The sequence below is a fragment of the Octopus sinensis genome, linkage group LG27 (assembly GCF_006345805.1).
Source record: "Octopus sinensis linkage group LG27, ASM634580v1, whole genome shotgun sequence".
Lineage (NCBI taxonomy): Eukaryota > Metazoa > Mollusca > Cephalopoda > Octopoda > Octopodidae > Octopus > Octopus sinensis.
The window spans coordinates 9,880,195-9,951,254 of NC_043023.1; the positions used below are offsets into that span (position 1 = coordinate 9,880,195).

At 38.3% G+C, this 71,060-nt stretch overlaps 2 protein-coding genes, 1 long non-coding RNA gene and 1 other non-coding gene across 5 annotated transcripts in view; 1 reads left to right on the forward strand and 3 right to left on the reverse strand.

The window, feature by feature from the left end:
- Window positions 1–9,264: 9,264 nt before the first annotated feature.
- Window positions 9,265–43,449, reverse strand: LOC115224960 (zinc finger protein 91-like). The gene is made up of 5 exons (XM_036513866.1): window positions 42,956–43,449; window positions 42,046–42,283; window positions 36,618–37,148; window positions 9,493–11,108; window positions 9,265–9,272 (listed from the first exon to the last, which is right to left on the reverse strand). The coding sequence occupies exons 1-5, from the start codon at window positions 43,278–43,280 to the stop codon at window positions 9,265–9,267; spliced, it is 2,718 nt and encodes a 905-aa protein (XP_036369759.1). The 5' UTR covers window positions 43,281–43,449.
- LOC115225331 lies at window positions 25,484–29,548 on the reverse strand. Its single transcript, XR_003882928.2, has 3 exons — window positions 29,411–29,548; window positions 28,128–28,222; window positions 25,484–26,142 (listed from the first exon to the last, which is right to left on the reverse strand). It is a non-coding gene; the product is annotated as an uncharacterized LOC115225331 (long non-coding RNA).
- Window positions 43,450–58,050: 14,601 nt separating the features above from the next.
- Trnaw-cca lies at window positions 58,051–58,122 on the forward strand. The gene has a single exon. It is a non-coding gene; the product is annotated as a tRNA-Trp (tRNA).
- Window positions 58,123–61,457: 3,335 nt separating this feature from the next.
- LOC118768200 (zinc finger protein 737-like) overlaps window positions 61,458–71,060 on the reverse strand; it is a 26,665-nt gene continuing 17,062 nt past the window's right edge. The window contains exons 1-2 of one of the 2 annotated variants that reach the window (XM_036514260.1): window positions 61,932–63,371; window positions 61,458–61,847 (exon numbers count right to left, since the gene is read on the reverse strand). In XM_036514260.1, the coding sequence (XP_036370153.1) occupies window positions 61,954–63,006 (1,053 nt within the window). In that variant the 5' untranslated portion in view covers window positions 63,007–63,371 and the 3' untranslated portion in view covers window positions 61,458–61,847; window positions 61,932–61,953. Of the gene's footprint in view, window positions 63,372–71,060 lie in introns of those variants that run through there. The other variant, XM_036514259.1, reaches the window with a different exon arrangement.

The following is a 71,060-nucleotide window of genomic DNA, read 5'->3' on the forward strand; positions in this document are numbered from 1 at the left end:
ATGGGTGGTTGGAAGGTTTGATGGATGGATGGATGGGTGGATGGAATGATGGATGGGTGGAGAGATGGGTGCTTGATGGATGGATGGATGGATGGATGGATGGATGGGTGGATGGATGGATGGATGGGTGGAGAGATGGATGCTTGATGGATGGATGAATGGATGGATGAATGGATGGATGGGTGGATGGATGGGTGGATGGACTGATGGATAGATTGATGGATGGATGGGTGGATGGACGGATGGATAGATTGATTGATGTGTGGATGGATGGATGGATGGTTGGATGGATGGATGGATGGATGGATGGATGGTCGGATGGATGTATGGGTGGATGGATGGATGGATAGATAGATAGATGGATGGATGGATAGATAGATGGATAGATAGATAAGATAGATAAGATATGTTTCTTTATTAGTCACACAGGGCTGCACACAGATAGAACAAATTATAAGGTAGAGCTTTTCTTTTGAAGGTTTAAAAAAAAAAAAAAGGTAGGGGGGAGTTTCGATCAAAAGGGATCGTAAAAGGAGAGATTGAGGACAAAAAAAGGGGGGGGGTTAAAAAAAAGGGGAGAGGAAGAAAAAAAAATTGATCAATAGTGATCGTTATCACAGAAATGTCAATATGAAGTGTAAAGGGGAGGACAGGTGAGGTTTACCCGTGGAAAGAAAAGCCTACGGAAAAGACCACGGTAACCTCGGTCAATGGAGTCACATGTTGTATTTCTTTATTTTTTTTTTTGCGAATAAGCAACTCTCTGTTTTCAATTTCTGGGTTCATAGGATTATGCTCAAGGTGGCTTCGTCATTCATACGTGCCATTCTTGCTACATTCACCTATCTTTTTTTAAAACATTCGCTGGACAAAACTTGCCTCTCTACTCTCACTTTCCTTTTCAAGTGGTACTTGAAGAAGTTGATGAGAGATTGACCAGAGAGGAAAGTGTTTGTCTCCAATCATTTCAGACGCGTCCACCAGATACATTCTTTCGCCATAGCCACGAGGATGATGAAAATAGCTCTTCCTTCCCGTTTGAAGGAAGGAGGCGTGACAATATTGACGATAGACTCAGCTGATAAACCGACTCGCCACATGTGACAGCAGTGTTCGACATAAGCCCACAGGTCGGAAATTGTTGGACACTGCACGAGTGCGTGCAGAACGTTTTCATCGCTCTGACCGCATCTCGGGCAGGTCGGCCCCGTGTTTCTCGAGCCGTGTCTGTAGAGCTTATCCCGAACGGGTAGCGCTTCTCGGTAGCACTGCCAGGCCAGGGATCTCTGGAAGTTGTCCATGGACCCTGGCCCGAAAGTCGTCCTGAACAGGCGGGTCAGGTACTCCACGTCGACGTCCAGGTTCGCCCCGAGCTCGTCGTCGTACCTCCCCTCCACTAAACCCCTATAGAATGCTTTGGTTGTGTTGAAGTCACTCAAGGTCAACCCAGGACGGCAGAGTTGCTTGAGAGCAACGCGACACTCGCGGTGACATAAGATAGATAAGATAGATAGATAGATAGATAGATAGATAGATAGATAGATAGATAGATAGATCCATAGATAGAAAAAATAGATGGATAGACAGATAGATAGATAGATAGATAGATAGATAGATAGATAGATAGATAGATAGATAGATAGGTAGATAAATAGATAGATAGACAGAGATATAGATATATATGTGTGTGTGTGTGTGTTTGTATCTGTGCTGGTCACCCTCCACCATCTCTTGACAACCGATGTTGGTGTGTTTACATCGCTCTAACTTAGCAGTTCGGCAAAAGCGACCAATAGCATAAGTACTAGACTTACAAAAAGTAAGTCCTTGTGTCGATTTGTTCAACTAAATGCGGTGCTCCAGCATGGCTGTAGTTATGTATTTGTCTTTTGTTTTCCTGTAAATTTGAATTATATATATATACTCTTTACTCTCTCTTTTACTCTTTTACTTGTTTCACTCATTTGACTCTGGCCATGCTGGTGCACCGCCTTTAGTCGAGCAAATCGACCCCAGGGCTTATTCTTTGTAAGCCTAGTACTTATTCTATCAGTCTCTTTTGCCGAACCGCTAATTTACAGGGACATGAACACACCAGCATCGGTTGTCAAGCGATGTTGGGGGGACAAACACACACAAATAAACATATACACACACACACACATATATATATATATATATATATATATAGGCGAGGAAAAATTTTAAAAAGGCAGAATGCTAAATTGAGGGTAAATTTTAATAAAAATGGGTGTATTGAAAATTAAAGAAATAATTTTTAAAATATTAACTCTAACCGGTTTTCATCGCGAAGCAAATTTTCAAGAATTGAAAGGTGAAAACAAATTTTTTTTTAATTGAGGAAGGGGGAAAAAAAGAAATTTACAGTGTTTTTTCAAAAAAAAATAATAAACATAAATATATATATATATATATATATGTATATATGACAGGCTTCTTTCAGTTTCCGTCAAGGCTTTGGTCGGCCTAAAACTATAGTAGAAGACACTTGCTCAAGGTGCCACGCAGTGGGATTGAACCCGGAAGCATGTGGTTCGTAAGCAAGCTACATACCACACAGTACTCCTATGCCTATATATATATATTCTTTTATTCTTTTACTTATTTAGTCATTTGACTGCGCTCATGTATCTAATGAACTCTACGTCCACGATGTCTATAACAACATGTTATTTAGCAAACCGGAATGCTTCATCAAGCAGTGAACTTGATATAGAAGAATAAAAATCTGTAATATCGACCTGAATAAATCTAGTCTTGTGCTTATTCTCAATGTGCTTAAACCAGTTTATTACAGAAATACAATTATCCCATTGTTGTAGCCTAGCGGTCTCTCTAATCTTGACTGTCATATTCTTAAGTTGTTTTTTTTGTTGTTTTTTTGTTGGTTTTTTTTTTTTTTTTGGTGGGGCTACCAACCTAATTTCAGTGTTCACTGCGTTTGACAATCTACAAATATTTTATTACGAAAATTGGGTTTATGGTCCCTTATAGTAATAAAAGGTATAATCTACAAATGTTTTATTATGAAAATTGGAATTATTTTCATAAAAATATTATCATTATTATTATTATTATTATTATTATCATTATGAAAAATATTCCAAAATATAATCTACAAATGTTTTATTATGAAAATTGGTTTTTTTTGTCCCTTATAGTAATAAAAGGTTCCCTGTTTTACTAAACATTCCAAAATATAATCTACAAATATTTTATTACGAAAATTGGGTTTTTTTGGTCCCTTATAGTAATAAAAGGTTCCCTGTTTTACTAAACATTCCAAAATATAATCTACAAATGTTTTATTATGAAAATTGGGTTTTTTTGTCCCTTATAGTAATAAAAGGTTCCCTGTTTTACTAAACATTCCAAAATATAATCTACAAATGTTTTATTATGAAAATTGGGTTTTTTTGTCCCTTAAAGTAATAAAAGGTTCCCTGTTTTACTAAACATTCCAAAATATAATCTACAAATGTTTTATTATGAAAATTGGAATTATTTTCATAAAGATATTATTATTATTATTATTATTATTATTATTATGAAAAAACATTCCAAAATATAATCTACAAATATTTTATTACGAAAATTGGGTTTTTTTGGTCCCTTATAGTAATAAAAGTTTCCGTTTTACTAAACATTCCAAAATATAATCTACAAACGTTTTATTATGAAAATTGGGTTCATTTTCATAATAATTATTTTCATAACGATATTATTATTATTACTATTATTATTATTATTATTATCATTATGAAAAATATTCCAAAATATAATCTACAAATGTTTTATTATGAAAATTGGGGTTTTTTGTCCCTTAAAGTAATAAAAGGTTCCCTGTTTTACTAAACATTCCAAAATATAATCTACAAATGTTTTATTATGAAAATTGGAATTATTTTCATAAAGATATTATTATTATTATTATTATTATTATGAAAAAACATTCCAAAATATAATCTACAAATATTTTATTACGAAAATTGGGTTTTTTTGGTCCCTTATAGTAATAAAAGTTTCTGTTTTACTAAACATTCCAAAATATAATCTAGAAACATTTTATTATGAAAATTGGGTTCATTTTCATAATAATTATTTTCATAACGATATTATTATTATTACTATTATTATTACAATTATTATTATTATTATTATTATTATTATTATTATCATTATGAAAAATATTCCAAAATATAATCTACAAATGTTTTATTACGAAAATTGGGTTTTTTTGGTCCCTTAAAGTAATAAAAGGTTCCCTGTTTTACTAAACATTCCAATCTATCGTCGATTTTACAACTTTTAGTGAGGAATGTAGCTTCGTTGTTAATATCTTTGTATCTCAGTAAAATTACCATATTTCTGGGGCCCCAATATAAAGAGCATAATTACAAGCAAACACGACCAAGGGTCTACTCCCAGGTGTAACTGTCGAAACCCAGGAACTTATCCACTCGACCAAGGATGCATGATTAAATGTGTCAAATATGAAGCAGAAGTTACAGTAATACTATAGGGTGTCCACGAAGTCTGGGTACATGGAGTAAGTAAAATCATAACAAAAAATTAATTACAGAGATGTACTTGCATAGCAAGTGACCTGATCTGAGACCCTGTGCTGGAACAAAACAATTGCAAGCGTGGAAGGTGTTTATAAGCCATTTAAGAAACACACAATAGCCGTTCGATATATATATATATATATATATATATATATATATATATATATATATATATATATATATATATATATATATAATATATATATATATAGAGGCGCAATGGCCCGGTGGTCAGGGCAGCGGACCCGCGGTAGTAGGATCGTGGTTTCGATTCCCGGACTGGGCGTTGTGAGTGTTTATTGAGCGAAAACACCTACAAAAGCTCCACGAGGCTCCGGCAGGGGATGGTGGTGATCCCTGCTGTACTCTTTCAGCACTCTTTCTCTCACACTTTCTTCTGTTCGCCTGCTCGCTTAGTCAGCGGGGTGGCGTCATTTGAAGGCTAAAACAATGCAAAGCGCATTGTGACCAGCGATGTGTAGCAACATCTAATGGTCTGGTCGGTCGCGTGTTATATATATATATATGTATACACACATATATTTGCAGAGATGTACTTGCATAGCAAGAGACCTGATCTGAGATCATGTGCTGGAACGAAAACAATTGCAGCGTGGAAGGTGTTTGTAAACCATTTAAGAAACACACAAAAACCGTTCGATTCACTTCAACATTTAAGTTTAATTTGTCAAAATATTTTCATCACCTTGAGCCACGTATGAGGTTTAAAGTCAAGTGGATGTGTGGTAAGTAGCTTGCTTACGAACCACATGGTTCCAGGTTCAGTCCCACTGCATGACACCTTGGGCAAGTGCCTTCTACTATAGCCTCAGGCCGACCAAAGCCTTGTGAGTGGATTTGGTAGACGGAAACCCGTCGTATATATTTATATAGATATATATATGTGTGTGTGTGTGTGTGTGTGTGTATGTGTAAATATATATATATATATATATAGGTGAAGGAGTGGCTGTGTGGTAAGTAGCTTGCTTATGGCACCTTGGGCAAGTGTCTCCTACTATAGCCTCGGGCCGACCAAAGCCTTGTGAGTGGATTTGGTAGACGGAAACTGAAAGAAGCCCATCGTATGTATTATAGGTTTAGGAGTGGTTGTGTGGTAAGTAGCTTGCTTATGAACCACATGGTTCCGGGTTCAGTCCCACTGCATGGCACCTTGGGCAAGTGTCTTCTACTATAGCCTCGGGCCGACCAAAGCCTTGTGAGTGGATTTGGTAGACGGAAACTGAAAGAAGCCCATCGTATGTATTATAGGTTTAGGAGTGGCTGTGTGGTAAGTAGCTTGCTAACCAACCACATGGTTCCGGGTTCAGTCCCACTGCATGGCACCTTGGGCAAGTGTCTTCTACTATAGCCTCAGGCCGACCAAAGCTGTGAGTAGATTTGGTAGAAGGAAACTGAAGGAAGCCCATCGTATATATATGTATAAAGGTGCAGGAGTGGCTGTGTGGTAAGTAGCTTGCTTACCAACCACATGGCTCCAGGTTCAGTCCCACTGCGTTAATCAGCCGAAATTGCGAGGATGATCCGTTCTTGACTGAATTAGAGGCTCCGAATGACCTGTCCGTTTTTTATGTTGTCTCTTTGAGTGTTTTGTGCGTCCTTGTCCCCTTTTGTATTTTTATATATATATTTTATATATATAATATATATATATATATATATATTATATGATGTATGTAGTGGGTGGTATATTTGTGTGTCTCTGTTTGTACTCACAACATCGCTTGACAAACAGATATGTGTGTCTATGTAAATAAAGCACACGGTACACATTGCAAACTGGTTAGAATTAGGAGGGAATCCATCCAAAGAATCTCAGCCAAATTAGACTAGAACCTGGTGCAACACTAAAGTTTGCCAGCTCATGTCACACTGTGCCACACGTGCCAGCATATAAAATTGGATCTTTTCCTTTTGAAGGCCAGATTTCAACACAATTTCTAGTCAACTAAACACTTTAAAACTTCGTATACTGGTAGAATGTGTCAAAATAAAACATATTTTTTCTCTTGGCTTTCTTGAGAAAATTGTAATTTGTTTGTTTAACGTAGTTTAATTTTTCGAATTTTAACCAATCCTATGCTCTCTTTTGAGCTAAAATCATTTGCTGCGTCTAAAACTGAGACAACATCCTGTCACTAACCCGAAACCTCCCCCTAACCCTAACCCTGAATTTTTTTTTTTCTTAATTGTTAAATTAATTTAATTGTTACGCATGTAAAAAAAACTAAAACAATGGAATTAAATTAATTTAACAATTAAGGAAAAAAAAATTTATGGTTAGGGTTAGGGGGAGGTTTAGGGTTAGTTACAGGATGTTGTGTCAGTTTTAGACGCAGCAAATGATTTTAGTTGAATGGAGGTAATCGATTGGTTAAAATTGCCGAAATGCTCGGATTTTTAGACGAAATATCTTACAAACTATAGAATTTTCTCAATAAAACCAAGAGAAAATGATGTTTTATTTTGACACATTCTCCCAGTATATGAAGTTTAAAAGTGTTTAGTTACCTAGAAATTATGTTGAAATCTGGCCTTCAAAAGGAAAAGATCCAAAATATTGTTAAAGGATGATGATTATGATGATGATGATGAAAACACAGACAAAATCAACAATTTAATCTTTTATTCATAATTCTTATTTCTTTATTCTTTCATAACAAACTTCTCAAGAATCCAACAACACCATCTTCAGCAATCAAAGTCATCACTGAGCTTATATATTTACCTTTTTTAAATACTTTTTAGGCGCCCTTTTAAAGCCTAGCCAGTCTCATGGGCCCGGTTTCCCGGTTTCTGTGGCATATGCGTTACCCCCTGCTAGACGGGGCGCCAGTCCATCGCAGCGTTACTCAAGAAACAGGAAGAAAGAGTGAGAGAAAGTTAGGGCAAAAGAGTACAATAGGGGTCGCCACCATCCCCTGCTGGAGCCTTGTGGTGCTTTAGGTGTTTTCACTCAATAAACACACACAACGCCCGGTCTGGGAATTGAAACCGCGATCCTATGACTGCGAGTCCACTGCCCTAACCACTGGGCCATTGCACCTCCACAAACAAATGTGCCCTTTTAAAGCCTAGTCAGTCTCATGGGCCCGGTTTCTGTGGCGTATGTGTTCCCCCCAGCTGGACGGGGCACCAGTCCATCGCAGCATTACTCAAGAAACAGGAAGAAAGAATGAGAAAAAGTTGGGGTGAAAGAGTACAATAGGGGTCGCCACCACCTCGTGGTGCTTTAGGTGTTCATGAAATTAACGTGCAAGTGGCTGAGTACTCCACAGACATGTGTACCCTTAACGTAGTTCTCAGGGAGATTCAGCATGACACTGAGTGTGACAAAGCTGGCCCCTTTGAAATTACAGGTACAACAGAAACAAGAAGAAAGGGTAAGAGAAAGTTGTGGTGAAAGAGTACAGCAGGTGTCGTTACCACCCCCTGCCAGAGCCTCGTGGAGCTTTAGATGTTTTCGCTCAATAAACACTCACAATGCCCGGTCTGGGAATCGAAACCGCGATCTTCCGACTGCGAGTCTGCTGCTCTAACCACTGGGCCATTTTGCCCTCCACTATATATTTACATATACATACGATATTGAAGTTGATGAATTTGATGTTGACATTGATGAAATTGAAGTTGATAATGTCAAATTTGAAGAGGAAAAAAACGTCTTTTATTAGACAAAATAGTCATAACTTTTGTCGTAATCTCTATATATAAAGCTGAAGTTGTCTGTGTATGGCAGGTTTGGTAGCCTTCAACTAACACTATCACCTCCGAGACCCTGCGGTGCAAGTTGACCAAAATTGAGAGTATGATAGAAAAAGGCTTGTTCTTCCTTCCGTAGAAGACAAAATTTGAATCAGACCATGTTAACACCAAAAATTATTTACATGAAAATGGTGCTTTTTTTCTATGAAAATCCCTGTTTTTTTACAACTTTTTGACTGCTGTGTCGTCATTTTTCGGTGTATTTCAACCAGAAATATAAGGCTGAAGTTGTCTGTGTATGGCAGAGTTGGTAGCCTTCAACTAACACTATCTCCTCCGAGATCCTGCAGCACAAGTTGACCAAAATTGAGAGTATGATAGAAAAAGGCTTGCTCTCCTTTCCGTAGAAGAAAACATTCAAATCGGACCATGTTAACACCAAAAAGGTGCTATAGTTTTCTATGAAAATCCCTGTTTTTTTACAATTTTTTTACTGCTGTGTCGCCATTTTTCAGTGTATTTCAACCAGAAAAATGTTCACTTAAAGAGAATAACAAGCTACATAATGCAAAATTTTTACTTTTCAAAGATTCCAATTCTAAAGGGTCGAAACAAACCCGAGCAACTTCGGGCGATACAGCTAGTAAATTTTAAAACTGATACAGTTATACTTGTGTGTGAATACTCAGATGTGTATTTAAGTGACTTTTTTGAGAGAATGATTTACCACAGGTATCACAATGATATGGTTTCTCACCTGTGTGAATACGCTTGTGTTTAGTTAATTCACCACTTTCAGAGAATGTTTTGCCACAGATATCACATTCGTAAGGTCTTTCCCCTGTATGAATGCGCCTGTGTTTTGTAAAATTACTATTTTCAGAAAATGATTTGCCACAGATATCACAATGATATGGCTTCTCACCTGTATGAATTCGTTTATGCCTTTTCAGGTAACTGGAATTGGAAAATGATTTACCACAGGTATCACAATCAAATAGTTTTCCCCTAGTATGAATGCATTTGTGTTTAGTAAAATCACCATTTTTAGTGAATGATTTACCGCAGACATTACAAAGATATGGCTTCTCACCTGTATGAATAAGTTTGTGCCTTTTCAAGTTACCTGCATCAGAAAATGACCGACCACAGATATCACAATGATATGGTTTCTCACCTGTATGAATACGCTTGTGTTTATTTAACTCACCTCTTTCAGAAAATGATTTTCCGCAGATATCACAGTGATATGGTCTCTCCCCACTATGAATGCGTTTGTGTTTAGAAAAATTACTATTTTCAGAGAATGATTTATCACAGATATCACAATGATATGGCTTCTCACCTGTATGAATTCGTATATGCCTTTTCAAGTAACTGGCATTGGAAAATGATTTACCACAGGTATCACAGTTGTATAGTTTTTCCCCAGAATGAATGCATTTGTGTTTAGTAAAATCATCATTTTCAGAGTAAGATCTGCCGCATATTCCACAGCTATAAGGATTCTTGTCTGTATGATTACATTTGTGACCAGTTAAATCACCATCTTCAGTGAATGATTCACCACAGATATTGCAACGATATGCCTTCTCTCCTGTATGAATATCTCCATGATAACTGCTATTTCCAGAGAATGATTTACCACATATAACACAGTGATATGGTTTTTCCGCATTATGAATGCATTTATGATTCTGGCTATCACGATATGGCCTCTCACCTGTATGAATATATTTGTGCCTTTTCAGGTTACCAACTTCAGAAAATGATCTGCCGCAGGTATCACAATGATATGGCTTCTCACCTGTATGAACACGCTTGTGTTTGGTCAACCGACTGTTTGCAGTGAATGATTTATCACAGATATCACAACGATATTGTTTTTCCCCAGTATGAACGCATTTGTGTTTAGCCAAATTACTATTTTCAGAGAATGTTTTACCACAGGTATCACAACAATATGGCTTCTCACCTGTATGTGTAGGTTTATGATTATTCAAGGGATTAATCATATCATACTGATATGGGTTTACTCCAGTATGAAAACATTTGTGACTAGTCAGGTGACTATTAGAAGAGAATGATTTACCACAGAAATCACAATGGTATGGCTTCTCACCTGTATGAACACGTTTGTGATTGGTTAAGGTGCAATTTTCAGAAAATGATTTACCACAGGTTTCACAGCGAAATGGTTTTTCTCCTGTATGAATGCGTTTGTGACTGGTCAAATGACTATTTATAGCGAATAATTTACCACAGATTTCACAATGAAATGGTTTCTCACCTGTATGAATACGGAGGTGTTTAATTAAGTTACTGCTCACAGAGAATGATTTACCACAGATCTCACAGTGATATGGTTTCTCACCTGTATGAATACGCATGTGCCTAGTCAGGTGACTGCTTTCAGAAAATGATTCACCACAGACATCACAATGATAAGGTTTCTCCCCTCTATGAATGCGCTTGTGCTTAGTCAAATGACTATTACGAGAGAATGATTTATCACAAATATCACACTGATATGGCCTCTCTCCTGTATGAACACGTTTGTGTTTAGTCAAGCAACCATTTTCAGTGAACGTTTTACCGCAGATATCGCAATGATACGGCCTCTCACCTGTATGCGTACGTTTGTGTTTAGTTAAGGCGGTCCTGTGTGAGAACGGCTTACCGCAGATATCACAACGATATGGCTTTTCTCCTGTATGCGTACGTATATGACAAGTCAAGTAACTCCTCCGGGAGAACGAATTACCACAGACATCACAGGAATATGGTTTCTGGCTTGGGTCAGGATTTTTTGGTGCAGTTAAATCATTCATTATGAGAGAATATTTATACAAAAAAGTTGATCTATCGATGAACGCTACTTGTAAATGTATCGTTTTCCTTTCGTTGATAAAAGTATCAAAGGCACATTTGAATGAAGGGATCCCTTTTCTGTCAACTCGGTGTGATATTCTGAAAATAAGAAAAAAGAAGCGGTAAGATAAAGACAATAGTTAAACGACATAGTAATAGAAAATTATGCTATCAAAATAAATCATCTTTTTACAGATCTGCGTAGGAGTGGCTGTGTGGTAAGTAGCTTGCTTACCAACCACATGGATTTGGTAGACGGAAACTGAAAGAAGCTCATCGTATATGTGTATATATATATGATTGTGTATGTATGTGTTTGTGTGTCAGTCTTTGTCCCCCCCAACCCCAATATCGCTTGATAACCAATGCTGGTGTGTTTACGTCCCCGTAACTTAGCGGTTCGGTAAAAGAGACCGATAGAAAAAGTACTAGGCTTACAAAAGAATAAGTCCTGGGGTCGATTTGCTCGACTAAAGGTGGTGCTCCAGCATGGCCGCAGTCAAATGACTGAAACAAGTAAAAGAGTAAACTTAGCGGTTCGGCAAAAGAGACCGATAGAATAAGTACTGGGCTTACAAAGAATAAGTCCCGGGGTCGATTTGCTCGACTAAAGGCGGTGCTCCAGCATGGCCGCAGTCAAATGACTGAAACAAGTAAAAGAGTAAAATCCCAAAGGTGGGGGGGAACCCTCTTTACATCCGCCACATGAATGTGTTGTTTATGATGGAAAATATTGAAAACCATCAATACATAGGCGTAGGAGTAGCTGTGTCGTAAGTAGCTTGCTTACCAACCACATGGTTCCAGGTTCAGTCCCACTGCGTGGCACCTTGGGCAAGTGTCTTCTACTATAGCCTCGGGCCGACCAAAGCCCTGTGAGTGGATTTGGCAGACGGAAACTGAAAGAAGCCCTTCGTATATATATATATATATAGGTGCAGGAGTGGCTGTGTGGTAAGTAGCTTGCTAACCAACCACATGGTTCCAGGTTCAGTCCCACTGCGTGGCACCTTGGGCAAGTGTCTTCTGCTATAGCCTCGGGCCGACCAGAGCCTTGTGAGTGGATTTGGTAGATGGAAACTGAAAGAAGCCCGTCGTATATATGTATATATATATACAATATATATGTATATATATATATATATATGTATATATATATATATATAAATTTTATATAGAGGGCATTATACATACATGCCACACGCTAAGAGGGACAATAGTCATTTCTACCAAAATATTACTAATCCCACCGAATGCAATTTTCAAGTAAGACATTTAAAAAATATAGACCTGTATCACAGTGATTTCATACTTACGTATCATCAGCAGGCCTGGATGTATCATAAATAAACGACCTGCCCGCTTAAGCCGATCAGCTAATGATCAACATCAACGAAGCACATGGGTGAGTTTACATATATTACATCCTGTAAATGGCATACTTTTACGAATTGCATTTCGGGAAAGGAAAAGTTTTTTCGGAATAAAAATTTAGCAATTAAGGACAACTACTTAATAAGGAAAACTTAACAAGAAATTGTCAGGTAGATAGCATGAAAACCTCATAAGAGAATAAATTTCGAAAATAATTATTTCTTATTGAACATATTAATTTATATATAGTAATATTTTTGGTAGAAATGACTAATTGTCCCTCTTAGCGTGTGGCATGTATGTATAATGCCCTCTGGCATGTATGTATAATGCCCTCTATATATAAATTAATATGTTCAATAAGAAATAATTATTTTCGAAATTTATTCTCTTATGAGGTTTTCACGCTATCTACCTGACAATTACTTGTTAAGTTTTCCTTATTAAGTAGTTGTCCTTAATTGCTAAATTATATAATATATATATATATATTATGTATAATATATATATATATATATAAATAAAAACTTACTTGGAGAAGAGAAACGACGCGTGCGTTCGGTCATATAATAACAATATAATAAATAAATAAAATATATGCATATATACATACATATATGTACGTACTTACATCTACATGTATATATACAAGCATATATATATATATATATATGAGTACAGGACACCACAAATAAACGTAGAACACGAGAAACGAAAACACACACACATATATACACACACACATATACATACATATATATACACACACACATATACATACATATATATATATACACACACATATACATACATATATATATATACACACACATATACATACATATATATATATACACACACATATACATACATATATACACACACACACATATACATACATATATACGTATATATATATATATATATATATATACACGTACATATATATATATATATATACACACACACATATACATACATATTTTTATTTTCATAAGAGCTAAAAACCACTATGTGGACAGCCATATGCTACAAATAGATCACCTACGATCAAACTACAGTAGGTGATCTATTTCTAGCACATGGCTGTCCACATAGCGCTTTTTAGCTCTTAAAATACACACAGGTATTACAATTTTCTCTGATTTTTCAGATTCTTGTATGCTAGGCTACTGGTTTTAAATTGATATTAATTAAATTAATATTCAATTTATCTCCCTCATTACTTAAATGTTGAGTGGCTGTGTGGTAAGTAGCTTGCTAACCAACCACATGGTTCCGGGTTCAGTCCCACTGCGTGGTACCTTGGGCAAGTGTCTTCTACTATAGCCTCGGGCCGACCAATGCCTTGTGAGTGGATTTGGTAGACGGAAACTGAAAGAAGCCTGTCGTATATATGTATATATATATATATATATGTGTGTGTTGTGTGTGTGTGTGTGTGTGTGTAGATATGGTTTTGTGTCTGTGTTTGTCCCCCTAGCATTGCTTGCGAAACCGATGCTGGTGTGTTTACGTCCCCGTCACTTAGCGGTTCGGCAAAAGAGCCCGATAGAATAAGTACTGGGCTTACAAAAGAATAAGTCCCGGGGTCGAGTTGCTCGACTAAAGGCGGTGCTCCAGCATGGCCGCAGTCAAATGACTGAAACAAGTAAAAGAGTAAAGAGTAAAGAGTATATGTATGTATGTATGCGTGTGTGTATGTTTGAAGAAAAAACAACAAATATCTTACAAACTGTAGAATTTTTTCAATAAAGCCAAGAGAAAAAGATGTTTTATAAACACATTCTACCAGTATACGAAGTTTAAAAGTGTTTAGTTACGTGGAAATTATTTTAAAAAACTGCCGGTCAAACCGAAAAGATCCGAAAATTGACCTTTAGTTCAACAGAATATCTGAAAAAAAGACGAAAAAAAATTTTCACTGAAGGCCAAAGGGGTCTAGTTGGGCCCCGAGGACCCTATTTCATGCTATAATATCTATGACTGGAAATTTTTAACTCGAAATTTCTAGGTATATATATAAACCTTTGACAATAAAAGCCATCATTTAAATAAAAAATACAAAACATTGCATAATTTTAAAAATTTTCTGGGGTCCCAAGGGTCACCGCCAGCCCAACTCACCGTATTCGGACTTAAATTGCAAGTCAGTGCCCGGCAATTAACGACCTTAATTAATAATTTAATTCGGTGCTTGGTTTAAGTGTTGTAGAAGTTATTGCCCTTTATATGATTGTATTTCTTTAATTCGCCAATAGATGGCTCTTACTGACTGGCTTGGTTTCGTTTCGGTGGTTTTTAGATGTTTCCTTCTGTCGACAATTTTATTTTCAAATTTTTGGAAAAAAAATATTCCCCAGATTATTTTAAGAAGGTTTATTCGGCAATCTTTCGTCTCTAGTAGACCTTTCCGTCGATTTCCGTAAAAAAAATTTTTTTTTTTTTTACAGGCGCAGGAGTGGCTGTGTGGTAAGTAGCTTGCTAACCAACCACATGGTTCCGGGTTCAGTCCCACTGCGTGGCACCTTGGGCGAATGTCTTCTGCTATAGCCCCGGGCCGACCAATGCCTTGTGAGTGGAATTGGTAGACGGAAACTGAAAGAAGCCCGTCGTATATATGTATATATATGTATATATATATGTGTGTGTGTGCGTGTATGTTTGTGTGTCTGTGTTTGTCCGCCTAGCATTGCTTGACAACCGATGCTGGTGTGTTTATGTCCTTGTCACTTAGCGGTTCGGCAAAAGCGACCGATAGAATCAGTACTGGGCTTACAAAGAATAAGTCCCGGGGTCGACTTGCTCGACTAAAGGCGGTGCTCCAGCATGGCCGCAGTCAAATGATTGAAACAAGTAAAAGAGTAAAAGAGTATATGGGTTTGCGGGAACTTTTGAAGTAATGAGAGCGAAAGAGACTAAGAGAAAGCGATTGTATGACGAGGGAAGTTCTTTTGAAGTTACCGTGCATGGGAAGCATTGATGTAGATGTGTGTGTGTGTTTGATGGGTGTGTGGGAGACAGTATGTTGTGTAAGTGAAGTGCTTCTGTTAGTGTGTGTGAAGAGACAGAGTAATGTGTGAAAGAAAGAGATAACTGAAAGTTTTTACTCGGTGTATGTGTATATGTATGTATATTACTTCAAAAGTTCCCGCAAGCCCATATGTAAAAAAAAAAAAAATTTTTTTACGGAAATCGACGGAAAGGTCTACTAGAGACGAAAGATCGCCGGTTTATTCATATATTCCACTCTATCATTGTTTCGAGCAGACAAGTTGACGGTACTATTTAAGAAGAGTGGTTACGGTGTGCGCACTCGCAAAACACGCGCATCCGCACTAGCTAGTCGTGACTAGTCGATCCTTACGTTGTTTTTTTTTTGTGTTTTATTTACTTTACTCTTTTACTTGTTTCAGTCATTTGACTGCGGCCATGCTGGAGCACCGCCTTTAGTCGAGCAAATCGACCCCAGGACTTATTCTTTGTAAGCCTAGTACTTATTCTATCGGATCTCTTTTGCCGAACCGCTAAGTGACGGGGACGTAAACACACCAGCATCGGTTGTCAAGAAATGCTAGGGGGACAAACACAGACACACAAACATACACATATGTATATACATATATACGACAGGCTTCTTTCAGTTTCCGTCTACCAAATCCGCTCACAAGGCATTGGTCGGCCTGGGGCTATAGCAGAAGACACTTGCCCAAGGTGCCACGCAGTGGGACTGAACCCGGAACCATGTGGTTGGTAGGCAAGCTAATTTACCACACAACCACTCCTGCGCCTACTTTGTTTAAATAAATTATTTACTTGGTGAAAAATAAATTATTTATTTTGTATTTTATTTACTTTGCTAGGTGGTCGTTGTAGGATCGACTAGTCACGACTAGCTAGCAAGGATGCACGAGTGCACGCACCGGGACCACTCTTCTTTAATAGTACCCAAGTTGGATCTTTTCCGTTTGAACGGCAGTTTTTTCTAGCGGTGTCATATGAAATTGTCACCCATAATTATGACCCTAGTATCGATCTATTGCATTTCAATCTGTTTTAGGGTTAGGGTTAGAGGTGGGGGGAAGGGTATCTTTTTTTTTCTTCAGAAATGTAAATAAACCCAATCTGTTTCTTAAACGAGGGACATATTCATACGGCACAGAATATTTTTTACCTCAATAGACGTCATTGATTGGTTGAAATTGCAGAAACTGAAGAAAAAAAACAACAAATATCTTACAAACTATAGAATTTTCTCAATAAAGCCAAGAGAAAAAGATGTTTTATAAACACATTCTACCAGTATACGAAGTTTAAAAGTGTTTAGTTACGTGGAAATTATTTTAAAAAACTGCCGTTCAAACCGAAAAGATCCCTTTTTTCTTCAGCAATGTAAATAAACCCAATCTGTTTCTTAAACGAGGGACATATTTATACAGCACAGAATGTTTTTACCTCAATGGACGTCAGTGATTGGTTGAAATTGCAGAAATTGAAGAAAAAAAAACAACAAATATCTTACAAACCATAGAATTTCCTCAATAAAGCCAAGAGAAAAAGATGTTTTATAAATACATTCTACCAGTATACGAAGTTTAAAAGTGTTTAGTTACGTGGAAATTATTTTAAAAAACTGCCGTTCAAACGGAAAAGATCCCAAATATCTTACAAACCATAGAATTTTCTCAATAAAGCCAAGAGAAAAAGATGTTTTATAAACACATTCTACCAGTATACGAAGTTTAAAAGTGTTTAGTTACGTGGAAATTATTTTAAAAACTGCCGTTCAAACGGAAAAGATCCCAAATATCTTACAAACCATAGAATTTTCTCAATAAAGCCAAGAGAAACAGATGTTTTATAAACACATTCTACCAGTATACGAAGTTTAAAAGTGTTTAGTTACGTGGAACTTATTTTAAAAAACTGCCGTTCAAACGGAAAAGATCCCAAATATCTTACAAACCATAGAATTTTCTCAATAAAGCCAAGAGAAACAGATGTTTTATAAACACATTCTACCAGTATACGAAGTTTAAAAGTGTTTAGTTACCTAGAAATTATTTTAAAAAACTACCGTTCAAACGGAAAAGATCCCAAATATCTTACAAACCATAGAATTTTCTCAATAAAGCCAAGAGAAAAAGATGTTTTATAAACACATTCTACCAGTATACGAAGTTTAAAAGTGTTTAGTTACGTGGAAATTATTTTAAAAAACTACCGTTCAAACGGAAAAGATCTCAAATATCTTACAAACCGTGGAATTTTCTCAATAAAGCCAAGAGAAAAAGATGTTTTATAAACACATTCTACCAGTGTACGAAGTTTAAAAGTGTTTAGTTACCTAGAAATTATTTTGAAAAACTACCGTTCAAACGGAAAAGATCCCAAATATCTTACAAACCATAGAATTTTCTCAATAAAGCCAAGAGAAAAAGATGTTTTATAAACACATTCTACCAGTATACGAAGTTTAAAAGTGTTTAGTTACGTGGAAATTATTTTAAAAAACTGCCGGTCAAACTGAAAAGACCCAAATATCTTACAAACATAGAATTTTCTCAATAAGCCAGAGAAACAGATGTTTTATAAACACATTCTACCAGTATACGAAGTTTAAAAGTGTTAGTTACCTAGAAATTATTTTAAAAAACTACCGTTCAAACGGAAATGATCCCAAATATCTTACAAACCATAGAATTTTCTCAATAAAGCCAAGAGAAAAAGATGTTTGATAAACACATTCTACCAGTATACGAAGTTTAAAAGTGGTTTAGTTACGTGGAAATTATTTTAAAAAACTACCGTTCAACGGAAAAAGATCCCAAATATCTTACAAACCATAGAATTTTCTCAATAAAGCCAAGAGAAAAAGAAAAAGATGTTTTATAAACACATTCTACAGTATACGAAGTTTAAAAGTGTTTAGTTACCTAGAAATTATTTTAAAAAACTACCGTTCAAACGGAAAAGATCCCAAATATCTTACAAACCATAGAATTTTCTCAATAAAGCCAAGAGAAAAAGATGTTTTATAAACACATTCTACCAGTATACGAAGTTTAAAAGTGTTTAGTTATGTGGAAATTATTTTAAAAAACTGCCGGTCAAACTGAAAAGACCCAAATATCTTACAAACAATGGAATTTTCTCAATAAAGCCAAGAGAAAAAGATGTTTTATAAACACATTCTACCAGTATACGAAGTTTAAAAGTGTTTAGTTACGTGGAAATTATTTTAAAAAACTACCGTTCAAATGGAAATGATCCCAAATATCTTACAAACCATAGAATTTTCTCAATAAAGCCAAGAGAAAAAGATGTTTTATAAACACATTCTACCAGTATACGAAGTTTAAAAGTGTTTAGTTACCCAGAAATTATTTTAAAAAACTACCGTTCAAACGGAAAAGATCCCAAATATCTTACAAACCATAGAATTTTCTCAATAAAGCCAAGAGAAAAAGATATTTTATAAACACATTCTACCAGTATACGAAGTTTAAAAGTGTTTAGTTACGTGGAAATTATTTTAAAAAACTACCGTTCAAATGGAAAAGATCCCAAATATCTTACAAACCATAGAATTTTCTCAATAAAGCCAAGAGAAAAAGATGTTTTATAAACACATTCTACCAGTATACGAAGTTTAAAAGTGTTTAGTTACGTGGAAATTATTTTAAAAAACTACCGTTCAAACGGAAAAGATCCCAAATATCTTACAAACCATAGAATTTTCTCAATAAAGCCAAGAGAAAAAGATGTTTTATAAACACATTCTACCAGTATACGAAGTTTAAAAGTGTTTAGTTACCTAGAAATTATTTTAAAAAACTACCTTTCAAACGGTAAAGATCCCAAATATCTTACAAACCATAGAATTTTCTCAATAAAGCCAAGAGAAAAAGATGTTTTATAAACACATTCTACCAGTATACGAAGTTTAAAAGTGTTTAGTTACGTGGAAATTATTTTTAAAAACTGCCGGTCAAACCGAAAAGACCCAAATATCTTACAAACTATAGAATTTTCTCAATAAAGCCAAGAGAAAAAGATGTTTTATAAACACATTCTACCAGTATACGAAGTTTAAAAGTGTTTAGTTACGTGGAAATTATTTTAAAAAACTACCGTTCAAACGGAAAAGATCCCAAATATCTTACAAACCATAGAATTTTCTCAATAAAGCCAAGAGAAAAAGATGTGTTATAAACACATCTACCAGTATACGAAGTTTAAAAGTGTTTAGTTACCTAGAAATTATTTTAAAAAACTACGTTCAAACGGAAAAGATCCCAAATATCTTACAAACCATAGAATTTTCTCAATAAAGCCAAGAGAAAAAGATGTTTTTTATAAACACATTCTACCAGTATACGAAGTTTAAAAGTGTTTAGTTACGTGGAAATTATTTTAAAAACTGCCGGTCAAACCGAAAAGACCCAAATATCTTACAAACTATAGAATTTTCTCAATAAAGCCAAGAGAAAAAGATGTTTTATAAACACATTCTCACAGTATACGAAGTTAAAAGTGTTTAGTTACGTGGAAATTATTTTAAAAAACTACCGTTCCAAACGAAAAGATCCAAATATCTTACAAACCATAGAATTTTCTCAATAAGCCAAGAGAAAAAGATGTGTTATAAACACATTTCTACAGTATACGAAGTTTAAAAGTGTTTGTTTAGTTACCTAGAAATTATTTTAAAAAAGCCGGTAAAACGAAAAGACCCAAATATCCACACAACTATAGAATTTTCTCAATAAACAAGAGAAAAAGATGTTTTATGAACACATTCTACCAGTATACGAAGTTTAAAAGTGTTTAGTTATGTGGAAATTATGTTAAAAACTGCCGTTCAAACTGAAAAGATCCCTTTTTTCTTCAGCAATGTAAATAAACCCAATCTGTTTCTTAAACGAGGGGCATATTCATACGGCACAGAATGTTTTTTTTTACCTCAATAGACGTCAGTGATTGGTTGAAATTGCAGAAATTGAAGAAAAAAAACAACAAATATCTTACAAACTGTAGAATTTTCTCAATAAAGCCAAGAGAAAAAGATGTCTTATAAACACATTCTACCAGTATACGAAGTTTAAAAGTGTTTAGTTACGTGGAAATTATGTTAAAAAACTGCCGTTCAAACCGAAAAGATCCTTCAAAATTTGTTATTCTTCTTGACAAACTCTTAGAAGAAAAGGAATTTCAAGAATGCCTTTTATCACAAATCTTCTCAAAATTTCAAAGTAAACTAAGGGAGACCAGTCATGTCTTATTTATAATTCTGTTTAAACGATTGAATTTGGATTTAATCTCTCTATATATAAAGCTGAAGTTGTCTGTGTGTGGCAGGTTTGGTAGCCTTCAACTAACCCCATCTCCTCCGAGACCCTGCGGCGCAAGTTGACCAAAATTGAGAGTATGATAGAAGAAGGCTTGCTCTTCCTTCCGTAGAAGAAAAAATTCAAATCAGACAATGTTAATACCAAAAATTATTTACATCAAAAAGGTGCTTTTTTTTCTATGAAAATCCTGTTTTATTTACAATTTTTTGACTGCTGTGTCACCATTTTTCGGTGTATTTCAACCAGAAAAATGTTCACTTAAAGAGAATAACAAGCTACATAATGCAAAAGTTTTGCTTTTCAAAAATTCCAATTCTAAAGGGTCGAAGCAAACCCGAGCAATGCCAGGCGATACTGCTAGTCTATATATATAAAGCTGAAGTTATCTGTGTATGGCAGGTTTGGTAGCCTTCAACTAATACCATCTCCTCCGAGACCCTACTGCGCAAGTTGGCCAAAATTGAGAGTTTGATAGAAGAAGGCTTGCTGTTCCTTCCATAGAAGAAAAAATTCAAATTGGACCATGTTAACACCAAAAATTATTTACATCAAAAAGGTGCTTTTTTTTCTATGAAAATCCTGTTTTTTTTACAATTTTTTGACTGCTGTGTCGCCATTTTTCCGTGTATTTCAACCAGAAAAATGTTCACTTAAAGAGAATAACAAGCTACATAATGCAAAATTTTTACTTTTCAAAAATTCCAATTCTAAAGGGTCGAAACAAACCTGAGCGACGCCGGGCGATACTGCTAGTGGTAGATAAGGGCATACTTTCGATTTGACTTGATTTTTCCCAACAAAAAACTCGGTGATTTCTGTGAACATGTGCTGTCCTGTCAACTTCTAAGTTGACGAAATGGAATGAGAAAGCTAATGGGCTGTATGTGCGTATGTGCTTGTTTGTTCTTTGTGTGCGTGTGTGGAGGTGCGTGGCTTAGTGGTTAGGGTGTCAGCATCATGATTGTAAGATTGTGGTTTCAATTCCTGGACTGGGCGACGCGTTGTGTTCTTGAGCAAAACACTTCATTTCACGTTGCTCAAGTCCACTCAGCTGGCAAAAATGACTAATGCTGTGATGGACTGGCGTCCCTGTGGAGGCACGTGGCTTAGTGGTTAGGGTGTCAGCATCATGATTGTAAGATTGTGGTTTCAATTCCTGGACCGGGCGACGCGTTGTGTTCTTGAGCAAAACACTTCATTTCACATTGCTCCAGTCCACTCAGCTGGCAAAAATGAGTAACGCTGCGATGGACTGGCGTCCCTGTGGAGGCACGTGGCTTAGTGGTTAGGGTGTCAGCATCATGATTGTAAGATTGTGGTTTCAATTCCTGGACTGGGCGACGCGTTGTGTTCTTGAGCAAAACACTTCATTTCACATTGCTCCAGTCCACTCAGCTGGCAAAAATGAGTAACGCTGCGATGGACTGGCGTCCCTGTGGAGGCACGTGGCTTAGTGGTTAGGGTGTCAGCATCATGATTGTAAGATTGTGGTTTCAATTCCTGGACTGGGCGACGCGTTGTGTTCTTGAGCAAAACACTTCATTTCACGTTGCTCCAGTCCACTCAGCTGGCAAAAATGACTAATGCTGCGATGGACTGGCGTCCCTGTGGAGGCACGTGGCTTAGTGTTAGGGTGTCAGCATCATGATTGTAAGATTGTGGTTTCAATTCCTGGACTGGGCGACGCGTTGTGTTCTTGAGCAAAACACTTCATTTCACATTGCTCCAGTCCACTCAGCTGGCAAAAATGACTAATGCTGCGATGGACTGGCGTCCCTGTGGAGGCACGTGGCTTAGTGGTTAGGGTGTCAGCATCATGATTGTAAGATTGTGGTTTCAATTCCTGGACTGGGCGACGCGTTGTGTTCTTGAGCAAAACACTTCATTTCACGTTGCTCCAGTCCACTCAGCTGGCAAAAATGACTAATGCTGCGATGGACTGGCGTCCCTGTGGAGGCACGTGGCTTAGTGGTTAGGGTGTCAGCATCATGATTGTAAGATTGTGGTTTCAATTCCTGGACTGGGCGACGCGTTGTGTTCTTGAGCAAAACACTTCATTTCACGTTGCTCCAGTCCACTCAGCTGGCAAAAATGACTAATGCTGCGATGGACTGGCGTCCTGTGGAGGCACGTGGCTTAGTGGTTAGGGTGTCAGCATCATGATTGTAAGATTGTGGTTTCAATTCCTGGACTGGGCGACGCGTTGTGTTCTTGAGCAAAACACTTCATTTCACGTTGCTCCAGTCCACTCAGCTGGCAAAAATGACTAATGCTGCGATGGACTGGCGTCCCTGTGGAGGCACGTGGCTTAGTGGTTAGGGTGTCAGCATCATGATTGTAAGATTGTGGTTTCAATTCCTGGACTGGGCGACGCGTTGTGTTCTTGAGCAAAACACTTCATTTCACATTGCTCCAGTCCACTCAGCTGGCAAAAATGAGTAACGCTGCGATGGACTGGCGTCCCTGTGGAGGCACGTGGCTTAGTGGTTAGGGTGTCAGCATCATGATTGTAAGATTGTGGTTTCAATTCCTGGACTGGGCGACGCGTTGTGTTCTTGAGCAAAACACTTCATTTCACGTTGCTCCAGTCCACTCAGCTGGCAAAAATGACTAATGCTGCGATGGACTGGCGTCCCTGTGGAGGCACGTGGCTTAGTGGTTAGGGTGTCAGCATCATGATTGTAAGATTGTGGTTTCAATTCCTGGACTGGGCGACGCGTTGTGTTCTTGAGCAAAACACTTCATTCACATTGCTCCAGTCCACTCAGCTGGCAAAAATGAGTAACGCTGCGATGGACTGGCGTCCCTGTGGAGGCACGTGGCTTAGTGGTTAGGGTGTTCAGCATCATGATTGTAAGATTGTGGTTTCAATTCCTGGACTGGGCGACGCGTTGTGTTCTTGAGCAAAACACTTCATTTCACATTGCTCCAGTCCACTCAGCTGGCAAAAATGAGTAACGCTGCGATGTGTGTGCGTGCTTGTTCTTTGTGTGTGTGTGTGTGTGTGTATGTGTGTGTGTGCTTGTTCTTGTGTGTGTGCGTGCGCAAGCTTGTTCCCGTGTGTGTACAGCTGGTATTGCTGAATATATAAACTTTAGAATCAGGTGTAATTAAACCAATAAAAATTTTAGTAATCTTTATGGTAATAGTTTATTGCTAAAAAATTGGTATTACAAACTATTCATGATTAATGATATGTGCAGGAGTGGCTGTGTGGTAAGTAGCTTGCTAACCAACCACATGGTTCCGGGTTCAATCCCACTGCGTGGCACCTTGTGCAAGTGTCTTCTGCTATAGCCCCAGGCCGACCAATGCCTTGTGAGTGGATTTGGTAGACGGAAACTGAAAGAAGCCCATCGTATATATGTATATATATATATATGTATCTGTGTGTTTGTGTGTCTGTGTTTGTCTCCCTAGCATTGCTTGACAACCGATGCTTGTGTGTTTACGTCTCCGTCACTTAGCGGTTCGGCAAAAGAGATTGATAGAATACGTACTGGGCTTACAAAGAATAAGTCCTGGGGTCGATTTGCTCGACTAAAGGCGGTGCTCCATCATGGCCACAGTCAAATGACTGAAACAAGTAAAAGAGTAAACTTAGCAGTTCAGCAAAAGAGACCGATAGAATAAGTACTGGGCTTACAAAGAATAAGTCCTGGGGTCGATTTGCTCGACTAAAGGCGGTGCTCCATCATGGCCACAGTCAAATGACTGAAACAAGTAAAAGAGTAAACTTAGCAGTTCAGCAAAAGAGACCGATAGAATAAGTACTGGGCTTACAAAGAATAAGTCCTGGGGTCGATTTGCTCGACTAAAGGCGGTGCTCCATCATGGCCACAGTCAAATGACTGAAACAAGTAAAAGAGTAAACTTAGCAGTTCAGCAAAAGAGACCGATAGAATAAGTACTAGGCTTACAAAGAATAAGTCCCGGGGTCGATTTGCCCGACTAAAGGCGGTGCACCAGCATGGCCACAGTCAAATGACTGAAACAAGTAAAAGAGTAAACTTAACGGTTCGGCAAAAGAGACTGATAGAATAAGTACTAGGTTTACAAAGAATAAGTCCTGGGGTCGATTTGCTCGACTAAAGGCGGTGCTCCAGCATGGCCGCAGTCAAATGACTGAAACAAGTAAAAGAGTAAAAGAGTTGGTGAATAAAGTACATCCCCATTTTATTTTAACAATCAAATATGTATCTGAGTAAAATGAGTTGACTGGTAATACCGGGAAAGCAGGGGCTATTCCCAGTTCCTGTTTACCATTACACCGTTCCATGGGATCTTTTCGGTTTGAATGGCAGTTTTTTCTAGCGGTGTCATATGAAATTGTCACCCATAATTATGACCCTAGTATCGATCTATTGCATTTCAATCTGTTTTAGGGTTAGGGCTAGGGGTGGGGGAAAGGGTATCTTTTTTCTTCACAAATGTAAATAAACCCAATCTGTTTCTTAAACGAGGGACATATTCATACGGCACAAATTGTTTTCACCTCAATAGACGTCATTGATTGGTTGAAATTGCAGACATTGAAGAAAAAGAACAACAAATATCTTACAAACTATAGAATTTTCTCAATAAAGCCAAGAGAAAAAGATGTTTTATAAACACATTCTAACAGTATACGAAGTTTAAAAGTGTTTAGTTACGTGGAAATTATTTAAAAAACTGCCGGTCAAACCGAAAAGATTCCGTTCCATGTCCTATCCCGCTTCCTGTTCAGTTCCCATCTTTGAGCACAGAGTCAATTCACTTGTAGCCGCAATGCTCACCAGGCAGCTGATCCAGGAGTCTGATGTTCAAATCATCCTGTCTCATTCTTTGGCACAAAGTTATCACCTGTTCTGAGGGCAGCCTTGAGCCTGACAACGTTCCTGTGTGCATTAGCTGCTGCAGCTTGGGCTGTCTCGTCAAATCTCTGTCTTAGCCTTCTTGCAGACACATCTTGAGATTCTCTTGTTCGTTGGTGTGACCCTCTGATTTATTAAGACAAGCTTCTCTTTCACTTTGCCCATCTTTGCCTGTCTTGCTCTTTGATGGGCAGCTCTATCTGCACTTAGGCGTGCTTCTCTCTCTGCAGCCGTCTCCGCTTGTCTTGCTCTTTTACGTGCTGCCCTATCTGCGCTTAGGCGTGCCTCTCTCTCTACGGCTGTCTCCGCTTGCCTCGCTTTTTTACGTGCTGCCCTGTCTGCACTTAGGCGAGCTTCTCTCTCTGCAGCCGTCTCCTGATGAAATAAAAAAAAAATGAAAATTAATTTTACTTGTATAGATTTCGTTACTGTATAGATTTTGAGATGCTCTGTGTTCCTTTCAATTACTTTAAATATAACAAAGAATTTAGTAAAATAACTTAGTTATCATTAAGCTAGTGTTAGCAACATAAATTGTGACTCAGGTGGAAAATTTAATTCAGAACTTTTGAAAACAAGACATTTGCCCTATGGAGTCCAGAGGCGGTTTCAGTTGGGTTGGTATCAAAAGGGTTAAGAATTGTTTCTCTATTATATATTTTAACCCTTTCGTTACCATACTTCTGTTGAGATGTTCTGTGTTTCTGTCAATTAATTTTAAATATAACAAAGAATTTAGTAAAATAACTTAGTTATCATTCAGCTAGTGTTGGGAACATAAATTGTGACTAAGGTTTGGTGGAAGATTTTAATTCAGCACTTATGAAAACAAGACATTTGTACTACGGAACCCAGAGGCAGTTTCAGGCAGGTTGGTAATGAAAGGGTGAAACATATGATTTCAAAAATTGGTTGATTTTAGTGAAACAAAACTTGTGGGGGTATACAGTAGGATAATAAAAACCCGGATTACTGAAATTCTTTACCCTTTAAACATTTGCTCCCTTTGATCATACTTATGTGGGTAACACAGGATGGAAACCTGGGAGCTGTGTGGCATGAGATGGTTCAGTTATCGCTTCCTTCTCGAGCCATATCTGGCTCATAAGGGCCGGTTTCCCGGTTTCTTGGCGTATAGGTTCCCCACATGGAAGGGACGCCAGTCTGTTGCAGGTGAGCTGCAAGATGCAGGAGGAAAGAGTGAAAGAAAGTTGTGGCGAAAGAGTCAGCAGAAGTTCACCATTACCTTCTGCCGGAGTCACATGGAGCTTAGGTGTTTCGCTCATAAACACACACATCGCCCGGTCTGAGATTCGAACCCGCGATCCCTCGACTGCGAGTCCGCTGCTCTAACCACTAGGCCATGTGCCTCCACAACATGGGATGGTTGACATGGAGCAGGTGACTCGGGGAAGGTGACATAGGATGTATAACATGGTATTGGTACTGAAGTACTTTGAAAAGCAGTGTTTTTAACATCAAAAATCGATGGAAACTGCAGTTGCAATCCCTGTGCTGGTGGCACGTAAAAAGCACCAATCCGATTGTGACCGTTGCCAGCCTTGCCTGGCACCTGTGCAGGTGGCACGTAAAAAGCACCCACTACACTCACGAGGTGGTTGGCGTTAGGAAGGGCATCCAGCTGTAGAAACACTGCCAGATCAGACTGGAGCCTGGTGCAGCCTCCTGGCTTCCCAGAGCCCAGTCAAATCGTCCAACCCATGCCAGCATGGAAAGCGGACGTTAAGCAATGATGATGATGATGATGATCAGTGCTTCTTTCTGAATTTATAAATGAGAGTGATAATTGTACACAAAATATGAAACAAAACTTGTACAGGTGCAGGAGTGGCTCCATGGTAGTAGCTTGTTTGCCAACCACATGGTTCCGGGTTCAGTCCCACTGCATGGCACCTTGGGCAAGTGTCTTCTACTATAGCCTCGGGCCAACCAATGCCTTGTGAGTGGATTTGGTAGACGGAAACTGAAAGAAGCCCGTTGTATATATATATATATATATATATATATATATATATATATACGTGTGTGTGTGTTTGTCCCCCTAGCATTGCTTGACAACCGATGCTGGTGTGTTTACGTCCCCGTAACTTAGCAGTTCGGCAAAAAGTGACCAATAGAATAAGTACTGGGCTTACAAAGAATAAGTGCCGGGGTCGAGTTGCTCGATTAAAGGCGGTGCTCCAGCATGGCCGCAGTCAAATGACTGAAACAAGTAAAAGAGTAAAAGAGCTATACTTTTAGATAATCAAAATCTAGATTACTCAAATCCTTTACCTGCTCTAATTAATTAAACTTAGTAAAAAAAAAAAAAAATCAATCTTAACATGAGTAAGGCATACCTGTGAACGCTTTTTCCGCATTTGCTGTTTGCGTGAAGTTTTAGAGCTGAACTTTGATCGCTTTCGTATTGGCATCGTGTTCTTCTACTTCAAAGCTATTAGGGTAGGAGAAGGTGCACCATTAGACATACATATAGCTTTCGTTTTGTAGTTTAAAGATTGCATTTTTTCCGATGGTCGGATAACTGAAGAGATGGCGGCTATAGAATTTTCTCAATAAAGCCAAGAGAAAAAGATGTTTTATAAACACATTCTACCAGTATACGAAGTTTAAAAGTGTTCAGTTACAATATCTTACAAACTATAGACTTTTCTCAATAAAGCGAAGAGAAAAAGATGTTTTATAAACACATTCTACCAGTATACGAAGTTTAAAAGTGTTTAGTTACGTGGAAATTATTTTTAAAAACTGCCGGTCAAACCGAAAAGACCCAAATATCTTACAAACTATAGAATTTTCTCAATAAAGCCAAGAGAAAAAGATGTTTTATCAACACATTCTACCAGTATACGAAGTTTAAAAGTGTTCAATTACGTGGAAAATATTTTTTAAAACTGCCAGTCAAACCGAAAAGATCCCTGTTTCTTAAACGAGGGACATATTCATACGGCACAGAATGTTTTTTTTTACCTTAATAGACGTCATTGATTGGTTGAAATTGCAGAAATTGAGGCGAAAAAAAAACAACAAATATCATACAAACTATAGAATTTTCTCAATAAAGCCAAGAGAAAAAGATGTTTTATAAACACATTCTACCAGTATACGAAGTTTAAAAGTGTTTAGTTACGTGGAAATTATTTTTAAAAACTGCCGGTCAAACCGAAAAGATCCATATCTTCTCTAATCAATTACACCGTTTTGCTCTCATTTTACAAATAAATTTCCTCTATATCACATCTAACATCCGATAATAGGTTTTCACAAACAACAAACCAACATTTCAGTTTGGAAGTTATTAATTAAGACGAGGTACGTTCTGAGTTCAAATTCCGTCGAGGCTGACTTTAACCTTTTATTCCTTCTGGGTCGATAAATTAAGTACCAGTTAAATATTGGTGCCGACGTGATCGACTATCGACCTCCCTCAAATTTCAGGTCTTGTATCTAAAGAAGAAAATATTATTTAAGACGAATTAATATATTTTCCTTATATTTTCATGTTTTCGCTTCGAAATAATTACTGTAACATCGAAAGATTCACAGAATTCTATGATTTACAATATTATTATTAGTATTATTATCATCATTAAAGCCTTAAAGTAAATCTTTGTCAACTTACCCTGTTCAGATAGAAACTGCGAGTCAGCGATCGCTAATTGAGCACCTTAATTAATAATTGGAGCTTGGTCGATGTAGTGTAGAAGTTATTTCCCTTTATATGATTGTATTTCTTGAATTCTCCACTAGATGTCTCTACTGAATGGTTGGGTTCGTTCCAGCACTTTAGTTTCATTTTCTCAACTATCTCACTTTCAGTTTCTTTTTTAATTTTCTTTACACCTAATTATTTTAAGAAAGCTTACTCATATATTCTGCTACGGTCTTTACCTTTTGACCTACAGATTTAAAAAATAATTTCTAGTTAACTAAACACTTTTAAACTTCGTATACTGGTAGAATATGTTTATAAAACATCTTTTTCTCTTGGCTTTATTGAGAAAATTCTATAGTTTGTAAGATATTTGTTGTTTTTTTTCTTCAATTTCTGCAATTTCAACCAATCAATGACGTCTATTGAGGTAACAAACATTCTGTGCCGTATGAACATGTCTCTCGTTTAAGAAACAGGGATCTTTTCGGTTTGACCGGCAGTTTTTTAAAATAACTTCCACGTAACTAAACACTTTTAAACTTTGTATACTGGTAGAATGTGTTTATAAAATATCTTTTTCTCTTGGCTTTATTGAGAAAATTCTATGGTTTGTAAGATATTTGTTGTTTTTTGTTCTTCAATTTCTGCAATTTCAACCAATCAATGACGTCCATTGAGATAAAAAAAACATTCTGTGCCGTGTGAATATGTCCCTCGTTTAAGAAACAGATTGGGTTTATTTACATTTGTGAAGAAAAAAGATACCCTTCCTCTCACCCCTAACCCTAAAACAGATTGAAATGCAATAGATCGATACTAGGGTCATAATTATGGGTGACAATTTCATATGACACCGCTAGAAAAAAACTGCCATTCAAACCGAAAAGATCCTAAGAAAGTCTACTGATATATTCGGATCTTTTACCTTTTGACCAACAGATTTAAAAAATAATTTCTAGTTAACTAAACACTTTCAAACTTCGTATACTGGTAGAATGTGTTTATAAAACATCTTTTACTCTTAGCATTTTTGAGGAAAAATTATTTACAAAGTTATTTCACCTTAAAGTTCTCGTATTTCGGTTATTTCAACCAATGAATGACGTATATTTAACTGAATAAAATTACTGTTTGTGCCAACCCTAACACTAACCCTAAAACCCTAACCCTAACAGGGACAAAAGTCCCTGCTATATTTTTTGGTTATCTTTTGCTTCCGTTGTCTGTTTTGGCTTCTTTACCACAGCAGGGTGCATTTCCTAATGTCAACCCTTTTACAGAGAGCACTGGGTGCTTTGTTTTTATGGGACACCATCACCAGTGCTGCTGAGTTGGCACTAGTACCTGTGCTTATAATATGAGCCCCTTATCCGTGCATTTTACGTGTCACCATCAAATGTGCTTCTAATGTGACACCACCATCAATACTTCTTTTTATGTCGTCCCATCAGGCGGCGAGCTGGCAGAAACGTTAGCACGCCGGGCGAAATGCGTAGCTGTATTTCGTCTGCCGTTACGTTCTGAGTTCAAGTTCCGCCGAGGTCGATTTTGCCTTTCATCCTTTCGGGGTCGATTAAATAAGTACCAGTTACGCACTGGGGTCGATATAATCGACTTAATCCGTTTGTCTGTCCTCGTTTGTCCTTTCTGTGTTTAGCCCCTTGTGGGCAGTAAAGAAATAAATATGAGCCCCTTATCTGTGCATTTTACGTGTCACCAACACCAGTGCTTCTAATGCGACACCATCATCAGTGCCTCTGTTTCTGTGGTACCACCACCAGCACTTTACAAGTTGCACCATCATCAGTGATTTTTAGGTGACGCCAGCCTTGTTTGGCCCGTGCCGGTGGCACGTAAAAAGCACCATCCAATCGTGGCCGTTTGCCAGCCTCGTCTGGCCCCCGTGCTGGTGGCACGTAAAATGCACCATCCGCTCGTGGCCGTTTGCCAGCCTCGTCTGGCCCCCGTGCTGGTGGCACGTAAAAAGCACCATCCAATCGTGGCCGTTTGCCAGCCTCGTCTGGCCCCCGTGCTGGTGGCACGTAAAAAGCACCATCCAATCGTGGCCGTTTGCCAGCCTCGTCTGGCCCCCGTGCTGGTGGCACGTAAAAAGCACCATCCAATCGTGGCCGTTTGCCAGCCTCGTCTGGCCCCCGTGCTGGTGGCACGTAAAGAGCACCATCCGATCATGGCCGTTCGCCAGCCTCGTCTGGCACGTAAAAAAGCATCATCCGATCGTGGCCGCTGCCAGACTCCCCTGGCACCTGTGCCGGTGGTACGTAAAAAGCACCAACTACACTCACGGAGTGGTTGGCATTAGGAAGGGCATCCAGCTGTAGAAACACTGCCAGATCAGACTGGGCCTGGCTTCCCAGATCCCCGGTCGAACCGTCCAACCCATGCCAGCATGGAAAACGGACGTTAAACGATGATGATGATGACTTCTAGTATAGCTTTTCTCTTGGTACCATCAGCAGTGCTTATTACCTTGGACCATAACCTGTGCCATTTACACAGCATTCTGACCGGTGCTTGTGATATGGGTCCAGCACCAGGGCCTTTGATATAGCCGAAGCATCACCCTCTTCCTCACCAGCACAACTGCTTTTCTCCTGGCACCATCACCAGTGACCCTTTTTCTGTGGTACCATCACCAATGATTTACAAGTTGCACCATCATCCGTGCTTTTTGGGTGACCCCTCTAGTATAGCTTTTCATGTGGAACCATCACCAGTGGTTTTTTCCTGGGACCAGCATCTGTGCTATTTATTTACCACTGTGACCAGTGCTTCTAATATGGGTCCAGCACCAGGGCCTTTGATATGGTGGAAGCACCATCCTCTTTCCATGGCACCAGCACAACTGCTTTTCTCTTGGCAGCATCACCAGTGATTTTTACGTGACAACAAAACTGAAAGGGTCACTAAGGACCCTGTAAGACAAAATAGCCCACAACTGGGAGGGAGGAAAGTAGTATTAAAGGAATGTCACTTTGTGCCAGTTGAGAGGTTTAACCCTTTTGTTACCCTATTTCTGTTGAGATGCTCTGTGTTTCTTTCAATTAATTTTAAATATAACAAAGAATTTAGTAAAATAACTTAGTTATCATTAAGCTAGTGTTAGGAACATAAATTGTGACTAAGGTTTGGTGGAAGATTTTAATTCAAAATTTTTAGAAACAAGACATTTGTACTACAGAGCCAGAGGCGGTTTCAGCCAGGTTGGTATCAAAAGGGTTAAGAATTGTTTCTCTATTATATATTTAAACCCTTTTGTTAGCATATTTCTGTTGAGATGCTCTGTGTTTCTTTCAATTAATTTTAAATATAACAAAGAATTTAGTAAAGTAACTTGGTTATGATTAAGCTAGTGTTAGGAACATAAATTGTGACTAAGGTTTGGTGGAAGATTTTATTCAGAACTTATGAAAACAAGACATTTGTACTACAGAGCCGGAGGTGGTTTCAGCCAGGTTGGTATCAAAAGGGTTAAAAATTGTTTCTCTATATATTTTAACCCTTTTGTTACCATATTTCTGTTGAGATGCTCTGTGTTTCTTTCAATTACTTTAAATATAACAAAGAATTTAGTAAAATACTTAGTTATCATTAAGCTAGTTAGGAAACATAAATTGTGACTAAGGTTTGGTGGAAGATTTTAATTCAGAAACTTATGAAAACAAGGCATTTGTACTACAGAGCCAGAGGTGGTTTCAGCCGGGTTGGTATTAAAAGGGTTAAGAATTGATTCTCTATTATATATTTAAACCCTTTTGTTACCATATTTCTGTTGAGATGCTCTGTGTTTCTTTCAATTAATTTTAAATATAACAAAGAATTTAGTAAAATAACTTAGTTATCATTAAGCTAGTGTTAGGAACATAAATTGTGACTAAGGTTTGGTGGAAGATTTTAATTCAGAACTTATGAAAACAAGGCATTTGTACTACAGAGCCAGAGGTGGTTTCAGCCGGGTTGGTATCAAAAGGGTTAAGAATTGTTTCTCTATTATATATTTAAACCCTTTTGTTACCATATTTCTGTTGAGATGCTCTGTGTTTCTTTCAATTAATTTTAAATATAACAAAGAATTTAGTAAAATAACTTAGTTATCATTAAGCTAGTGTTAGGAACATAAATTGTGACTAAGGTTTGGTGGAAGATTTTAATTCAGAACTTATGAAAACAAGGCATTTGTACTACAGAGCCAGAGGTGGTTTCAGCCGGGTTGGTATCAAAAGGGTTAAGAATTGTTTCTCTATTATATATTTAAACCCTTTTGTTAGCATATTTCTGTTGAGATGCTCTGTGTTTCTTTCAATTAATTTTAAATATAACAAAGAATTTAGTAAAGTGACTTGGTTATCATTAAGCTAGTGTTAGGAACATAAATTGTGACTAAGGTTTGGTGGAAGATTTTATTCAGAACTTATGAAAACAAGACATTTGTACTACAGAGTCAGAGGTGGTTTCAGCCAGCTTGGTATCAAAAGGGTTAAGAATTGTTTCTCTATTATATATTTAAACCCTTTTGTTACCATATTTCTGTTAAGATGCTCTGTTTCTTTCAATTAATTTTAAATATAACAAAGAATTTAGTAAAACAACTCAGTTATCATTAAGCTGGTGTGAGGAACATAAATTGTGACTAAGGTTTGGTGGAAGATTCTAATTCAAAACTTATGAAAACAAGACATTTGTACTAGAGCCGGATGTGGTTTCAGCCAGGTTGGTATCAAAAGGGTTAAGAATTGTTTCTCTATTATATATTTTAACCCTTTTGTTACCATATTTCTGTTGAGATGCTCTGTGTTTCTTTCAATTAATTTTAAATATAACAAAGAATTTAGTAAAGTGACTTGGTTATCATTAAGCTAGTGTTAGGAATATAAATTGTGACTAAGGTTTGGTGGAAGATTTTATTTCAGAACTTTTCAAAATAAGACATTTGTACTACAGAGCCAGAGGTGGTTTCAGCCAGGTTGGTATAAAAAGGGTTAAGAATTGTTTCTCTATTATATATTTTAACCCTTTTCTTACCATATTTCTGTTGAGATGTTCTGTGTTTCTTTCAATTACTTTAAATATAACAAAGAATTTAGTAAAATAACTTAGTTACCATTAAGCTAGTGTTGGGAATACAAATTCTGACTAAGGTTTGTTGAGAGATTTTAATTCAGAACTTTTAAAAACAAGGTATTTGTACTACAGAGCCAGAGGTAGAAAGGGGACAGTGTTTAGATATAGAATAACAACACAAACACAAAATGGTAACAGTCTAACTTTTTATTCAATGTTTTTTTAACAGATTCCTCAAAGTCCAAATGCAGGCATTTTCATTAATCAAGGTATCTCAGAGTCAATATTTTTACAGGTGACCGCAAATTTGAGGTTGACATTGATGGAATTGAAGTTGATGAAAGGAAAAAACCCTGTGTTTTAGCAAATAAAATAGTCTTAATTGTTGTTATGTTGACATTGATACAGCGCAGGAGTGGCTGTGTGGTAAGTAGCTTGCTAACCAACCATGTGGTTCTGGGTTCAGTCCCACTGCGTGGCATCTTGGGCAAGCGTCTTCTTCTATAGCCCCTAGCCGACCAAAGACTTGTGAGTGGATTTGGTAGACGGAAACTGAAAGAAGCCTGTCGTATATATGCGTATATATGTATATGTATGTGTGCGTGTGTGTCTGTGTTTGTCCCCCTAGCATTGCTTGACAACCGATGCTGGTGTGTTTACGTCCCCGTCACTTAGCGGTTCGGCAAAAGAGACCGATAGAATAAGTACTGGGCTTACAAAAGAATAAGTCCCGGGGTCGATTTGGTCGGCTAAAAGGCGGTGCTCCAGCATGGCCGCAGTCAAATGACTGAAACAAGAGAAAGAGAAAGAGAAAGAGATACAGTTACACCCACATATGTATGCATGTGGCTTTCTCGAGAGAATGATTTGCCACATGTTACACTGATATGGTTTCTCCCCTGTAGGAATTTGCTTCATCATCATCATCATCATCATCGTTTGACGTCCGTTCTCCATGCTAGCATGGGTTGGACAGTTCGACCGGGGATCTGGGAAGCCAGAAGGCTGCCCCAGGCTCCGGTCTTATCTGGCAATGTTTCTACGGCTGGATGCCCTTCCTAATGCCAACCACTCCGTGAGTGTAGTGGGTGCTTTTTACGTGCCACCTGCACAGGTGCCAGGCGAGGCTGGCATCGGCCATATATGTATATATGTATGTATATATGTATATATATATTATATATATATATATATATATATATTATATATATATCATCATCATCATCGTTTATCGTCCGTTTTCCATGCTAGCATGGGTTGGACGGTTCGACCGGGGATCTGGGAAGCCAGAAGGCTGCCCCAGGCTCCGGTCTTATCTGGCAATGTTTCTACGGCTGGATGCCCTTCCTAATGCCAACCACTCCGTGAGTGTAGTGGGTGCTTTTTACGTGCCACCTGCACAGGTGCCAGGCGAGGCTGGCATCGGCCATATATGTATATATGTATGTATATATGTATATATATATATATATATATATATATATATTATATATATATATATATATATATATATCATCATCATCATCGTTTATCGTCCGTTTTCCATGCTAGCATGGGTTGGACGGTTCGACCGGGGATCTGGGAAGCCAGAAGGCTGCCCCAGGCTCCGGTCTTATCTGGCAATGTTTCTACGGCTGGATGCCCTTCCTAATGCCAACCACTCCGTGAGTGTAGTGGGTGCTTTTTACGTGCCACCTGCACTGGAGCCAGGCGAGGCTGGCATCGGCCACGGTCGGATTGGTGCATTTTACGTGCCACCTGCATGGAAGCCAGTTAAGGCGGCACTGGCTTCGGCCACGATTCGGATGGTGCATTTTACGTGCCACCTGCATGGAAGCCAGTCGAGGCGGCACTGGCTTCGGCCACGATTCTTGTGCACAGTTAAAGTGGGTCTATGAGAGAATGATTTACCACGGATACCAGAGAGATATAACTTTTCACCTGTATGAATTCGTTTGTGAATTGATAACAAACTGCTTTCACAGAATGATTTTCCACAGATATCACAACGAAATGTCTTCTCACCTGTATGAATGCACTTGTGACTAGTTAATGAGTTATTTCCAGAAAATGATTTACCACAGATATCACAGACATACGGTTTTCCGCAGTATGAATACATTTGTGTCTGGTCAACGGGCTATTAGAAGAGAATGATTTACCACAGACATCACAATGATATGGTTTCTCACCTGTATGAACACGTCTGTGTGATTTCATTTGATCAGATTCAGAAAATGATTTACCACAGGTATCACAACAATACGGCTTTTCCCCAGTATGAATACGTGTGTGCCTAGTCAAATGACTGTTTTCAGAAAATGACTTACCACAGGTATCACAATGATATAACTTCTCACCTGTATGAATTCGTTTGTGTTTATTCAAGTCACTACAACAAAAGAAAGATTTTCCACAGGTATCACAGTCATATGGCTTTTCACCTGTATGAATACGTTTGTGCCTAGTCAAATGACTGTTTTCAGAAAATGATTTACCACAGGTATCACAGTGATATGGCTTCTCACCTGTATGAATATGTTTGTGTATTTTTAAGTGACTGGCTTCGGAGAATAATCTACCACAGGTATTGCAATGATGTGGTTTCTCACCTGTATGTGTACGTCTGTGTCTTGTTAACTTACTATTACAAGGGAACGATTTACCACAGGTAATACAAAGAAATGGCTTCTCACCTTTATTGGGGATTTTTTTAGTTGAATTATCCATTATGAGAGTATAATTAATCATACATATCACAATGATAATGATTTTTTCATTTCTATGAATATATTTGTATGAAGTTGGATCACTATTTTCAGAGAATAATTTAATGTTAATCTTTCTTTCCTCTGTGATCTTTATACCTAAATCAACAGGTGAAAACTGTCAACTCTTTTGTAAAGTTTATCCAAGCTTAATTAACCTGTACAGCAGTCATCTCTTCTCCATTCCAGAGAGGGAAGACAAGAAAAATATTTTGCTGTCGTCTGTCAGAGATTATATTTTTGTAAATCAGTTGATGTATTGATGAATGCTCCTTATAAATATATCATCTTCCTTTGGTTGATAGGAGCAGATAAAATATCAGAGGCACATCTGAATGAAGTAATTTCTTTCATATCAACAGGATGTTATATTCTGAAATAGAAAAAAGAAGCTGTGAGATAAAGAGAATCGTTACGTGACATCTTAATTCAACATTGCAAATCTTACATCAACACTGTCATCCATTAACATCTTGGGCGTAACTTCGGTATAGGTACCGGATAAATTTCAAATAAGGTTTTTTTTTTATATATATGGGGGGTTAGGGTTAGCGTTTGGGTTGGGAGAAAAGGGTTTCTGTTATCTTCAGAAATGTAAACAAAGCCACTTTCGGTACCTATACCGAAGCATCGCCACATCGGTGATCCTTCGGTATAGGTGCCGTAAGTGGCTTTGTTTACATTTCTGAAGATAACAGAAACCCTTTTCTCCCACCCCAAATGCTACCCCCCCCCCCCATATATATATTAATAAAAAAACACTTTCTTGAAATGTATCCGGTACCTATACCGAAGTTACACCCATTCTGTATATAAATGAATCGTTACTACATTTCTCTAATTATTTATCTGCTTCCTTTCTTTTTCTCTCTCCTTTCACTTATCGCCAAATACAAAAACGAAATTAAGTAATGTGGTATACTTAAATCGGTTTCCCTTCATTTTGCTAATTAATTGGATCTTTTCGGTTTGACCGGCAGTTTTTAAAAATAATTTCCACGTAACTAAACACTTTTAAACTTCGTATACTGGTAGAATGTGTTTATAAAACATCTTTTTCTCTTGGCTTTATTGAGAAAATTCTATAGTTTGTAAGATATTTGGGTCTTTTCGGTTTGACCGGCAGTTTTTTAAAATAATTTCCACATAACTAAACACTTTTAAACTTCGTATACTGGTAGAATGTGTTTATAAAACATCTTTTTCTCTTGGCTTTATTGAGAAAATTCTATAGTTTGTAAGATATTTGAGTCGTTTCGGTTTGAACGGCAGTTTTTTAAAATAATTTCCACGTAACTAAACTTTTAAACTTCGTATACTGGTAGAATGTGTCAAAATAAAACATTTTTTTCTCTTGGCTTTATTGAGAAAATTCTATAGTTTGTAAGATATTTGGGTCTTTTCGGTTTGACCGGCAGTTTTTTAAAATAATTTCCACATAACTAAACACTTTTAAACTTCGTATACTGGTAGAATGTGTTTATAAAACATCTTTTTCTCTTGGCTTTATTCAGAAAATTCTATAGTTTGTAAGATATTTGTTGTTTTTTTTCTTCAATTTCTGCAATTTCAACCAATCAATGATGTCTATTGAGGTGAAAACATTCTGTGCCGTATGAATATGTTCCTCGTTTAAGAAACAGATTGGGTTTATTTACATTTCTGAAGAAAAAAAGATACCCTTCCCTGCTACTCCTAACCCTAAAAGAGATTGAAATGCAATAGATCGATACTAGGGTCATAATTATGGGTGACAATTTCATATGACACCGCTAGAAAAAACTGCCGTTCAAACCGAAAAGATCCATTTGTCGTTTTTTTTCTTCAATTTCTGCAATTTCAACCAATCAATGACGTCTATTGAGGTGAAAACATTCTGTGCCGTATAAATATGTCCCTCGTTTAAGAAACAGATTGGGTTTATTTACATTTGTGAAGAAAAAAAAGATACCCTAACCCCTAACCCTAACTCTAAAATAGCTTGAAATGCAATAGATTGATACTAGGGTCATAATTATGGGTGACAATTTCATATGACACCGCTAGAAAAAAACTGCCGTTCAAACCGAAAAGATCCCTTTTTTTCTCTCCTTTCACTTGTCGCCAAAAAACAAAAACGAAAGTAAGTAATTTCGTATACTTAAATCGGTTTCTCCTCATTTTATTAATCAATTACACCGTTTTACTCTCATTTTACAAATAAATTTCCTCTATATCACATCTAACATCCGATAATAGGTTTTCACAAACAACAAACCAACATTTCAGTTTGGAAGTTATTAATTAAGACGAGGTACGTTCCGAGTTCAAATTCCGTCGAGGCTGACTTTAACCTTTTATTCCTTCTGGGTCGATAAATTAAGTACCATTTAAATATTGGTGCCGACGTGATCGACTATCGACCTCCCTCAAATTTCAGGTCTTGTATCTAAAGAAGAAAATATTATTTAAGACGAATTAATATATTTTCCTTATATTTTTATGTTTTCGCTTCGAAATAATTACTGTAACATCGAAAGATTCACAGAATTCTATGATTTACAATATTATTATTAGTATTATTATCATCATTAAAGCCTTAAAGTAAATCTTTGTCAACTTACCCTGTTCAGATAGGAACTGCGAGTCAGCGATCGCTAATTGAGCACCTTAATTAATAATTGGAGCTTGGTCGATGTAGTGTAGAAGTTATTTCCCTTTATATGATTGTATTTCCTGAATTCTCCAATAGATGTCTCTACTGATTGGTCGGGTTCGTTCCGGTGGCTTTTCTTTGTTTCATTCTGTCAAGAACTTCACTTTCACATTTTTGTTTTTTTTTGTAATTTTTGTCTACTTTTTTACTCGTTTCAGTCATGTGGCTGTGGCCATGCTGGAGCACCGCCTTTAGTCGACCCCCCCCCCCAGGACTTATTCTTTGCAAGCCTAGTACTTATTCTATCGGTTCTCTTTTGCCGAACCGCTAAGTTACGGGGGGGGGGCGTATACACACCAGCATCGGTTGTCAAGCGATGTTGGAGGGGGGGGTGACAAACACAGACACACAAACATATACACACACATGTATATATATATACATATATACGACAGGCTTCTTTCAGTTTCCGTCTACAACTGAGTGGCTTGGCAAGATAATGATAGAATAATTACCAGGCTTTAAGAGAAATAAGTGCTAGGGCTTGATACATTTGACTAAAGATTCTTCAAAGTGGTGCCCCAGCATGGTCACAGTCTAATGACTGAAACAGATAAAAAGATACAAGATTAAAAGCTTTGGATGATAAAAATCATCACAGCTTCCAATTACCGTAAATCCTTGTGTATAATCCGCATTTTTTCCCCCAAAATTTAAAGGTCAAAATCCATAGTGTATACTATACACGAGGTTAAAAATGAGCCACTAATACTAACTACTATACTATACTATACATTGGATAATGTGGTCCTAGATACACTATGCCCGCATAAAAGGTGGGATGGTCACAGCTGGAATATCTTTGATCATAGGTCTGTCTGGATCAGGACTGACCTGGGGCTAAACAACAGCTATAGCCACTAATACTAACTCCTGTACTATACATTAGATAATGTAGTCCTAGATACACTATGCCTGAATAAAAGATGGGATGGTCACAGATGGAATATCTTTGATCATAGGTCTGTCTGGATCAGGACTGACCTGGGGCTAAACAACAGCTATAGCCACTAATACTAACTCCTGTACTATACATTAGATAATGTAGTCCTAGATACACTATGCCTGAATAAAAGATGGGATGGCCACAGCTGGAACATCTTTGATCATCGGTCTGTCTGGATCTGGACTGACCTGGGACTAAACAAGTTATAGCCACTAACACTTACTACTATATTATACATGAGATGACGTACCGTAAATCCTCGAGTATAATCCGCATTTTCCCCCAAAAAATTTAAAGGTCAAAATCCCTAGTGCGTATTATATACAAGGCTAAAAATGAAAAATATTTTCTAAGCAATGTCCAAGTCTCTATTTGCTGTCCGGCAATGTTTATTCAGACGCATTTTGTGATGTCGGGCGCAAAAATACCTTAAGCTAAGCCTGAAAGCAATGAAGTCTTAAAAGAATCATCCATAACTTGCAGTAAGCAACATTTATTAAACGTTATTACTGTTATTTCTTTATTTTCTGCTAACAAAATGCACAAAAAAGCTACACGTTTGCATTATGTTATATATACAATAATAATAAAGGACGTTACCGTATACATTTTTACAAACCAAGGATTTTATATGGATCTCCTTGGCTCAAGTTAGAGAAGGGGTGCGTATTATACACAAGACTTGGAGAAATTTTTTATTAGAGTCTCCTAGTCCCTTATCTGGATAGAGGAGTGGTCAGTGAGAGCCATATAAGCTTTATACAAGGACACTACAGGTAAGGTGGGGGTGGGCAACAAGTACAGCAAAGAATTCAGGGTACAAGAAGGGAGTCACCAAGGATCGGTGCCCAACCCTATCTTGTTCATCATAATCCTTCACTATTTTTACAGAATTATTTATAACAGATATCAGAGTGATACGGTTTCTCTCCTGTATGAACACAACTGTGACTAGTTAAAATGGTATTTTGCAGAAAATGATTTACCACAGGTATCACAATGTTATGGTTTCTCACCTGTAGAAATACATTTGTGCCCTTCCATGTTGCTAGCTGCAGAAAATGATTCCCCACAGGTGTCACAATGATAAGGCTTCTCACCTGTATGAATGCGCTGGTGTTTAGTTAAGCCACCCCTTTGAGAAAATGATTTACCACAGATATCACAGTGGTGTGGTTTCTCACCTGTATGAACATACCTGTGTTTGGTTAAGGTACTCATTTCAGAGAATGAATTACCACAGATATCACACTGATATGGTTTTTCCCCAGTATGAACACGTCTGTGACCAGTCAAGGTACTACTTTGAGAGAACGACTTACCACAGATATCACAACGATACGGCTTCTCACCTGTATGTGTAGGTTTGTGATTAATCAAGTGATTAATCTGAGTGAATGATTTACCACAGATATTGCAGTGATAGGGCTTCTCACCTGTATGAATACGTTTGTGACTAGTTAAAATGCGATTGTCAGAAAACGATTCACCACAGATATTGCAATGAAATGGCTTCTCACCTGTATGAATGCGTTTGTGACTAGTTAACGAGTTATTTCCAGAGAATGATTTGCCACAGATATCACAGACATATGGTTTTTCCCCAGTATGAATACGTTTGTGTATAGTCCAGGTACTATTAGAGGAGAATGATTTACCACAGACATCACAATGATATGGCTTCTCACCTGTATGAATGCGCTTGTGAGTAGTTAACGAGTTATTTCCAGAAAATGATTTACCACAGATATCGCAACGATATGGTTTTTCACCTGTGTGAATACGTGTGTGCATAGTCAAGTTACTCTTTTCAGAAAATGATTTATCACAGGTATCACAACGATATAACTTCTCACCTGTATGAATTCGTTTGTGTTTATTCAAGTCACTGCAACAAAAGAAAGATTTTCCACAGGTATCACAGTCATATGGTTTTTCACCTGTATGAATACATTTGTGCTTGGTCAAGTAACTGTTTACAGAAAATGATTTACCACAGGTATCACAACGATATGGCTTCTCACCTGTATGAATAAGTTTGTGTGTTTTCAACTGACTGGCTTCACAGAATGATTTACCACAGGTATTGCAATGATGAGGCTTCTCACCTGTATGTGTACGTCTGTGACTAGTTAACTTACTGTTGCGAGAGAATGATTTCCCACAGGTAATGCAATGAAATGACTTCTCACCTTTATTGGGGATTTTTTTAGTTGAATTATCCATTATGAGAGAATAATTAATTAGACGTATCACAATGATAATGATTTTTTTCATTTCCATGAATATGTTTGTGTGAAGTTGGATCACTATTGTCAGAGAATAATTTAATGTTAATCTTTCTTTCATCTGTGATCTTTATACCTAAATCAACAGGTGAAAACTGTCAACTCTTTTGTAAAGTTTATCCAAGCTTAATTAACCTGTAAAGGAGTCATCTCTTCTCCATTCCAGAGAGCGAAGACAAGATAAACTGCCAGCATCAGTTGTTGGTTGTCGGATCACTGCATCCTTCAAAACTTCCATGCTTCTGAGATTCGCCAACACCACACCTGATCTTTCTCCCCTCCATACACACACAAGCATGTATCTGACTCATACACTGTTCACTTCCCAGACATTTCTACATTACTGCATGTACTTTATATGCACTTTCTGACAAGTTGTGGGGCACCTGAGCACTGTATACAATAATTTCATTATTATTATTATTATTATTATTCACTGTTGTCTGTCAGAGATTATATTTTTGTAAAGAAGATGTATTGATGAATGTTCCTTATAAAAATATCGTCTTCCTTTAAATGATGAAAGTTGATAAAAATATCAGAGGCACATCTGAACGAAGTAATTTCTTTGATGTCAACATGATGTGATATTCTGAAATAGAGAAAAAGAAGCAGTGAGATAAAGAGAATTCTTAAATGACATAGTAATTCAACATTGCAAATCTTACAACATCAACACTGTCATCCATTTAATGTCTATGTTTTCAGGGGTCAGAATTCACCGAGGCTTTGAAAGTTTTACACCATTCTGTATATAGATGGAGGGTTCTTACATTTCTCTTTTAGCAAGCAAAATGTAGACAGTTTACCATGAAATGCGGATGGCTGGTTTACATAAAGGTAATGATAAATATCAGAACGTGAATTCAAAAATATGTAATATACTAACACACAGAAAAATTAAAATAAAAACATGCAGGTGAAAAGAATCTCGCGGTGTGAAGAATCAAGCGTGAAAAATCAACATCGAACAAAATGCAAAACAGACAACAGTGAAGTGAACCATAACACAACGTGCAGTTGTCATGGTAACTAGCTGCCAATGCCACGCCGGCTGTTGATTGGCTAAAATTACCCAAATTTCACAACTTGAATTCCAAATAAGACCAGATTCTTTAATTTACGAGATGTGATATTCTGAAACAGAATGATTTACCACAGGTATTGCAATGATGTGGCTTCTCACCTGTATGTGTACATCTGTGACTAGTTAACTTACTGTTGCGAGAGAATGATTTCCCACAGGTAATGCAATGATATGGCTTCTCACCTGTGTGAATACGTGTGTGCCTAGTCAAATGACTGTTTTCAGAAAATGATTTACCACAGGTATCACAATGATATAGCTTCTCACCTGTATGAATATGTTTGTGTGTTTTTAAGTGACTGGCTTCGGAGAATAATCTACCACATGTATTGCAATGATGTGGCTTCTCACCTGTATGTGTACATCTGTGACTAGTTAACTTACTGTTGCGAGAGAATGATTTCCCACAGGCAATGCAATGAAATGACTTCTCACCTTTATTGGGGATTTTTTTAGTTACATTATCCATTATGAGAGAATAATTAATCATACGTATCACATAATAATGATAATGATTGGCTGATTGTATTCTAATGATAGAATAATTACCAGGCTTTAAGAGAAATAAGTGCTAGGGCTTGATACAGTTGACTAAAGATTCTTCAAAGTAATTGGCTGATCGTATTCTAATGATAGAATAATTACCAGGCTTTAAGAGAAATAAGTGCTAGGGCTTGATACATTTGACTAAAGATTCTTCAAAGTAATTGGCTGATCGTATTCTAATGATAGAATAATTACCAGGCTTTAAGAGAAATAAGTGCTAGGGCTTGATACATTTGACTAAAGATTCTTCAAAGTAATTGGCTGATCGTATTCTAATGATAGAATAACTACCAGGCTTTAAGAGAAATAAGTGCTAGGGCTTGATACAGTTGACTAAAGATTCTTCAAAGTAATTGGCTGATCGTATTCTAATGATGGAATAATTACCAGGCTTTAAGAGAAATAAGTGCTAGGGCTTGATACAGTTGACTAAAGATTCTTCAAAGTAATTGGCTGATCGTATTCTAATGATAGAATAATTACCAGGCTTTAAGAGAAATAAGTGCTAGGGCTTGATACAGTTGACTAAAGATTCTTCAAAGTAATTGGCTGATCGTATTCTAATGATAGAATAATTACCAGGCTTTAAGAGAAATAAGTGCTAGGGCTTGATACATTTGACTAAAGATTCTTCAAAGTAATTGGCTGATCGTATTCTAATGATAGAATAATTACCAGGCTTTAAGAGAAATAAGTGCTAGGGCTTGATACATTTGACTAAAGATTCTTCAAAGTAATTGGCTGATCGTAATCAAAATTCAGAGTTGTATCGATACACCAAAATTGAAAGCAACCTGAGCAAAATTAAAGGGGACTCGTTTTGCAAATACGAATGATTGCATTAATTCTATTATGCAAAAAAAAAACAATAAAAAAAGAATGGTTTTAATATGTCAATCTAACACGAACGTGACAGTAGGGGGGGTACATGTAAATGTATATAAGGACACAGGAAAAATGTGTCAAAGCCATCAGGAGGCGTCGATGCTTCCTAGGGTTAAACAGCGGTGGTGTACCCCCCCTACTGTCACGTTCGTGTTAGATTGACAGTATACATATTTCTTTACTACCCAACAGGGGCTAAACACAGAGGACAAACAAGGACAGACAAAGGGATTAAGTCGATTACATCGACCCCAGTGCGTAACTGGTACTTAATTTATCAACCCCAAAAGGATGAAAGGCAAAGTCGGCCTTGGCGGAATTTGAACTCAGAACGTAGCGACAGACGAAATACCTATTTCTTTACTACCCACAAGGGGCTAAACACAGAGGGGACAAACAAGGACAGACAAACGGATTAAGTCGATTACATCGACCCCAGTGCGTAACTGGTACTTAATTTATCGACCCCGAAAGGATGAAAGGCAAAGTCGACCTCGGCGGAATTTGAACTCAGAACGTAGCGACAGACGAAATACCTATTTCTTTACTACCCACAAGGGCTAAACACAGAGGGGACAAACAAGGACAGACAAACGGATTAAGTCGATTACATCGACCCCAGTGCGTAACTGGTACTTAATTTATCGACCCCGAAAGGATGAAAGGCAAAGTCGACCTCGGCGGAATTTGAACTCAGAACGTAGCGACAGACGAAATACCTATTTCTTTACTACCCACAAGGGGCTAAACACAGAGGGGACAAACAAGACAGACAAACGGATTAAGTCGATTACATCGACCCCAGTGCGTAACTGGTACTTAATTTATCGACCCCGAAAGGATGAAAGGCAAAGTCGACCTCGGCGGAATTTGAACTCAGAACGTAACGGCAGACGAAATACCTATTTCTTTATTACCCACAAGGGGCTAAACACAGAGGGGACAAACAAGGACAGACAAAGGGATTAAGTCGATTACATCGACCCCAGTGCGTAACTGGTACTTAATTTATCAACCCCAAAAGGATGAAAGGCAAAGTCGACCTCGGCGGAATTTGAACTCAGAACGTAGCGACAGATGAAATACCTATTTCTTTACTACCCACAAGGGGCTAAACACAGAGGGGACAAACAAGGACAGACAAACGGATTAAGTCGATTACATCGACCCCAGTGCGTAACTGGTACTTAATTTATCGACCCCGAAAGGATGAAAGGCAAAGTCGACCTCGGCGGAATTTGAACTCAGAACGTAACGGCAGACGAAATACCTATTTCTTTATTACCCACAAGGGGCTAAACACAGAGGGGACAAACAAGGACAGACAAAGGGATTAAGTCGATTACATCGACCCCAGTGCGTAACTGGTACTTAATTTATCAACCCCAAAAGGATGAAAGGCAAAGTCGACCTCGGCGGAATTTGAACTCAGAACGTAGCGACAGACGAAATACCTATTTCTTTACTACCCACAAGGGGCTAAACACAGAGGGGACAAACAAGGACAGACAAACGGATTAAGTCGATTACATCGACCCCAGTGTGTAACTGGTACTTAATTTATCGACCCCGAAAGGATGAAAGGCAAAGTCGACCTCAGCGGAATTTGAACTCAGAACGTAACGGCAGATGAAATACGGCTACGCATTTCGCCCGGCGTGCTAACGTTTCTGCCAGCTCACCACCTTTGACAGTATACAACCATTCAATCGCCCCACCACCGTACATGGCGGCCGGGGGTGTTTGTCTCCCCTTCATAAATGTATATAAGATGCAGGAGTGGCTGTGTGGTAAGTAGCTTGCCAACCAACCACATGGTTCTGGGTTCAGTCCCACTGCGTGGCATCTTGGGCAAGTGTCTTCTACTATAGCCCCGGGCCAACCAAAGCCTTGTGAGTGGATTTGGTAGACGGAAACAGAAAGAAGCCTGTCGTATATATGTATATATCTGATTAGTTAGAAAGAGCAAATCAGTAGACGCACATGTGTCTATCGAGGTGCGATCTCATAATAACAGGAATCTTACTGAAGAGCCTACCTGAGTAAATAAATATAATTTTTATTGCTGAAATAGGTGAAACTGCAGTCTAAGAAGAACCGAGTTAGTAAAAGTTTTTATTTTCATTTCACTAAATTTATCAAGCTTCTGTGTATCTAGTACATACTTCGCCTTTAATGTACTTATATATGAATAATATATGGCCTGTGCTAGAAACACCAGCGATAATAATTAATTTTATTTTATCGCATTCTGACTTTGTTTATATATATATATAAATATGTGTGTGTGTTTGTCCCCCTAGCATTGCTTGACAAACGATGCTGGTGTGTTTACGTCCCCGTCACTTAGCGGTTCGGCAAAAGAGACCGATAGAATAAGTACTGGGCTTACAAAGAATAAGTCCCGGGGTTGATTTGCTCAACTAAAAGGCGGTGCTCCAGCATGGCCGCAGTCAAATGACTGAAACAAGTAAAAGAGAGTAAAGAGAAAGAGAGTTCGAATGAAACATAAAAATTTAGTTATAATCTTTATATATAAAAGTCAAGTTGTGTGTCTGTCTCCTACGATTTAGATTCCTAACTACTCCCACATTTTGCGGTGCAGTTTAACCAAAAGCGGGTATCTTATAGTCGTGATTCATATCGAGCCCTTTTGTGTTTTAGCGCGCGTCTACGATTTAAAAAAAAAATTACCATCATTTTTTTCCATTTTAATGCATTTTTTTCACTATTATATAAGGGAAGTAACTCTCTAAAAATGTCTACGATGAGTCTACGATTTAAAAAAAAATTTACCATCATTTTTTGCTAATTTTTGGCTATAACTCTCTAAAAATGCTTATATAGTTATTTCCCTTACAAACCCGAGCAACGCCGAGCAATACTGCTAGTCTTTATATATAAAAGGGAAGTTGTGTGAGTGTCTGTCTCCCACGATTTAGATTCCTAACTACTCCCACATTTTGCTGTGCGGTTTAACCAAAACCGGGTATCTTATAGTCGTGATTCATATCGAGCCCTTCTGGGTATTAGCGCGTGTCTACGATGAGTCTACGATTTAAAAAAAAATTTACCATCATTTTTTGCTAATTTTTGGCTATAACTCTCTAAAAATGCTTAAATAGTTATTTCCCTTACAAACCCGAGCAACGCCGGCCGATACTGCTAGTATGACATAAACGAAAACTTGGCTTACTTTTGCCTTTATAACTTTAGTGCGTTTCTTTCTTAATAACATTAGAAAACATAACATATGTTAAAATGAAAAGGGGGTAGAAGTGCAGGTTCCGAATTTTGAACCCGGCAGCCTATAAGGCCCAGCAACTAATTTTTCCTTTCTTTGATGATCGGATGGAAGCACTCCGTCGGTTACGACGACGAGGGTTCCGGTTGATCCGAATCAACGGAACAGCCTGCTCGTGAAATTAACGTGTAACTGGCTGAGCACTCCACAGACACGTGTACCCTTAACGTAGTTCTCGGGGATATTCAGCGTGACACAGAGAGTGACAAGGCCGGCCCTTTGAAATACAGGTACAACAGAAACAGGAAGTAAGAGTGAGAGAAAGTTGTAGTGAAAGTGTACATCAGGGATCACCACCATCCCCTGCCGGAGCCTCGTGGTGCTTTAGGTGTTTTCGCTCAGTAAACACTCACAACGCCCGGTCTGGGAATCGAAACCGCGATCCTGCGACCGCGAGTCCGCTGCCCTAACCACTGGGCCATTGCGCCTCTACACTTTGATGATTAAGCCGGGTTACACACAAGGAGAGGTACACACCTAAACATACATATATATATATATATATATATATATAAATATGCATAAAGAAAAATACATACATACACAGGTGTGTACACATGCTGAGCAACAAAAAAAAAGAAAAAGCTCCGATAACAGACATAGACAATAACCACTGAAGAGGTGGCAAAGAAGTAACGAATATTTTAGAAAATAAATAACTAAATATGTAAATAAGGGGAAATCGAACCGGTGAGTGTATTAATTAACAACGTATTAAAACAGAATTACTCTTCATAGATACAAAATATGCTTCAACACACCAATTCATATAAAGAATCTTGTAAACCAAAGACAAAAACGAAATTACTGTGGTACTCTTTAAACGGTTCTCTCTCATTTTACTAATTAATTACGCCGTTTTCTTCTCTGGGAATCGAAACCACGATCCTGCGACCGCGAGTCCGCTGCCCTAACCACTGGGCCATTGCGCCTCCACACAATAAATTTCCTCTATATCACATCTAACAGCCGATAACGGGAGACAATGGAGTTACGCATAAAGTAGTCCAGTCCGGCTTTTACATTTCATGTCCTGATACATCTCCTGCTGTGGCTGTGTAGTCCTATCCTGGACAAACACTCCCTCTGCCAGGTACCGCAAATGTAGCCAAGACTGTTCCTGGCTGGTTGTAATGTCATAGTTTCTTGTTGACGTCTTTTCTTTTCTTTCCATTTCTCCTCTCTCTCTCTCTCTCTCTGTCACTCCTTTGTATTCCCTCTTTTACGGTACGTCCCCAATCTCCACGGTTGCCGGCAACTGCCTCCCAATCGCTAATATTGATGTTGCAGGCCTTCATATCCCTTTTGCAAACATCCTTGTAACGTAAGAACGGTCTACCCACAGACCTAGTGGATGGAAGCACTCCGTCGGTTACGACGACGAGGGTTCCGGTTGATCCGAATCAACGGAACAGCCTGCTCGTGAAATTAACGTGTAACTGGCTGAGCACTCCACAGACACGTGTACCCTTAACGTAGTTCTCGGGGATATTCAGCGTGACACAGAGAGTGACAAGGCCGGCCCTTTGAAATACAGGTACAACAGAAACAGGAAGTAAGAGTGAGAGAAAGTTGTGGTGAAAGAGTACAGCAGGGATCACCACCATCCCCTGCCGGAGCCTCGTGGAGCTTTTAGGTGTTTTCGCTCAATAAACACTCACAACGCCCGGTCCGGGAATCGAAACCGCGATCCTATGACCGCGAGTCCGCTGCCCTAACAACTGGGCCATTGCGCCTCCACACAGACCTAGTACCCCTAGCAAGCTCTCCGTAGAGTATGTCCTTGGGGATTCTGCCATCTTTCATACGGCTAACATGCCCAAGCCATAGGTTTTCACAAACAACAAACCAACATTTCAGTTTGGAAGTTATTATTTAAGACGAGGAAATATATTTTCCTAAAGTTTTTATGTTTTCGATTCGAAATAATTACTGTGACACCGAGAAGTTCCCAGAATTCTATTAATTACATCGTTATTAGTAGTATTATTATCATCATTGTCAACTTACCGTATTCAGACAAAAACTGCAAATCACAGACCGATCACTAATTAGTCTAATTAATAATTCTCCGAAACTCCGAAAATAATTACTGTGACACCGAGATAATTCTATTAATTACATTGTTGTTATTAGCCTTAAAGTAAATTTTAGTCTTACCCTGTTCAGATATAAACTGCGAGTCTGTGATCGGTAATTAAGCACCTTAATTAATAATTTAATTGGAGCTTGGTTGAAGTTATTTCCCTTCAAATGATTGTATTTCTCGAATTCGCCTTCGTAACATATCTTTTCCTTTCCTGTAGCGCATTCGGGCCAGCTAGTCATGACTAGTCGATCCTTACTTTGTGTTATTTACTTTGTTTAAAAAAAATAATGGCGATCTTTCGTCTCTAGTAGACCTTTCCGTCGATTTCCGTAAAAAAAATATTTTTTTTTTACATATGGGCTTGCGGGAACTTTTGAAGTAATATACATACATATACACATACACCGAGTACAAAATTTCAGTTATTTCTTTCTTTCACACATTACTCTCTCTGTCTCTTCACACACACTAACAGAAGCACTTCACTTACACAACATACTGTCTGTCTCCCACACACCCATCAAACACACACACACATGTACATCAATGCTTCACATGCACGGTAACTTCAAAAGAACTTCCCTCGTCATACAATCGCTTTCTCTTAGTCTCTTTCGCTCTCATTACTTCAAAAGTTCCCGCAAACCCATATGCAAAAAAAAAAAAAAATTTTACGGAAATCGACGGAAAGGTCTACTAGAGACGAAAGATCGCCAAAATAATTAATTTGTGTGTTTTATTTACTTTGTTTAACAAAAATTATGGCAATCTTTCGTCTCCAGTAGACCTTTCCGTCGATTTCCGTAAAAAAATTTTTTTTTTTTACATATGGGCTTGCGGGAACTTTTGAAGTAATGAGAGCGAAAGAGACTAAGAGAAAGCGATTGTATGACGGGGGAAGTTCTTTTGAAGTTACCGTCCAGGGGAAGCATTGATGTACATGTGTGTGTGTGTGTGTGTTTGATGGGTGTGTGGGAGACAGACAGTATGTTGTGTAAGTGAAGTGCTTCTGTTAGTGTGTGTGAAGAGACAGAGTAATGTGTGAAAGAGAAAGAGATAACTGAATTTTTTTACTCGGTGTATGTGTATATGTATGTATATTACTTCAAAAGTTCCCGCAAGCCCATATGTAAAAAAAAATTTTTTTTTACGGAAATCGACAGAAAGGTCTACTAGAGACGAAAGATCGCCAATTTGTGTTTTATTTACTTTGTTTTAAAAAAAATTATTTATTTTGTGTTTTATTTATTTTGCTGGGTAGTCGTTGTAGGATCGACTACTTACGACTAGCTAGCGCGGATGCGCGACTGCACGCCCCGGGACCACTGTTCGCTAGTAGTACCTCCTGTTGTTATCATTCCTCCACATTTCACCCAAGTCTAATAATTAGTGTTCCTCTACTCCGTTTCGTACCCGTTCTTCCCCGTAGGGTCGGGGGTAACATTCCCTTTGAGATCCCCGTAGGGTCATCGATCCCGTGTCTCCCTCACCTGCTAAAGCCACCGACTTTCTAATCACCTCACATCACATCTTAATCATTTATACTTTAAGTATAACCTTTTCAGGTGGATGGGTGGAGCATCCAACTTCCCACTCTGGTCCTTAAAATAGTTGACATCCTTTAGCTTCACAGAAAATGAAAAAAATGCGAAAACAGATTAGTTCATCTCAAATTCTTTGTAAACTAAATATATCTCCTTCTTTGTGTATATATTATATATATATATATATATTTAAATATATATATATATATATTTAAATATATATATATATATATTTAAAATTATATAATATATTTAAATATATATATATATATATTTAAATATATATAATATTTAAATATATATATATATTTAAATATATATAATATATATATATATTTAAATATATATATATATATATATTTAAATATATATATATATTTAAATATATATATATATATTTAAATATATATATATATATAGGCGCAGGAGTGGCTGTGTGGTAAGTAGCTTGCCTACCAACCACATGGTTCAGTCCCACTGCGTGGCATCTTGGGCAAGTGTCTTCTACTATAGCCCCAGGCCGACCAATGCCTTGTGAGTGGAATTGGTAGACGGAAACTGAATGAAGCCTGTCGTATATATGTATATATATATATATGGGTGTGTGTGTTTGTCCCCCTAGCATTGCTTGACAACCGATGCTGGTGTGTTTACATCCCTGTCACTAAGCGGTTCGGCAAAAGAGACCGATAGAATAAGTACTGGGCTTACAAAAGAATAAGTCCCAGGGTCGATTTGCTCGACTAACGGCGGTGCTCCAGCATGGCCGCATCAAATGACTGAAACAAGTAAAAGAGAGATATATTTAAATATATATTATATATATATATATATATAATATATATTTAAATATATATATATATATATATTTAAATATATATATATTATATATATATTTAATATATATATATATATATTTAAATATATATATCTTTATATATAAAAGTGAAATTGTGTGTCTGTCTCCTACGATTTAGATTCCTACTACTCCCATATTTTGCGGTGCAGTTTAACCAAAACTGGGTATCTTTAGTCGTGATTCATATCGAGCCTTCTGGTATTAGCGCGCGTCTATGATGAGTGTACGATTTAAAAAAAAATTTACCATCATTTTTTTCCATTTTAATGCATTTTTTCGCTATTATAAGGGGAAGTAACTCTCTAAAAATGTCTACGATGAGTCAACGATTAAAAAAAAATTTACCATCATTTTTTCCCATTTTTAATGCATTTTTTTGCTATTTTTTTTTGCTATAACTCTCTAAAAATGCTTTATAGTTATTTCCTTACAGACCCGAGCAACGCCGGGCGATACTGCTAGTATATATATATATTTAAATATTATTATATATATATATATTATATATATAATAATACACGTGTATATTCAAAGGTCAAGACCGCTAGGTAGTCGGCCGTATGCTAGAAATAGATCACCAACAATCAAACTACAAAGAATGTTCTCTAGAGGAAAATTCAGTGAACACCAGAACAATTAGGTGGGCAAGACAGGTGAAAATTATATAAAAAACAGAATTACTCACAGACCGGCGGTTTCGTCTATTAACAAATGAATTACTTATATAATCCAATTGTCCGTAGATTCGTCAGTGCGATCGTTATATATATATATATATATATATATATATATAACCGTGACCGACCAGGCTATCAGATGTTGTTACACATCGCTGGTCACAATGAGCTTTGCATTGTTTTAGCCTTCGAATGACGCCACCCCGCTGGCTAAGCGAGCCGGCCAACAGAAGAAAGAGTGAGAGAAAGTTGCGGCGAAAGAGTACAGCAGGGATCACCACCAACCCCTGCTGGAGCCTCGTGGAGCTTTAGGTGTTTTCACTCAATAAACACTCACAACGCCCGGTCTGGGAATTGAAACCGCGAGTCCGCTGCCCTAAACACTGGGCCATTGCGCCTCCACATATATATATATATATATATGTATATATATATATACACCACCAAAATATGACCTTTCTGAACTTATAATTTTCTGTGTATAGATACTACCAAACAAACATGATTTTTTAATGAAATCCTAATATTTCTAACGAACTTTTTTATATTTTCTCAAGATTTTTCCTCGTAAATGTTTTTAACATTTTATTATTATAATCAAAGAATGTATATATGTCATCATTGTTCGACCGCGGTCGAGACAATGGAATTTACCATGCTACGCCAGACTTCACGGTCCATCATGGCATTACGGAGGTCCTGTTGCTGGATGCCTGTATCCCTGGAGATTAGATCAGGGTAGGAGAGTGTGCGCCCTCTGGTATCGCAACCGTGGTCGAGACAATGGAATTTACCATGCTACGCCAGACTTCACGGTCCATCATGGCATTACGGAGGTCCTGTTGCTGGATGCCTGTATCCCTGGAGATTAGATCAGGGTAGGAGAGTGTGCGCCCTCTGTATCGCAACCGTGTCGAGACAATGGAATTTACCATGTTACGCCAGACTTCACGGTCCATCATGGCATTACGGAGGTCCTGTTGCTGGATGCCTGTATCCCTGAGATTAGATCAGGGTAGGAGAGTGTGCGCCCTCTGGTATCGCAACCGTGGTCGAGAGACAATGGAATTTACCATGTTACGCCAGACTTCACGGTCCATCATGGCATTACGGAGGTCCTGTTGCTGGATGCCTGTATCCCTGGAGATTAGATCAGGGTAGGAGAGTGTGGCGCCCTCTGGTATCGCAACCGTGGTCGAGACAATGGAATTTACCATGCTACGCCAGACTTCACGTCCATCATGGCATTACGGAGGTCCTGTTGCTGGATGCCTGTATCCCTGGAGATTAGATCAGGGTAGGAGAGTGTGCGCCCTCTGGTATCGCAACCGTGGTCGAGACAATGGAATTTACCATGTTACGCCAGACTTCACGGTCCATCATGGCATTACGGAGGTCCTGTTGCTGGATGCCTGTATCCCTGGAGATTAGATCAGGGTAGGAGAGTGTGCGCCCTCTGGTATCGCAACCGTGGTCGAGACAATGGAATTTACCATGTTACGCCAGACTTCACGGTCCATCATGGCATTACGGAGGTCCTGTTGCTGGATGCCTGTATCCCTGGAGATTAGATCAGGGTAGGAGAGTGGTGCGCCCTCTGGTATCGCAACCGTGGTCGAGACAATGGAATTTACCATGCTACGCCAGACTTCACGGTCCATCATGGCATTACGGAGGTCCTGTTGCTGGATGCCTGTATCCCTGGAGATTAGATCAGGGTAGGAGAGTGTGCGCCCTCTGGTATCGCAACCGTGGTCGAGACAATGGAATTTACCATGTTACGCCAGACTTCACGGTCCATCATGGCATTACGGAGGTCCTGTTGCTGGATGCCTGTATCCCTGGAGATTAGATCAGGGTAGGAGAGTGTGCGCCCTCTGGTATCGCAACCGTGGTCGAGACAATGGAATTTACCATGTTACGCCAGACTTCACGGTCCATCATGGCATTACGGAGGTCCTGTTGCTGGATGCCTGTATCCCTGGAGATTAGATCAGGGTAGGAGAGTGGTGCGCCCTCTGGTATCGCAACCGTGGTCGAGACAATGGAATTACCATGCTAACGCCAGACTTCACGGTCCATCATGGCATTACGGAGGTCCTGTTGCTGGATGCCTGTATCCCTGGAGATTAGATCAGGGTAGGAGAGTGTGCGCCCTCTGTATCGCAACCGTGGTCGAGACAATGGAATTTACCATGTTACGCCAGACTTCACGGTCCATCATGGCATTACGGAGGTCCTGTTGCTGGATGCCTGTATCCCTGGAGATTAGATCAGGGTAGGAGAGTGTGCGCCCTCTGGTATCGCAACCGTGGTCGAGACAATGGAATTTACCATGTTACGCCAGACTTCACGGTCCATCATGGCATTACGGAGGTCCTGTTGCTGGATGCCTGTATCCCTGGAGATTAGATCAGGGTAGGAGAGTGTGCGCCCTCTGGTATCGCAACCGTGGTCGAGACAATGGAATTTACCATGTTACGCCAGACTTCACGGTCCATCATGGCATTACGGAGGTCCTGTTGCTGGATGCCTGTATCCCTGGAGATTAGATCAGGGTAGGAGAGTGTGCGCCCTCTGGTATCGCAACCGTGGTCGAGACAATGGAATTTACCATGTTACGCCAGACTTCACGGTCCATCATGGCATTACGGAGGTCCTGTGCTGGATGCCTGTATCCCTGGAGATTAGATCAGGGTAGGAGAGTGTGCGCCCTCTGGTATCGCAACCGTGGTCGAGACAATGGAATTTACCATGTACGCCAGACTTCACGGTCCATCATGGCATTACGGAGGTCCTGTTGCTGGATGCCTGTATCCCTGGAGATTAGATCAGGGTAGGAGAGTGTGCGCCCTCTGGTATCGCAACCGTGGTCGAGACAATGGAATTTACCATGCTACGCCAGACTTCACGGTCCATCATGGCATTACGGAGGTCCTGTTGCTGGATGCCTGTATCCCTGGAGATTAGATCAGGGTAGGAGAGTGTGCGCCCTCTGGTATCGCGAGTAGATGGCTTCCAGAGGAGAAGAGTAGAAATTACCTCATTTTCAGCTCTACAACAATGTCCAGCAAACTGGACTCTCCTACCTTTCACAAGAGATGACACAGGTGGTAGTGTCCCATATAATTGCATTTTGGTTGGATGTGTATATATGTATTTTAATACTTTTGTGACAACCAGTACTTACAACAAAGCTTTTACATTTTACTTTTGACAATCATCATCTGTTTTATTATTACCCACTAGGGGCGAACATAGAGGGGACAATACAATCTGATGTGGGGTCAGATACACGAATGGGATTACAAAAAGATGAATTTAAAAATTTACAAAAATATGAAGAAATCGAATGAAGAACAGACCGGAAGACATTACGGATGGAGTGGGAGCAGGTTTAGCTCGGACCCCAATCATCATCGTTTATCGTCTGTTCTCCATGCTAGCATGGGTTGGACCATTTAACTGGGATCTGGGAAGCCAGAAGGCTGCACCAGGCTCCGGTCTTATCTGGCAATGTTTCTACAACTAGATGCCCTTCATAACGCCAACCACTCCGTGAGTGTAGTGGGTGCTTTTTACGTGCCACCTGCACTGGAGACAGGCGAGGCTGGCATCGGCCACGGTCAGATTGGTGCATTTTACGTGCCAGCGACACGGAGGCCAGTCGAGGCGGCGCTGGCATCGGCCACGATTCAGATAGTGCTTTTCTGAATTGTGGCCGAAACCGGTCAAGTGATTAAACATCATTTAAAATTGCATTTTTAAACCTTCTTTCATATATACCTCCACTCGGTCAGTATCTTACAACTTCACTTTGTTATACATATATATATATAAGACCCTGTGGTGCAACGGTAGCGCGTCTGACTCCAGATCAGAAGGCTGCGTGTTCGAATCACGTCGGGGTCAAATGGTTTTTATTTCATATAGGCGCAGGAGTGGCTGTGTGGTAAGTAGCTTGCTTACCAACCACATGGTTCCGGGTTCAGTCCCACTGCGTGGCATCTTGGGCAAGTGTCTTCTGCTATAGCCCCGGCCCGACCAATGCCTTGTGAGTGGATTTGGTAGACAGAAACTGAAAGAAGCCTGTCGTATATATACATATATATATAAGTGTGTGTGTTTGTTCCCCTAGCATTGCTTGACAACCGGTGCTGGTGTGTTTACGTCCCTGTCACTTAGCGGTTCAGCAAAAAGTGACCGATAGAATAAGTACTGGGCTTACAAAGAATAAGTACCGGGGTCGATTTGCTCGAGTAAAGGTGGTGCTCCAGCATGGCCGCAGTCAAACGACTGAAACAAGTAAAAGAGTAAAGAGTATATATAACACTTATTACTTATTATATTATCTTATTTTCTCTTTTTTTTTACTTGTTTCAGTCATTTGACTGCGGCCATGCTGGAGCACCGCCTTTAGTTGAGCAAATCGACCCTGGGACTTATTCTTTGTAAGCCCAGTACTTATTCTATCGGTCACTTTTGCCGAACCGCTAGGTGACGAGGACGTAAACACACCAGCATCGGTTGTCAAGCAATGCTAGGGGGACAAACACAGACACACAAACATATACACACACACTTATAATATATATATATACATATATACGACAGGCTTCTTTCAGTTTCCGTCTACCAAATCCACTCACAAGGCATTGGTCGGCCCGGGGCTATAGCAGAAGACACTTGCTCAAGATGCCACGCAGTGGGACTGAACCCGGAACCATTAAACTTTTTAATACCTTTTTCATGGTTATTTAATAAATAAATATAAATATTAAAAAATTAAAAGTTTAAAAATTTATAAATTTAAATTTTAAAAAATATAAATTTTAAATTTTATAAATTTTGTATATTTTATTTATTTTTATGCTTTGGTTTATGGTTTTCACTGTTTGATTTGCCTAATAGTGGTTTTATCTCCAATTTAATTTATATATATATAAATATATATATATAGGCGCAGGAGTGGTTGTGTGGTAAGTAGCTTGCTTACCAACCACATGGTTCCGGGTTCAGTCCCACTGCGTGGCATCTTGGGCAAGTGTATTCTGCTATAGCCCCGGGCCGACCAATACCTTGTGAGTGGATTTGGTAGACGGAAACTGAAAGAAGCCCGTCGTATATATGTATATATATGCGTGTGTGTGTTTGTTCCCCTAGCATTGCTTGACAACCGATGCTGGTGTGTTTATGTCCCGTCACTTAGCGGTTCGGCAAAAAGAGACCGATAGAATAAGTACTGGGGTCAATTTGCTCGACTAAAGGCGGTGCCCCAGCATGGCCGCAGTCAAATGACTGAAACAAGTAAAAGAGTATATATTGCTGGGAGATGTAGTGGATGATGATGATGATGATGATGATGATGAAAGGACAACATAGACAAAATGAACATCATTTTAACCTTTTATTCGTTATTCCCACTCCTTTATTCTCCCAGAACAAATTCCTCAAAAATCCCACACAATCATCTTCAGAAATCAAAGTCATCACATGGTTCCGGGTTCAGTCCCACTGCGTGGCATCTTGGGCAAGTATCTTCTACTATAGCCCCGGGCCGACCAAAGCCTTGTGAGTGTATTTGGTAGACGGAAACTGAAGGAAGCCCGTCATATATATGTATATATATGTGTGAGGGTGTATGTTTGTATGTCTGTGTTTGTCCCACCAACATTGCTTCACAGCCGATGGTGGTATGTTTACATCCCCATAACTTAGAGGTTCGGCAAAAAGAGAGAGTCAGAATAAGTACTAGGCTTACAAAGAATAAGTCCTGGGGTCGATCTGCTCGACTAAAGGCGGTGCTCCAGCATGGCCACAGTCAAATGACTGAAACAAGTAAAAGAGTAAACTTAGTGGTTCGTCAAAAGAGACCGATAGAATAAGTACTGGGCTTACAAAGAATAAGTCCCGGGGTCGAGTTGCTCGACTAAAGGCGGTGCTCCAGCATGGCCGCAGTCAAATGACTGAAACAAGTAAAAGAGCATACTATTACACTTGTGTGTGTGAATACTGACATGTGTACCTAAGTGGAGTTTTTGAAAAAGCGAACCATCCGATCGTGGCTGTTGCCAGCGCTGCTCCGACTGGCCTCCGTGCCGGTGGCACATAAAAGCACCATTCTTTCGTGGCCGTTGCCTGCCTCGCCCGGCCCCTGTGCCGGTGGCACATAAACCATCCGATCGTGGCCGTTGCCAGCGCCACCACGACTGGCCTCCATGCCGGTGGCACGTAAAAGCCCGGCCTGGCCCCCGTGCCTGTGGCATGTAGCACCATCCGTTCGTGGCTGTTGCCAGCTTCGCCTGGCCCCCGTGCCAGTGGCACGTAAAAAGCACCATCCATCCGTGGCCGTTTGCCAGCTCCGTCTGGCACGTAAAAAGCACCCACTACACTCACGGAGTGGTTGGCGTTAGGAAGGACATCCAGCCGTAGAAACACTGCCAGATAAGTCTGGGCCTGGTGCAGCCTTCTGGCTTCACAAACCCCAGTTGAACCGTCCAACCCATGCTAGCATGGAAAGCGGACGCTAAATGATGATGATGATGATGATGATTCATGACACATATCACAAGGATATGGCCACCTCCTGTACAATGAAGGTACTGCTTTTAGAGAATGATTTACCACATGTATCACAATGATGTGGTTTCCCTTCTGTCAGCATCATCATCATTTAACGTCCATTTTCCATGCTAGCATGGGTTGGACGATTTTGACTGAGGTCTGGCGAACCAAACTCCAATCTGATCTGGCAGAGTTTCTACAGCTGGATGCCCTTCCTAATGCCAACCACTCCGAGAGTGTAGTGGTTGCTTTTACATGCCACTGGCATGAGGGCCAGTTTGGTAGAACTGGCAATGACCATGCTCAAATGGTGCTTTTTATGTGCCACCTTTACAGGAGCCAGTCCAGCGGCACTGGCGAGAATCTTCCTCGAATATTTCACATGTCACCAGCACAAGTGCTGGTAAGGCGACATGGTACCGATCACACTTGAACGGTGTGCTTAACGTGCCATCGGAACGAAGGCCAGCTTGTTGCTATGGCAACGATCTCACTCGTATGGTACTCTTAGCGCTCCACTAGCAACGGATGCCAGTCACCAAGTTTGATTTCGACTTCGATTTCACTTGCCTCAACTGGTCTTCGCAAGCAGAGTTTAGTGTCCAATGAAGAAAAGGCACGCACAAGTGGACTGGTTACACCCCTAGCATAGGCCACAAGGTTATGGTCACACTTGTGCTTGCCTGTATGAATGTGTTTGTGAGTAGTCAAGTGACTCCTTTGAGAGAATGATTTACCACAGATATTACAGCGATATGGTTTCTCTCCTGTATGTGTAAGTTTGTGAGTAGTCAAGTGATGACTTAGAGAGAACGATTTACCACAGATATCACAATGATGTGGTCTGTCTCCTCTGTGTATCCGTTGGTGATAAGTTAAATAACGACGCTGAAGGAATGATTTACCACAGAAGTCACAGTGATAGGGTTTCTCTCCTGTATGTGAACGTTTGTGGTCAGCCAAGTGACTCCTTTGAGAGAATGATTTACCACAGAAGTCACAGTGATAGGGTTTCTCTCCTGTATGTGAACGTTTGTGGTCAGCCAAGTGACTCCTTTGAGAGAATGATTTACCACAGAAGTCACAGTGATAGGGTTTCTCTCCTGTATGTGAACGTTTGTGGTCAGCCAAGTGACTCCTTTGAGAGAATGATTTACCACAGGCATCACACTGACGTGGTTATTCCTCAGTATGAACGCGTTTGTGTTTAGTCAAAATACTATTTTGAGGGAATGATTTACCACAGATATCGCAATGATATGGTTTCTCAACTGTGTGCGTAGTTAAGTGATAAGTCAACGAACACCTATGAGAGAATGATTTATCACAGATATCACAGCGATATGGTTTCTCACCTGTATGAATGCGTTTGTGACTATTTAAGTCTCCACTACAAGAAAATGATTTACCACAAATATCGCAGTCATATGGTTTTTCCCCAGTATGAATACGCTTGTGCCTGGTCAAAGGACTATTAGATGAGAATGATTTACCACAGATATCACAATGATATGGCTTCTCACCTGTATGAGTACGTCTGTGTGATTTCATATGACCAGATACAGAAAATAATTTACCACAGATATCACACACATATGGTTTTTCCCCAGTATGAGTACGTTTGTGATTTGTCAAGGAACAGTTCTCAGAAAATGATTTCCCACAGATCTCACAATGAAATGGCTTCTCACCTGTATGAATACGCTTGTGACGAGCGAAAGAGTTGTTTCCTGGAAATGATTTACCACAGATCTCGCAGTCATAAGGTTTCACTCCAGTATGAATACGTCTGTGCCTAGACAAGTGATTGCTTTTAGAAAATGATTTACCGCAGAAGGTACAGTGATATGGCTTCTCACCTGTATGAATGAGTTTGTGTTTGGTCAGGTAACTACTACAAGAGAGTGACTTACCACATATATCACAGTCATATGGCTTCTCACCTGTATGAATAAGTTTGTGGACGTTCAAGGGACTGTCAGAGGAGAACGATTTGCCACAGATATTACAATGAAATAGCTTCTCACCTGTATGAATATGTTTGTGTCTTCTCAGGTGACAGGCTCGAGAGAATGATTTACCACAGGTATTGCACTGATGAGGCTTCTCACCTGTGTGTGTACGTGTGTGAGTAGTTAAGTTACTCTTCTGGGAGAATGATTTACCACAGGTAATGCAAAGAAACGGCTTCTCACCTGTATCAGAGTTTTTTGGTTTAGTTGAATTATCCATTATGAGAGAATAATTAATTAGACGTATCACAATGATAATGATTTTTTCATTTCTATGAATATGTTTGTACGAAGTTGGATCACTATTTTCAGAGAATAATTTAATGTTAATCTTTCTTTCATCTGTGATCTTTATACCTAAATCAACAGGTGAAAACTGTCAACTCTTTTGTAAAGTTTATCCAAGCTTAATTAACCTGTAAAGGAGTCATCTCTTCTCCATTCCAGAGAGCGAAGACAAGATAAACTGCCAGCATCAGTTGTTGGTTGTCGGATCACTGCATCCTTCAAAACTTCCATGCTTCCTGAGATTCGCCAACACCACACCTGATCTTTCTCCCCTCCATACACACACAAGCATGTATCTGACTCATACACTGTTCACTTCCCAGACATTTCTACATTACTGCATGTACTTTATATGCACTTTCTGACAAGTTGTGGGGCACCTGAGCACTGTATACAATAATTTCATTATTATTATTATTATTATTATTTCACTGTTGTCTGTCAGAGATTATATTTTTGTAAAGAAGATGTATTGATGAATGTTCCTTATAAAAATATCGTCTTCCTTTAAATGATGAAATTTGATGAGGAATATCGAAGGCACATCTGAACGAAGAAATTTCTTTTATGTCAACACTAGCAGTATCGCCCGGCGTTGCTCGGGTTTGTAAGGGAAATAACTATAAAGCATATTTAGAGACTTATAGCCAAAAAATGGAAAAAAAATGATGGTAAATTTTTTTTTTAGTTAAAAAGGTCGAGTTGCGTCCCCTAGACAGTCTGTGGTTTGTGTTTCTGATTCTCGACCCCATGTCGAATTTATCGATTTTTTTCAGAACTGGGGGAACTTTTCAAAATTTTCGCTGCGTTAGTTTTGAATTATGACATTGGGCTATGTGTGTGTCAAGTTTCATCAGAATCGGTTGAAAGCCGTGGTCAGGGTGAGGGTACAACATGACAGACACACAGACAGACAAACTGCCATTTATATATAGAGAGATGATGTGATATTCTGAAATAGAAAAAAAAGAAGCAGTGAGATAAAGAGGATAAAGATAAAGGGGTGGATGGTTTGACTGAGGACTGGTGAGCCAGATGGCAGCACCAGGCTCCAATCTGACCTGGCAGAGTTTCTATGTTACATGATTTTGTGTCTGTGTTTGGCACCACCACCACCACCCCACTCGATTTTACATCTGCAGTTCACCAAGACACCGATAGAATAAGTACAAGGCTTAAAAAAAACAGTTTTGGGGTTGATTTATTTAATTAAAAGGTCTTCAAGGTGGTGCCCCAGCATGGCCACAGTCGAAGGACTGAAACAAGTAAAAGATAAAAGATTCGTTACGCTTACTCTGGATATCCAAATATATTTTTATATGTTTCTGTGGATTGAGTGGCTGTGTGGTAAGTAGCTTGCTTCCGAACCACATGGTTCCGGGTTCAGTCCTACTGCGAGGCACCTTGGGCGAGTGTCTTCTACTATAGCCTCGGGCCGACCAAAGCCTTGTGAGTGGATTTGGTGGACGGAAACTGAAAGAAGCCCATCATATATATATATATATATATATAGGTGCAGGAGTGGCTGTGTGGTAAGTAGCTTGCTTACCAACCACATGGTTCCAAGTTCAGTTCCACTGCGAGGCACCTTGGACAAGTGTCTTCTATTATAGCCTCAGGCCGACCAAAGCCTTGTGAGTGGATTTGGTAGACGGAAACTGAAAGAAGCCTGTCGTATATATGTATATGTGTGTGTATTTGTGTGTCTGTGTTTGTCCCCCCGCCAACATCGCTTGCAACCGATGCTGGTGTGTTTACGTCCCAGTAACTTAGCAGTTCGGCAAAAGAGGCTGATAGAATAAGTACTAGGCTTACAAAGAATAAGTCCTGGGGTCGATATATATATATATATATAGGTGCAGGAGTGGCTATGTGGTAAGTAGCTTGCTTACCAACCACATGGTTCCAGGTTCAGTCCCACTGCATGGCACCTTGGGCAAGTCTCTTCTACTATAGCCTCGGGCCGACCAAAGCCTTGTGAGTGGATTTGATAGACGGAAACTGAAAGAAGCCTGTCGTATATATATATATATGTATATATACATGTATGTGTTTGTGTGTCTGTGTTTGTCCCCCTAGCATTGCTTGACAACCGATGCTGGTGTGTTTACGTCTCAGTAACTTAGCAGTTCAGCAAAAGAGGCTGATAGAATAACTACTAGGCTTATAAAGAATAAGTCCTGCGGTCGATATGCTCGACTAAAGGCGGTGCTCCAGCATGGCCACAGTCAAATGACTGAAACAAGTAAAAGAGTAAACTTAGCGGTTCGGCAAAAGAGACCGATAGAATAAGTACTAGGCTTACAAAGATTAAGTCCTGGGGTCGATTTGCTCGACTAAAGGCGGTGCTCCAGCATGGCTGCTGTCAAATGACTGAAACAAGTAAAAGAGTAAACTTAGCAGTTCGGCACAAGAGACCGATAGAATAAGTACTAGGCTTACAAAGAATAAGTCCTGGGGTCGATTTGCTCGACTAAAGGCGGTGCTCCAGCATGGCCACAGTCAAATGACTGAAACAAGTAAAAGAGTAAACTTAGCGGTTCGGCAAAAGAGACCGATAGAATAAGTACTAGGCTTACAAAGAATAAGTCCTGGGGTCGATTTGCTCGACTAAAGGCGGTGCTCCAGCATGGCTACAGTCAAATGACTGAAACAAGTAAAAGAGAAAACTTAGCGGTTCGGCAAAAGAGACCGATAGAATAAGTACTAGGCTTACAAAGAATAAGTCCTGGGGTCGATTTGCTCGACTAAAGGCGGTGCTCCAGCATGGCCACAGTCAAATGACTGAAACAAGTAAAAGAGTAAACTTAGCGGTTCGGCAAAAGAGACCGATAGAATAAGTACTAGGCTTACAAAGAATAAGTCCTGGGGTCGATTTGCTCGACTAAAGGCAGTGCTCCAGCATGGCTGCTGTCAAATGACTGAAACAAGTAAAAGAGAAAACTTAGCGGTTCGGCAAAAGAGACCGATAGAATAAGTACTAGGCTTACAAAGAATAAGTCCTGGGGTCGATTTGCTCGACTAAAGGCGGTGCTCCAGCATGGCTGCAGTCAAATGACTGAAACAAGTAAAAGAGTATATCGAAATATATTTTTATACATTTCTGTGGATTATCTTAGTTTTATGAAGAAACCCACAGATAAATGAACCTAAAACTAAAGATAGCCTTGCTTGTCATGCTACAGGTCTGAAGATGACTGCTATTTCCAGCACAATAAAGAACCAGCAGAGGATGATCTACTTTTAAATTTGCTTAAAAGACAGAAGTAAAGATTTTCACAACAAATTTCGATAAAAATCAATACCAGCGGAAAGGTATTTCTACAAAATTTCAGGGCCCTTTCGGTTTGAACGGCAGTTTTTAAAATAATTTCTAGGTAACTAAAAAATTTTAAACTAGTATCGATCTACTGCATTTCAATCTGTTTAAGGGTTAGGGTTAAGGGTATCTTTTTTTCTTCAGAATTGTAAATAAACCCAATTTGTTTCTTAAACGAGGGACATATTCATACGGCACAGAATGTTTTTACCTCAATGGACATCATCGATTGGTTGAAATTGCAGAAATTGAAGAAAAAAAAACAACGAATATTTTATAAACTATAGACTTTTCTCAATAAAGCCAAGAGAAAAAGATGTTTTATAAACACATTCTACCAGTATAAGAAGTTTAAAAGTGTTTAGTTACGTGGAAATTATTTTTAAAAAACTGCCGGTCAAACCGAAAAGACCCAAATATCTTACAAACTATAGAATTTTTACCTCAATAGACGACATTGATTGGTTGAAATTGCAGAAATTGAAGAAAAAACAACAAATATCTTACAAACTGTAGAATTTTCTCAATAAAGCCAAGAGAAAACGATGTTTTATAAACACATTCTACCAGTATAAGAAGTTTAAAAGTGTTTAGTTACATGGAAATTATTTTTAAAAAACTGCCGGTCAAACCGAAAAGACCCAAATATCTTACAAACTATAGAATTTTTACCTCAATAGACGACATCGATTGGTTGAAATTGCAGAAATTGAAGAAAAAACAACAAATATCTTACAAACTATAGAATTTTCTCAATAAAGCCAAGAGAAAAAGATGTTTTATAAACACATTCTACCAGTATACGAAGTTTAAAAGTGTTTAGTTACGTGGAAATTATTTTAAAAAACTGCCGGTCAAACCGAAAACATCCCTCTTTCTTAAACGAGGGACATATTCATACGGCACAGAATGTGTTTTTTTACCTCAATAGACGTCATTGATTGGTTGAAATTGCAGAAATTGAAGCGAAAAAAAAACAACAAATATCATACAAACTATAGAATTTTCTCAATAAAGCCAAGAGAAAAAGATGTTTTATAAACACATTCTACCAGTATACGAAGTTTAAAAGTGTTTAGTTACGGGGAAATCATTTTTAAAAACTGCCGGTCAAACCGAAAAGACCCAAATATCTTACAAACTATAGAATTTTCTCAATAAAGCCAAGAGAAAAAGATGTTTTATAAACACATTCTACCAGTATACGAAGTTTAAAAGTGTTTAGTTACGTGGAAATTATTTTTAAAAAACTGCCGGTCAAACCGAAAAGACCCAAATATCTTACAAACTATAGAATTTTCTCAATAAAGCCAAGAGAAAAAGATGTTTTATAAACACATTCTACCAGTATACGAAGTTTAAAAGTGTTTAGTTACGTGGAAATTATTTTAAAAAACTGCCGATCAAACCGAAAAGACCCAAATATCTTACAAACTATAGAATTTTTACCTCAATAGACGACATCGATTGGTTGAAATTGCAGAAATTGAAGAAAAAAAAACAACAAATATTTTATAAACTATAGACTTTTCTCAATAAAGCAAGAGAAAAAGATGTTTTAAAACACATTCTACCAGTATACGAAGTTTAAAAGTGTTTAGTTACGTGGAAATTATTTTTAAAAAACTGCCGGTCAAACCGAAAAGACCCAAATATCTTACAAACTATAGAATTTTCTCAATAAAGCCAAGAGAAAAAGATGTTTTATAAACACATCTACCAGTATACGAAGTTTAAAAGTGTTTAGTTACGTGGAAATTATTTTTAAAAAACTGCCGGTCAAACCGAAAAGACCCAAATATCTTACAAACTATAGAATTTTTACCTCAATAGACGACATCGATTGGTTGAAATTGCAGAAATTGAAGAAAAAACAACAAATATCTTACAAACTATAGAATTTTCTCAATAAAGCCAAGAGAAAAAGATGTTTTATAAACACATTCTACCAGTATACGAAGTTTAAAAGTGTTTAGTTACGTGGAAATTATTTTAAAAAACTGCCGGTCAAACCGAAAACATCCCTCTTTCTTAAACGAGGGACATATTCATACGGCACAGAATGTGTTTTTTTTACCTCAATAGACGTCATTGATTGGTTGAAATTGCAGAAATTGAAGCGAAAAAAACAACAAATATCATACAAACTATAGAATTTTCTCAATAAAGCCAAGAGAAAATGATGTTTTATAAACACATTCTACCAGTATACGAAGTTTAAAAGTGTTTAGTTACGGGGAAATCATTTTAAAAAACTGCCGGTCAAACCGAAAAGACCCAAATATCTTACAAACTATAGAATTTTCTCAATAAAGCCAAGAGAAAAAGATGTTTTATAAACACATTCTACCAGTATACGAAGTTTAAAAGCGTTTAGTTACGTGGAAATTATTTTTAAAAACTGCCGGTCAAACCGAAAAGACCCAAATATCTTACAAACTATAGAATTTTTACCTCAATAGACGACATCGATTGGTTGAAATTGCAGAAATTGAAGAAAAAACAACAAATATCTTACAAACTATAGAATTTTCTCAATAAAGCCAAGAGAAAAAGATGTTTTATAAACACATTCTACCAGTATACGAAGTTTAAAAGTGTTTAGTTACGTGGAAATTATTTTAAAAAACTGCCGGTCAAACCGAAAACATCCCTCTTTCTTAAACGAGGGACATATTCATACGGCACAGAATGTGTTTCTTTACCTCAATAGACGTCATTGATTGGTTGAAATTGCAGAAATTGAAGCGAAAAAAAACAACAATATCATACAAACTATAGAATTTTCTCAATAAAGCCAGAGAAAAAGATGTTTTATAAACACATTCTACTACCAGTATACGAAGTTTAAAAGTGTTTAGTTACGTGGAAATTATTTTAAAAAACTGCCGGTCAAACCGAAAACATCCCTCTTTCTTAAACGAGGGACATATTCATACGGCACAGAATGTGTTTTTTTACCTCAATAGACATCATTGATTGGTTGAAATTGCAGAAATTGAAGCGAAAAAAACAACAAATATCATACAAACTATAGAATTTTCTCAATAAAGCCAAGAGAAAAAGATGTTTCATAAACACATTCTACCAGTATACGAAGTTAAAAGTGTTTAGTTACGTGGAAATTATTTTGAAAAACTGCCGTTCAAACCGAAAAGACCCAAATATCTTACAAACTATAGAATTTTCTCAATAAAGCCAGAGAAAAAGATGTTTTATAAACACATTCTACCAGTATACGAAGTTTAAAAGTGTTTAGTTACGTGGAAATTATTTTAAAAAACTGCCGGTCAAACCGAAAACATCCCTCTTTCTTAAACGAGGGACATATTCATACGGCACAGAATGTGTTTTTTTACCTCAATAGACATCATTGATTGGTTGAAATTGCAGAAATTGAAGCGAAAAAAAACAACAAATATCATACAAACTATAGAATTTTCTCAATAAAGCCAAGAGAAAAAGATGTTTCATAAACACATTCTACCAGTATACGAAGTTTAAAAGTGTTTAGTTACGTGGAAATTATTTTGAAAAACTGCCGTTCAAACCGAAAAGACCCAAATATCTTACAAACTATAGAATTTTCTCATTAAAGCCAAGAGAAAAAGATGTTTTATAAACACATTCTACCAGTATACGAAGTTTAAAAGTGTTTAGTTACGTGGAAATTATTTTGAAAAACTGCCGGTCAAACCGAAAAGATCTTTGTGTTTTATTTACTTTGTTTTAAAAAATTATTTGTTTTATGTATTATTTACTTTGCCAGGTAGTCGTTGTAGGATCAACTAGTCACGACTAGCTAGCGCGGATGGGCGAGTACGCGAGTGCGCGCATCGGGACCACTGTTCTTAAATAGTACAAAGGAACTAAGTGAAAACTGAATCGGTGTTAATTAATAAGGCATTAAAACAAAATGACTCTCCCTAGACACAACAAAATATGCTGCAACACACAAATCCACATAAAGAATCTTGCAATCCAAACCCCAAAACGAAATTAATGTGGTGCACTTCAATCGGTTTCTTCTCATGTTAACTATTATGCTTATATTTTATTGGGGTCTTCGCTGCTACATTCCACCCGTATTCCTTTTTATTACGGGTGACTATGGCTTATACCGTACGATTTTCTTCTCATTTTACAAATAAATTTCCTCTATATCACATCTAACATCCGATAATAGGTTTTCACAAACAACAAACCAATATTTCAGTTTGGAAGTTATTATTTAAGACGAGGAAATATATTTTCCTAAAGTTTTTATGTTTTCGCTTCGAAATAATTACTGTGACACCGAGAAGTTCACAGAATTCTATTAATTACATTGTTATTAGTAGTATTATTATCATCATTGTCAACTTACCGTATTCAGACAAAAACTGCAAATCACAGACCGATCACTAATTAGTCTAATTAATAATTTTCCGAAACTCCTCACACCAAAAGCACTTTCCTACAAAAGTTTTGTATATTCGGAATCTACATACTATAACAAATATTCGTAGAATATTTAATTAAAGTTACGATCATCCAAAGTGGTGGGGCATGAATCTGTAGTTATGCCGGTTCTCCGTTCGTTTTTACTCGTTAATCACAACGTTTTCTTCTCATTTTACAAATAAATTTCCTCTATATCACATCTAACATCCGATAATAGGTTTTCA

Excerpts from the sequence above, each read along its gene's own strand:
- LOC115224960 (XM_036513866.1), bottom strand. The coding sequence starts at position 43,280 with ATGAAAGAAAGATTAACATTAAATTATTCTCTGACAATAGTGATCCAA. Across the intron at positions 42,284-42,955 it reads ACACAAACTTATTCATACAG|GTGAGAAGCCGTATCGTTGT; the intron begins GTGAGAAGCCAT and ends CTACACATACAG. Across the intron at positions 37,149-42,045 it reads GGTGGCTTAACTAAACACCA|ACGTACACATACAGGTGAGA; the intron begins GCGCATTCATAC and ends AACAAGACACAG.